This window comes from Dermacentor andersoni, chromosome 1 (genome assembly GCF_023375885.2).
Source record: "Dermacentor andersoni chromosome 1, qqDerAnde1_hic_scaffold, whole genome shotgun sequence".
Taxonomy (NCBI): Eukaryota; Metazoa; Arthropoda; class Arachnida; order Ixodida; family Ixodidae; genus Dermacentor; species Dermacentor andersoni.
The window spans coordinates 351040060-351112148 of record NC_092814.1 but is presented as its reverse complement, the minus strand read 5'-3'; the positions used below and the strand labels follow the sequence as shown (position 1 = coordinate 351112148).

The 72089-nt window shown below is 45.0% G+C and overlaps 1 long non-coding RNA gene across 1 annotated transcript; it reads left to right on the top strand.

Annotated features, from left to right (window-relative positions):
• The first annotated feature begins 35779 nt into the window (after window positions 1–35779).
• On the top strand, window positions 35780–46359 carry LOC129381266 (uncharacterized). The gene is made up of 2 exons (XR_008609475.1): window positions 35780–35839; window positions 43199–46359. It is a non-coding gene; the product is annotated as an uncharacterized lncRNA (long non-coding RNA).
• The last annotated feature ends 25730 nt before the right edge of the window (window positions 46360–72089 follow it).

Here is a 72089-nt window from a genome sequence, read left to right as displayed (position 1 = left end):
TATTTCATCCCTTTGAAATTATACCGTTACCCGTCTTTGCAGGATCGATGCAGTGACTTCGCCGCTATCCTTCGCCTCCTACCTTTCGACTCGGGACATACAGGACCGCCTGAGGCATGCAGAAGTGCGACAGGTCCGATAACGATATGTACGAGAAAGCGTTCTAGCTATTTTGTTACTGCAAATTCTTTTTTCTTCTTTTCTGCGCAACTGAAAATGTCCAACGCGGAATGGCTCAAAAATGCAAAATGTTCTTTCGCAATCCATTAGTCCTGTCCCCACGAGTAAGTTTTCTCTACCGATTGGAGCGGTACAGTATCAAAACACGCCATAAATTTCTCTTGGAAAACAATCTTCTATTGTTATTTTCTTGAATGGGTAATTTATAACGTGTCATAGCACTAGGCACTCAAACATCACTGTGCCTTTACCTCGATCGATCGGTTTCCTTCGCTATGATTTCTCAGTTTATTTTGTTTTAACGCGATAGCGTTAATAAGAGCCCAATGTCGCGGAAAATCCGGTGTCGGAATTGACGTCGGCGCCGGCGTCCGCTGCCAAGAAAATCATCCCGAACCACGCATATTCTATACGGCACTAAAGTTGTTCTTATATCACTAAAGCTGCTCATGCCTTGTCTTGCGCTCTTTACAAAGTTATTCCTCGGAATCTTGAAAATGGCAGCCCGCAAACAAATCGCACGTAACAAAGCACCGACGGCTCATGCCTTTTATGTTAAATCTTCTCAGACTGAAATATCAAAAATTGCGGAACAACAACAAAAAAAATTGGCCCACGCAAGAGGCCGCCTTTCTATCAGAAAGGTGCTTAGATATCGCCGCCAGCGTTTACCGGTAAACATTACGGTTACATAAGCGGTAGTTGCCGGAAGCGTGAGATGGAGTCAAGGGATCTTTAAATGCTACCGCGTTCCACTCTTAAAGGCGAAGCTTAAGCGGCCTCCAAATTTTTAATCTTCTGCTGCCTTGTGTTCGAAGCGGAGCTCCCCAGTGTCACTCACCCAGCGATAAGCACACTGATTTATTCACAAGCTTTAAACAGCGTTCCGAGTGTGGCCTGGTGACGCAACTAAATTCATTCGCAACCAGCGCATCCGCCCGCCAATTTAAAGGTGCAGTGTATATTTCTTCCCCGTGTCGAGGACAGTCACATTGGCCGCCAGAATATCGGTTCGCGTGGCCAAGTCGCTATACAGGAAATTTATCTATTTCGCGAATTACATAATCTGAGAAATTTTGCGATCGTCTGTGCACTTATGTTGCGTCATGTAGTGCATAACACGCACAAATGCAGTTCAGTACGTGTCCCGCATATGTTCAAGGGCATTCTTGCCCAAGGTCGGTCTGTGCGGCGACCAATTAGCGATGGCCAACAATTTTAGGGCGCCGGCTATTGCTGAACGCGTCTTACTTTTAAAATATAAGGGGCCTTTCTTGCTGTTATTTTTGTTCTTGTTTCTATTTTATATCGTACAGAATTTTAAAGATCACTTTGTGCAGACAGCATAGTTCTGGTCATAAAGCTGGATCATTCAAAGAGGCGGGCACTACTTTCGCGAGAAATTGAAATTCATAATCGAATAATAACCGAAAATTCACTGATTAACTTATTAGTGATTTACTTTGCATTATATATCGCAATTTACTATTTTTAGCCGGCGAGTTCGCAAGGCGTATGCACTCGGAACATGTTTTCAGGATGACACCTGTTTCGAGATATTAATTCCAGAAGACAGCGACAAGATACATTGACGTCCCAGTTAATTTCGTGCTTCAGTGCATAAAATGTTTTTTTTTTTTTAATGAAAAATGTCAGTGGAACAACAGTGCACTTTTACAGCAAGTTTACCTGCGCATATCTCGGAACCGGTGCCATCCTCAGAATTCGCTCCAAGTGATGGTATCCCTTGAAACTCACAGGCTACTACTCGTAAGTCGCAATATGTGCCGCAAAATAATTAACTAAACAGTTAATTAGCGATGTTCTTTCTTGTTACTTAGTTGATTATGTGCTTTGACTTCTCATACGAGTAATATCCGCTGCTTCGAGTAATCCAGCTCAAGGACTAATTACGCTCTCTGTCTCAGGTGATCTGTAAAAATTTCGTGTGGCCTAAAAAAAACGTATCTGCGAATGCCTGTTTGTCGCATGTCTTCTGCGCGAAATTGTGATGCTTGTTCTAAGTACGCAAAAATATGCTAGCATAATATTCAGCCAGGTCCGCTTTTCAAAAACAAGGTCCGCGATCTTCGCAGGAAAACTGCTGGCTATCCCGTAATCGAGAGTCGATGTAAGCATGAAATGGCAACCGGCAAAGCAGATTGGTTGGAGATGATACATGCCACAATCGTTAAAATGGGTGTAGCGTATGTTCGCAACGGTAAACCCCACCACACCGCACCGCATGGCACGTCTTTGCACCCAGACATGCTGGGCACTGGTCCATGTGGACACTGCCCAGCTAGGAGAAAAAAAACCGGCTGAAAGCCGCACCACAGGCAGCGAAAGACGCCAGGGAGGTAGAGCACAGTGCCCAGCTAGAAGAAGAATCAATTGATTTCTGAGGTTTTACGTGCCAAAACCACGATTTCACTATGAAGCACGCCGTAGTGGGGGACTCTGGAATAATTTTGACCACCAAGAGATCTTTAATTAAAATTAAGTAAATTATAGGGCTTTACGTGCCAAAACCACTTTGTGATTATCAGGCACGCAGTAGTAAAGGACTCCGGAAATTTCGACCACCTGGGGTGGTCGAAATTTTTTTTTTTTCACATTGTCAGGAAAAAAGCATTTCAACGTGTTAATCTCCATTATTATTTCCCTTAAGAATGGACTAATCACCTTTGCTTTCTGCGCATTGAGAACTAACGTATGAAAACGTGTGCGGAACGGAATACCTTGGTAAGGTCATATCACGGAGCCTTCGCACATTTCCGTCACTTCGTGGGTAAGAATATGTTTGCCATACTACGCTGCCAAAGTTCTTAAGAATGGTCGAGTAATGACAAAAGTGTACCACATTTCAATTCAATATATTTGGTGCGGAAGTCATGAACCCCTGGTTTTGATTTAGTTTATATGCATTTACGACGCTTATTACCTCGGCCGCGTATCCACGGATATATATGGAAGCACACAAACGTACAAATGCACTTTATGAATGCACACATGAGCACGCACACGCACACACTTACGCACACACTTACGCACACACTTACGCACACACTTACGCACACACTTACGCACACACGCTCACATTGAAGTGCATGCATGCTCAGGGAGACTTTCACTGCCGGTTTCTCTAATAAAGGAGTTAAGTTTGCAAGCAAAGTGCCGAAAGACTATTTATGTGACGACTAAGGACTTCAGAACTGATAAAGGACTTCAGATGCTGAAACGACAGGTAATGTTACGTGCTCATCAAGAACGCGCGCAACGTTCCACGTAAGTTTCAAAGTATAATGTTGCAGTGAAATACACCATAGTTCTGCCATCGCGTCATCTTGCACACGGCGAAAGACCAAGTACGTTGAACGCCTCGACGTCGATAACGTGCTAGTGTGAAGCACGCCTTAATACTTTAATCGCCATCGTTGAGTGGAAGCCTGAATTAGGGGGAATACAGTTGTACCGGGAAGTGATCAGTGTCATGTGCTCAGAATCGTTAAGACACTTTTCATACCCTGTACGGGGATCACACCTCAATGACAGACGTTGGCGCACATGAAGAACTATAATGAACCGAAAGTATGTTAAACGCGTTGTACTAAATTAACACAACTGACATGATATAATGCTGATAATCAAAACTACGGGAATTCGATGCTTATGCTGAATCTACTACGAAAGTTCGTCCGGCGGATGACATATGAGTAGCACGTGGAACCGCACCGAGGGTTTCGTGCACAATTATTATTATTTTGCTGTTGTTGTAGTTGCTGCATCCCGGGAGATGCAATCAGCGGTCCACGGCGATCGTTCAATGCGTTGTTTCCCAAGATGTAAACGCATTTTCAAACTGCTGGGATGCACGCATTGTTTAAGGCGGATGAGAAAAATTCACGCAGAACCTATCGGGATGAGCATCTGTGTTAATGCAGTAGCATTATAATGTGACCGCGCACGATGTGACGACGATGCTAAAACTTTAGGCATGCGATGGCAGGATGGTATACGTTTGCAAGCGTTTATTGCTGTGAACGCTGTTGTGATGCGATTTTGCAACGTCATGATGCGGAATTCTAGATGTTTCTTTGTTGCTCGGTGGATCTGTCAGTGCCCACGACGATGAATAGGGCACAGTGCATAAAGCACACTTATGTGCCCAATTTTAAACTTTCTTTACTCCTTTCACGAATATCTCACCTAATACAGCAGTGGTTCTTGTGTTTTTCGTAGGGGTGTGCGAATAGGGATTTTTGAAAGCGAATCGAATCGAATAATTTTCGAATGGATTACTAAGAGTGTATAAAAATAATAAACATCCATTCTCACAATTAATATAAAACAATGTTCACAACCCCGTATTCTTAATGTGAACAAGTTTCTGTGATTACATAGTACGTTATGAGGCGTTGATTATGAAAAGCACAAATGGAGCACTAGGATCAAACACGTAGTTTCTTCGCCCGCACAGGGCTTTCGAGAGAGAGAGAGAGAAAACATTTATTGTCAAGTTTTAGTGGAGCCTTCTTTCCCAGCGGTGTGGGCTAGCGTAGGGCGTTCGAGAGTGTGCCAATGATAGCTGTATATATAGCCTGTAGAGTACGGCTACGTAAGCGACCGTAGCCTGCTCCCCACTGCGAAAGTTCTCGTGTTTTATGTCTACACTATATGCGGGCAGGGGTTAAAAGTTTGCCGAATCAAATAGGCCACTATTGGATTCGTTATTCGAGAGTTTCGAATGTTCGCGTACCCCCAGTTTCTCGATTGACGAATCAGTGTCGTTGCTGTTCCCGCCGCTGCCGCAATCTGCGCGCTTGTTCTGCATCTGTTCGGGAAACGCCGGCGTTCTGCGACGGCACATCCTTGCTTTTGCTCTGCAATCTTTCCTGGCATCGGGGCCCACAAGTGCCTCTTCGGAGATGAAAATATAGCTCTCAAAGAGCAATTGAAGGCGTCCGCAACGTGGTTATAACATTGTCGACTGCAAGATGCACGTCTGCGTGGCGCCCTCGCTCGACGGCTGTCGCAACTTCAAGCGAGAGGCGATTACCATAGCAGGCGCCAGGTGCCACTGATTATAGATGCTTTTTAATCATTGAGGGACTTTAATGCTTTTGCGAGAGCCTTCTAGTGCACGATAATTTTGCACGAGCCTTGGCAGCCGCGAGCCTGCGACTTCTGAAAGTTCCCCTGTCCTATCGGGCTACCGTGCTCCAAAAAAAAAAAAAAAATGCGTGACGGTGACGTACGAGACGCCCTTTCCACGTTTTCAAATAAATAAATAAAATGGTATCATGCTTCGTGCGCAGACGCTTAATATTTTTTTCGAGCAATAACTTTGTAATATGTTGCCAGAGGAGGACTGCTCAAACTCTATGGCTTCCATTTTGCCGCGCTACATCGCTTCAAAATAGCGCTGTCTAAAAAAATCCTAAACTTAATTCCTGAGCACTGCTTCACTAACTTTTACCAAAAAATGATGCCATCTGTAATTTTGAAAGTGGTGCAGCTGTAAGCATATTATTAATTCGGGGAGGTGGTTCTCTAGCCTCATTCGTGTTGATAATGGTAGCAACGTTATGTGATAATACTAGTTGCAATTTCGTGTACCGCATACCTCTGTCATGTGACAGGTCCTACAAAGAGCAAGACGAGAACAGGGTGAAAGCCGGCACAGTGTAAATATACTGTATATAGGTACGGTTCTTCTAAAGGGAAGAGGAGGATAAGGCCGGTGGGCGAGGCAACGAACGAGAATATGTCAGCGGCGAGAGTGTAGCATTGAAAATAAAAGTGTGTTATTCAACGTCGGTGGAAGGATGTCAGGTAGCGTCGTGTGTCAAGCCGGTTGAAGTGTCACTGTTGGTTCCCTTTTTCGTTGAAGGAACCTGGACGACGAGAGGGGGGGGAGGGGGGAGGGATTATCTGCTCTGTTGGAGGGCAGTGAACTAGCGTCTCTCTGAAAGAGAGAATAAAAGCAGCGGCAGAAAATGGTGCTCGCGAAAAAAAAATTGAATATATAAATGAAAAAAATCACAGAAAGGAAGGTCCTACAAAGGCCAGAGAGGTCGCTGCCTCAGCACTGTGCTGCACGGGCACAGCAATAGTTTTAAGTCCTTTACCCGTTTTAATCTTGATTTGCATTGCAAAGAGTGATAGTGTCCCCGAAATTGCCAGAGACGTGAGTAATTTGGAGTAACCGTGAGCAAATAGCTGAAGTTTTCTATATCCAACAAAAATCTAATTTGAACGTCAGCCGTTCCTCCGTACCATCATATGATAGTAAACTCAAGCTGTTAGCTGAATAAAAATTGAACTGTTTTTTTTTTTTTCGTCTTACCTTATCTAACATGTAAGGTAGAGCGAGCGAAGAGAATATTCAAGTGGCGCGCATTGTGGCGCTTTTTGTGTAGTTCATGTAACTTCGGTGCTTCCAGTGAACACTCATTTGTACTCGGCGCATGTGTCATGTTCCCTTTTTCCTTGTCCCAAGTTTTGAGCGCCCAAAAGGTCAACTATTTCCTATCCATTAGCAGGCATTTTTTTTCTCCTCCCTCTTAATGTTGAGTCTTGTATTAATAAACCTTTTTGTTTTCCCTTTTTTCTAAGTGTTTCTATTTTAACAGGGTAAAAAAAACAGTTTATCGCATTTAAACTCCAAGTCCTGATGAGATAACCGCTAAAGGTGTTAAACGCTTTCTTATTCACACCACCCGCATATTTGCAAACACCATTTGCGATCCTTGCTCGATAACGTAAAACATGTACAGCTCCAAAAAGAAGAAAGAAGTTATCTTGGTCTCCACTTTATGGGAATATTGTATAGCAAAGTACGATTTAGACAAATTAGGCAGTGCCTGAAGCCCCTCCGTATGGTACAGAACTGTTAATCACCCTGTTTGCGCTTCATGTGTGCTGCTGGTGCCAATGCTATGTCTAAGCTCCACTCTTTTGAAACGTCGGCGATGCAGATTCGTGCGCCGAACCTGTGGTGAGGAGCACGAGTACAAAGGCATGCGATTTCCCAAGAGCACCATCATCTGCGTTGCTGTGCCCAAGATGCATCGTGACTCAGGGTTCTGGAAGGACCCACAGAAGTTCGACCCAGACAGGGATGTGTTTGTTGATAGAAACTGCTTACTCGCAGCTGGAGGGAGATTTATGCATCCACTGCATTGTAAACGCAATATAAACGGGGCCGAGAACCGTTGGACGGAGAGGGAGGCAGAACAACATGCCGGCGCGCACACATGCGCTACGATTACCACGCAAAACAAAGTTAGTTAGTTAGTTAGTTAGTTAGTTAGTTAGTTAGTTAGTTAGTTAGTTAGTTAGTTAGTTAGTTAGTTAGTTAGTTAGTTAGTTAGTTAGTTAGTTAGTTAGTTAGTTAGTTAGTTAGTTAGTTAGCTTTATTGGATATAGGACACTAGTTAGTAAGGAAGGTAGAAGAGGTAGAGAATAAGGGAAAGCAACGTAGCGAACGGGTGGATAAATTATACTCACCTGGCTAATATGACGTGCTGAAACTTTTTTGTTGCATGATAGTTGACTTCATTTTTGTTATTCTTTAGCACGGGACATCTTGTTGACAAGGGTACAAAAGTCACTCGTAACTTTAGGAAGCTTCTTGCCTTGACGGGACAAGTCGTAAGTATAGGTGTGGAAATATGCTTCTCCACCACTTACTTGTCCATACTCGTAACCGTGACAGCCATCGAAAGTCAATTGTGAAGCGCCATGCTTCGCTTGCATTCCGTATGGATTTCGGTGCCCCTGACATTTGTGGAGCTGCTAAATTTTCACCGCAGGTGCGCCGCCGTTTGGAGCAGGGCTTACTATAGGTGCTACATGCAGCTGTATTTGTTCGTGTTCCAACCACGCCGCAAATAAGTGAAATAGATATAAAAAAACAACGAGGTACTTGTAATCGCTGGCGCAATGTGTAAATTCTCATCGAATGACCTTCGTATATTTATTTAAGGCGATCAATACTTTATTTAAATGGGAGCAATAATTTGTCGCGCCTGTGTTTTCTTAATGCGTTGTTCATTTTCTCCTGCGTGCTCTTCTTTTGACTTCTCATTTCTCACACCGCGTGTGGACATATCGCTTTCTAAACGGGTTCAACAGTGAAACCAAGCACAAGATGTAGACAACGGAGTGCCTTCCCTTCGGTACCGGACCAAGGAGCTGCATCGCTTCGCGTTACGCTGAACTGTTCTTGCGAGTGTCCGTTGCCATGGCTGTCTCCAGGCACAAATTAATGCCGATTCGGTTAGTTACCATACAGATACTTCGTAACTTACTTGCTGTGTCTTTTTTATCATTTTATACATTCTATTGCTCAGCAGTGTGTCGATAAATTGTGGATTGATTATTCTACTTAGATCAGGAATCATTGGTCCGTATACTACTGCTACCTATTCCTAGCTACCAATCAGTGAACCAGGAAGAGGAAGAAGTAAACTTTGTTGGAGGCGTAAATTAGTAGTTGAGATACTGGCCGAGGATCGAGCTAGCGTGGAGGCAGGGAACAAATCATTCAACCCGCACAGTCAATTTATTTGTTCGTTGGTCAGCCAAGCAGTCAGTGCGCCACTTTGGAAGTCATTTTACGAATAACTCTCTCGATGCATCAAATAATCGCGCGTTGTAGACTTCAATTATATGCAGCAGCGTTTAATACATTCCGGGCGTGGCAAGAGTGCAATTATGTATATTAAAAATAAGTAAAGGACGGTTTGTGTTATTGAAATTATTCTGCAGTAATAATATTAACGGCGCAGATGCCCTTTCATGCGCACCCGTCCTCGTCGTTCTTCGTTGCACCCGCGTCAGCTACGCGTACAAATAAATGCACTTTCAGTCCAACATTTCCCTGTCCGTTCATCGCTTCGACCTCCGGTGAACCTTCGCCAGCCGGTGAAGTAGGCGATTAAAAAATGGAAAATGAGACATACACCCAAACGTAGCTAATTGCTACAAAGGAAACACAAAGGTTCCTCGAAAGGAAAGCTTCGCAGTTGAAGAAAAATTCGTCCTGGTCCGGGACTCGAACCCGGGACCACCGCCTTTCCGGGGCAGCCGCTCTACCATCTCAGCTAACCAGGCGGCTAGCATATGGGAGGCGAAGTCGAATTTATCAACAACTCAGCAGCATAGGCAAGAGTTTTACGTAATAGTTCTGCGGAATCCCGCAAGGTGGAGAGAAGTAATTAATAAAGGGAAAATGAGACATCAACCCAAACGAAGCTAGGTGCTACAAAGGACACCCATATGGGTTCCTCGAAAGAAAAGCTTCGGTGGTCCCGGGTTCGAGTCCTGGACCAGGACGAATTTTTCTTCAACTACGAAGCTTTTCTTTCGAGGAACCCGTATGGGTTTCCTTTGTAGCACTTAGCTAAGTCTGGGTGGAAGTCTCATTTTCCCTTTATTAATTATTTCTCTCCACCTTGCGGGATTCCGCAAAACTATTACGTCGAAGTAGATGATGTTCTCATGCCTGAACTTGCTCTCCCCAGAGTCGAATTTCATGCCTGCCTTCATGTCTCCTCCTGCCGCGCGCACAGTAGCCGGCTACAGAGCAATCAGACTGGCGCCGACTTCTCTACCTCCCCGTGCAAAGGAAAATTCTCCTTCTCCAACGTTCTCCAAAGGAAAGCCCTTATATCGAAGAGGTGGCGGGTGGAGGGTCACGTGGTTACACTATCTATTGCCTCCACGTGGTAACATAAAAGGGCAAGGGTAGAGCACTAGTGAAGTATATATGCGCGAACACACAATATATTTCGCACATAATGAAGTAACTTTGCTCAAACGAACATTCTTTTTGCAGACAACGAGCAGCTTCTGCGCAACTTTCATCGTTGTGGTTCCCAGCAAAGGAACTTGGATGCGAACGTAGAAGCTTCCATCGGCACGACACCGAACTTTCACTCTGCTCATTTTAAGTTTGTAGAAAGCCTCGTAACAGTTTACGGGCCGTCTAGCTTCTGTATGCCCTGCAGTGGTCTCTGGCGAGACTGCAGGAATTACGAGGCACTGCGGTTGACTGGTGTTCTGGCCGCGATGTTCTTACTGAGTGCGGAGAGCCCGTTTTGTATATACTTACCGAGAAGAATACCCTGTCTGGAAGTGTAAGGCCCATGATACGGCACGCGGAAGATACCCTTCGGCGGGACGAGATCGCGTGCTATACGAGGAATGGGCTTGACCGGTGGCCGAACTCGAGGACGGTCATTCGGGCTTCCTCTCTTGACTTTCGCTGGGGAGCAGGGGGCTAGTTACTGCCCCAATTGCAGATAGCATTCCCCGGAAGCACGCCTTCTACATGGCATGAACTTCCATCTCTTCCGAACAGCAGGCCAAAACGCCATACGTTTTGAATAAACGCTTCGTCATAATTAATATGTGGCGTATGGCTCCACATGATTTCCTATAAGGTACCTGTAGGAGTACGATGCTGCATTGATTTGTAGCCGCACTGCGGGATAAAGACAACTTTGTTACGTGCCGTGGAATGTGTATTTTAATAAATTACTCTTATAGCCGCACTGACTACTACACGCGGGTTCAGTGGGAAAAAAAACGTAGAAAGGCGAAAGCACCCGCAACCCTACTGCAAAACCTAGTATCTAGTGTCCAGTGCCACGCAGGATTATGGGCCCAGTGTCGCGCGCTAGATGCTGGGCCGCTGGGCAGGCGCGGCGTACTGGGAGGCGGTGGGTACTGGTGCAAAAAGGAGCTCTAGCGCGTAAAATACGCTGTTCCCGGGCACCGTATACATAGTTTTTTCATACAGAAAGCAACAGAGAGCGTTTAAGTGCAATAAAGAAATAAAAAGTAAACATAAATGTTTCCACCAGAATTCGATCGTATCATCTACAGATCCAACGCCCGGTACTTTACCGATTTCGATAGCCATTTCTTGTTCTTCGCGCAAGGGATATGCAGCGTTTCCGTAGTTCAATGATGCGTTTCAATCGACACGTCTAGTCGCACATCTTCGTCAGAGAAGCGTAGGCTATAGTGCTGGCACTCTTCGGCGAGAGCACATATGTCTGTTTATAACGCGTCACATCGGCGCTCATCGCTTGTTGTGCTGACACTGCTGACACAAAAAATGGTTCATTTAAGAATAGCGATGCGAAAGCTGAAATATAAAGTGATTTATCATTGTTAGATTTGTTGATTCCCGAGTCCAGACGGGCCGATAGCGTATGGACGGACTCGGCGGATACGCCAGCCCTAAGCTTCGGTGAAAGGGACCGATGTCGACGCGGGTACCTGGCGAATGCTAACATATGTGTATTTGAGGCTCAGAACCTTTTATCTATTATGTTTTAGTACACTAGGGAAAGTGGAAGCGCACGAATCGCCTCAGCTTTGTTATCGGTGCGATAATAGCAATCAGTGGTATACGCTTCGTACCAACGCGTTCCAACCACTTCCGGGTTTCGTGTTGACTTCACAACACTGCGACAACGGCGACAGCTCGTAGTCATCGGTTACGTGCAAACTACTAAAAAACGAGGCGTCTTCTCCGTTTGCGTAGTTTCGTTCAGGAATGTAGCTCTCCAACCAGTCAAAAGGGAAAATGCAAAAAACAAAAGTGATCTTCAGTGTCAATATGTGCATGCATAAACAGGGCAGTTCAGGCACCTTTATTCCAAGCTGCGACAAGAAAGAGACTTTTATGACCCCAAGATATAGCGTTATTTAGGACAAGAGACTAACATCAAGCGATGAAATTGCATAAAGCATTTAATATTCACCAGCGCCTATCCTCGTTGCGCACTGTAACCAGAGCGGCACAAACGCAACCAGCGCAGTTTCCAGTGCGAGCCAGCGAACTGCAGGGAGAACCAGCGCGTGAACAGCACAAACCAGTGCGCCCCAGCGTCATGGCAGTGAAACCAGCGTCTCCTTCAGTGTGAGCCAGCTCTTATCCAGCGTTCTCCCTGGTAACCCAGTGAATCCCAGCGAGCGCCAGCGTCCCCAGTGCGATACAGCGTCAAAAAAACGCGCTGGTTTCACACTAGAAGGCACTGGAAGACGCCAGTTTTTGCAATAGTAAAGCAACTCTACATGCGCCTTAAATTGCGTTATCCAAACAAGACAGAAGTTCCCAGGAAGATGGAGACTTGAAGTCGGTAACAGTAGTCGAACAAGGAATGTCACTGAGTCCACCGACATTACTTGTATGGTCACTGTTATGAACCACGTAAGGTGGCATGTTTACTTCTCCTTTATTGGATAAACAATCTTCAATGACAGCTCAACTTCTGATCGACTCTACACTGGTGTTTCATAAGTGACGGCAAAATTATACTAGCTGCAATGTATTAGGTAGGGTAATCTTTTTTTTTTTAAATTAGCTGTGATAAATAGCACGATTCTGCCTGTTCTTCTCGACGAAAGACTGTAAAGTTACTTGCAGGGCAAATCAAATATATAGCTGCCGAATGGAGAGTGGCTAATTATGGTTTAAAAAACGTTTTCCAGGCTCATCTTTTATTTATTTACTGTATTGAATCCTATTTAGGGTACGCTTATTCCGACTCCTGCGGCTACAGTTCCAGTTTAAAGATATACGATCCTAAACTGCGGTGTGAAGCTACGTTCGCGTTCCACTTAAACTTTGTCAAAACTATATCTCCCTCACGCACTGCGTTTAAAAATTCACTGGAACGCCATTGCGTTCTCGCCGCGTGGTGTGAGGAAGGGCATCTCACAAGGCTGCACTAGTCTTGCAAACTTGCAATCGGTGGCCGACGCGCTATGATATGCGTTCAAGTGGCATGATGTAAGATGGGACGTGATTCGGCAAGCTTTAAAGAAACCTTATGATAAACAGAGCGGGGCGTTGCGGCGACGAAAAGCGACAGTTGTCAAGTTGGATTCCGTTTTTAACCATGAAATGTTGATGTCACACGAATATGAAGAGTGTGTGAATCGAGTCGCATGACTGCGTACCGGTTTGAGTACATTGATGACATAGGTTTGGCGAGAGTATTACACAACACAGTGCATACGACTGCGCAAGAAGATATCTAGAAAAAGGCCAGACGAGCGAAATTCATCCATTGTTTTATTAGAAGTAGCATACATCATGCCTGACGTAGCTTGTGCCGAAATTTGAACATATGCCAGTGACACGTAACTGGGCAGAGCCAATGTAATGCTGTTTGCTGTCGCTTGGAGCAAGAAATTAATACTGTTTTTTTTTTATTTTGCTTAATTACACAGTTAGTTATTACTATTTGTTACCTTATAAGATATTGTAATCAGAGCAAATTGTCAATAAGCAAATGTAGGCCATCATGAAAAATTCTCGATCCCTCGTTCTGTTGCTTTATATGTGCACATAGTTTTTTCCAAGCCTGAATTGAGCAACAGAAAGACAGATCGGTAATCTTTCTTTTGTCGTACCAATTTTCTGAATGACACTTTCGCTCTGAATATAATATAGAATTAAGTTCATTAATTATATTAACTAATTATGTAATAGGCAAAATACAAAAAATAGTCTGGCTTTAATAATATTACCTTAGTTCTATCCCAGCTACGTGGTACTCGGATATTTCTTTTTAACTTTTGCGCAAGTTACATGAGACATCGTGCATATGTACAGTTGTGTCTTTCAAATAATGCGTGTTGGTAATATATGCTCGTGTTTGTCGGGTCCTGTACCTTTTTATCGTGCATTTTCTAAAAAGTAAAATAATATGTGCTTGACTGTACAAGCTCGGTTTAAACCCTCGTTTAAAGAAACGTTATAGCCTGCTTTGTTGCAACTTGAGCTCATCTCTAAAGCTGTGCAGTCCAACACAGTGTCTCTAGATGTTATTTGTTACGAGATAAGAACGGGAGAAACTGGCACACTTTTGATCTTAAGGCCGGGATACATGGAGCGTTTTTGTCGACGAATTTCGCACATAAGAAAACGCCGCGGCGGCGTGACGCCCAACTTCCGCTGGCATGGAGCGAAAAAGCGGCGGACGCCGCCTCAATGCGGCCAGACAAGGCAAAACTGCTTTAGTCAACATTAAATGCATAAATAAAGTTTATAGACCTTTGCTCTTTCTTTACAACAGCAAAATACAAAACAAAAACCCTAAAACATTGTCTAAAGCTCCTTCAGTTGCTTTTAATAATGTATCAGTATATTTTATGCCTGTTTAACGGAAAAATTGTGTTGGAAATAAGCGGTATATGGCCACGCTGTGTGTAATCGGACAATATTGACGTATGCCTCCGTCTTTATAATCTTTCTAATCGACCCTCACACTGTCCCACAATATGGGACGCTTCTGCACCGCGCAGATAAGTTTATCGTGGAATTCCACACGAGCTGCCTTTTGAAGTCATGGCCATGTCGCTAACTCAAAGTGCCCAGCCGGCGAACAGAGAAGCGCGCGCGCGCGAAATGCATGTGCTGGCGAGGAAGACGGAAGTGACGGAGGTGTCGGCCAGTGAGCCACGATTGGTTGCCCTTGCTGGCCGCTTCCGGCAGCGTCCGACGGCGCGCGTCAAATATCTGGCGGGTACTGATCGCCGGCGACGGGCGTGTTTCTCGACGCCGGGCGTTGAATGCAAGCCGCCGGGCGAAAATCGCAGGCTTGCCGCCGTAGAAACGCTCCGTGTGTGCCGGTCTTTATAGGCAACTTCGTGATATGCGACGTGAGACACGCGAAAGGCACGGCAATGATCGACTGTGGCGCGAGCGCTTCATTCCCACGTCTGTAACCCGATGAAAAGTGGTACGTGTGCATGGGCTCTCGCTCATGCTATGTGACGTGCTGCAACCGCCAGACGCCTGAAAGAGCTCGCTCGCCTTAATACAGGAGTAGTATGTGTGCGATCGTGGCATAACGGTTCGAGCATCGGGTCATAGAGAAAGAAATATAACAAGAGGGGACACTCGGGGAAAAGTGGAAACAGGAAATACGTCACGATCTAGTATTAACGCCCACCGTTTGCTGCCGCGAGCATCGAAAAAAGGAATGTGAAATGAGATTGACAGGAATTGCTTTATTTTTTGTTGTTATTCTTTCCCGACAAATGTGAAAATATCTGCGCGTAAATTAAATCAAACTTTGCGGCTTACTTTAGTTGCCTATCGGCGAATGACCAGCCATATGCATGCGTCATTCGTCAGACACACCGCCGAAGCGAGAAAGACCGGCCGCGCATCTCAGCGTTGGCCTGTTCGGTCACCCGTCTGCCTGTTTTTCTATTTTTGGATTTAGCCTGGTTTGGTGGGCTCCCGGAGAATTCTTGCGTTCCTTCTGAACTTCGACGTGGCACCACTGCCCTATTGGACTACGGCAAGGTGAGAAACCTTGTTCGACTGCCTGAAGCGACGCATTTCAAACACTTAGGCTTACGGCACGGCACCTATAGGCTAGACTTGTGATGAGGTTACCGGAAAACAGCGTGGCCGTCGTGGCGCGGTTAATTTGAAATAATGACTCATACTGGGAGATGTCTGCGACGCTTTCTATGAGCCCCAATATTATTTTAAGTTATTTCGGTAGTTTTTGGGCACGCTAGTCGCGCAGCTAGGTGCTGTGACGCAGTTTCGCGTGTACTGAATCTTAACTGCGACAAATTTTGGCGCTTTCGCTGACATTAGTGTGACTAATTTCGTTACTTTTTGGGTATTTTTCAAGCGCAGTGCGCGCCTGGCGCTGTGACGCGGTTAGCGAAGAACAGCTCGGTCGTGGTGCGCAGTTAAGACTCGCTCTTTAATGCAGCGACAAGTTTGTGGCGCTTTCTCTGACGCCCAACATGGTTCAAAATTACTTTCAGTACTTCTTTTTGTTACTTATGAGGCACGCTCGCCGCGCCTGTCGTGACGCAGCGAAAAGCAGCTCGGCCGTGGTGACAAAGTTAGTTTGGCGCGTACTGAATCTTACTGCGACAAGGTTTTGACAATTTTTATGGCCCCCAACAATTTAAGCCTTCTTTCAGTACTCACGCTTGTCGAAAACGCGACGAGCACTTGCCAAAAGTGATAACACGGGAGTGTGTTGCTTGCACCGGCAGAACGCGCAAGAGATAACGCCAAGGAGCTCAAACACCAGGAACTAGTAACTAGAAAATTCTGTCTTCTGAACGGCACTCACGCATTTGTCTTGAGTGCGAGTAGAAGGAATTCTGCGAGCGTCCAGCATGGTCTGGTTGGGAACCTGTATTGTGGCCACCTCTGTGTATTCGTAGCGTACTATCGCGTCGGTTGTAGCCAAGTTCTGGAAACGCGCAGTCGCACATGTATCCGTGCCATTAAAGTGCAGGAAATAATGCCCGGGAAGAGAGGAATGCTTGGAAATAGAATGTTTTCGTGGTATGTAGTGTGTTGCATGGGATGAGTCTGGTATTTTCTACGCCGTGTATGTAAAAGTGAACTGCTTTTATTTGTAATACCGGCCATTCATTCACCACTTTCGCACGCTTTGCCTCTACACGCATTCTTACATGTTAATACCAAAATGACTCTCGCTTGTATTTTTTTTTTCAGCTGACGTCATCTGGTGGAAACGGAAACTACGGAAACTACTGCTGCTTACCTGGTGCCACAACATTGGATGAGTGCACAAAAAGCCCGCAGCGAGTATTTAGAATAAAATATTTCCTCATTTCACAAGGCGTCTTGCGTCTTTATGAAATTACACGTGGCACATATTCGATGGAGGTTTGTGAAGATTGTTCGCAATCCATTTTACTTTAGAATAAACCGATTTCGTAGGAAGACCGCGCACGATTGAGTTGTAGAAGCAAAAGAAAAAAAAAAAGAAACGCGGCCGGCGTCACGCGTACGAGCTAGCGTTCAAAACGTGCGCCCCAAAAACCGAAACCGCAAGTGAGTTTCAGGTATTGACGCCAGCGGCTTGGTGCGCTGCAGTCAATTTGGCCGCTGGACTCTATCGGAGTGTCGGCTCTTGTTGTATTCTTTTCTCTATGATCGGGTTGTTGCGATTCGGCACCAAAGGTTGATCCCTGCATTGGACTAAAACTGTTTCGCGTTAAAAAAAACAAACACGAAAAACTAGAAAGTCGTCAAGGCAGCTATTTTGTGCCAGTAGGGTTATGTTTAGTGCAAAGCATTCTTTGACTCATTGTTAACACTTTGCGATAGGTAGGTTAAGTAAGTTAGGTAGGTAGGGTGGGAGTTACGTAGATTCCTTTCTCGCCTCCCTTTAATAAAACGAAAATAATGCGTGACTGATGCAGGAATCGAACCTCTGCCGTCTAACATAACAGCCCGGTGCTTTAGTCATTAGGACACGATCGCTTCCTAAACATTCTAAACTAATCCTAAACATTCTTGGAGGTTTTTAAAAGGATGCGGATCAGATATTGTAGGAATAAATGAACTTGCTTGTAATCAACAAATAATTACAGCCGATACTGAAAAGGCAACGTGTTTGAATACATTTTTTCAATCTGTCTTCCTACCTAAATGCAATCATAGCTCTACACCACATGCAAGCGCACTTCCTTTAATGGAACAAGTTGAATTAAGCGTTAGAGGCATCGAGGCACTCCTAAAGGTCATAGATGAAACCAAAGCAAACGGTCCGGATGGTATATCTCGACGTATACTCAAGCGGTGTGCTACACCTATCTCGATGCACCTTTATTTAATCTATGTGAAATCGCTATTCACAGGACTCTTACCTAATGATTGGAAAACCGCTCAAGTTGTGTCTATTCATAAAGGGGGTTCGAAAAGAGATGTCGCGAATTACAGACATATCTCACTAACATCCATCTCGTGCAAAATCATTGAGCATATTATATATACCGAGATAATGCGCCATATAACAAATAATAATATACTAATCAAAGAACAACACGGTTTTCGGAGAGGTATATCTTGCACAACACAAATAATTGAATTTTATCATGAATTGGCATTCGACGTCGACGAGGGAGGACGAACAGATTGTGTCTTTAATTTAGACTTTCGCAAGGCATTCGACACAGTGTCACATCCACTTCTTATTAAACTTAAAATGTTAAATATTCACTCAAGCGTACTCGCTTGGATTGAAAATTATCTGTCTCAGCGCCGACAATGTGTTGTTTTGAACGGCAAAAGCTCGGCATACGCTGATGTGACGTCAGGAGTCCCACAGGGCTCAGTCTTAGGGCCACTTTGTTTTTACTTTATATAAATGATATTTCTGTTGGTATTTCTTCATGTATACGGTTGTTTGCCGACGATTGTGTTGGTTATAGGAAAATTAAGAGTGAACAAGATGCTGCCATGTTACAATTTGACTTAGAATGTATTAATACTTGGTGTTCCACGTGGAAGATGAATTTGAATTTAAAAAAAGTGTGTTAATGTATGTTTTACAAGAAAGAAGAAACGGATTGTAACTCTTTACCAGATAAATAATACCCTGATAAAGAACGAACCCATATACAAGTATCTAGGTGTGGCGCTATCATCCGACTGCTCATGGTCTGCTCATGTGGATGACGTCATTGTAAAAGCTGGTAGGGCACTCAATTTTATTCAGACGAACTTGAAATGTTCACAGCCGAACCTAAAGAAAACTGCTTACTTAACATGTGTGATCCCAATTTTAGTATACGCCTGTGCCGTCTGGGACCTTGCGCAAAAAAACTTGATTGATAAACTGGAAAGAATTCAAAACCGAGCTGCTAGGTTCGTCCTGGGGCGGTATGGGCGGAGAGAAAGTTGTACTGAAATGAAATTCGAATTGAATTGGGAACTGCTTTCCTCTCGGCGGAAAAAGTTGAGACTGAAGTTTTTATACCTCATATTTAATAATAAGACTGGAATTAGCAGTAAAAGCTACTTGAAAGAACCACATTGTATTTCTAGGCGTAATGACCATTCACTTAAAATCCGCGAGTACCGTGCCAGGACGTACTTGTTTGCGGATTCCTTTTTTGTCAAAACTATTGTGTAGTGGAATCAGCTGTGTGAAGAGCAAGTGTGCTGTACGAATGAAGATTTGTTTTTTTCCCTCCTGTAACCCCCCTGCTATAACGCCTTCGGGCAATGCGGGGTAATTCTTGAATAAAGAATAAAGAATTATTTTTATTGCAGGTCAAAGCGAAATGCAACAAACTAGTACAACAAACTATCAAATAATTTTCCAGCTTGAAGCCTCAGTCAAGCTGGGCTGGCGTTGTTTAAAATTTCCTGAGCGTTTCAATGGGCACTACCCTCGACAGCTACTCAGGAACACGCTCTTGCAGTCTTTGGATTTCTACAAAAAGTGTCGTGTACTCGCGGGACAACAGCCGGGAGGCCGCCACGCCCGTATCACTGTGAGACCCCTGCATACGGGCGCGGCATTGACAGTGCAGGCCAGTCATCATAATCAAGTCGTACGGTACTCGGCCGTGGCAATGTTCAGAAATTTTATGCCATATTGATCTAGTGGAAAGTCCCTCTTTAGCGTTCGCTGAAGCACGTCCCGAGAATAGACCCCCTCCCCACAGTTAAAAAAAAAACAATATCAAAAGTCTCCGGTTTCTGACATATAAGACTGTGTGAGCCCCGCGACAGAAAAAAGAATCCGTTCTTCTAAAAATGTTCTTACTCACAATGTGTTAGTGTGTAGGCTACAGAAAAAAATTCACTCCCGTAGCAATTTGTCCTCTTTTCATTTGTTTTAAGAAATGTGTGCCTTTGCCAGCACTGCCAGTGACGCCGTACATAGGTATAAAGGAGAAGAAATGGGCTTAACTGAGGGGCCCGATTTTTATTAACCATATTATAAGACGCCAACAAACAATGACATCAAGGACAACATATACAGGGGAAACTGCCTGTACTTACTAAATGAATTAAATAAGTGACAAATTAATGGAGAATGGATGAAAAAAACAACTTGGGCCAAAGGTAGGGAACGATCCCACGTCTCCGCATTACGCATGCACTGCTCTACCAATTGAGCTACCGCGGCGCCGTTCTCCCATTCCCTTTCTTGGGTATTTATGTTTTTCTTTACTAGAACTAGCCTTGGGAGTGTTAGCCTGCGCCACCGCTCACAGACCTTGGCGGCGGATGTGTAACATCCTTTCTGCCGCAGGCATCACGAGTTCGTAATCTTTTGGGGTGAAGGCAACTGGTCAATAAGCCCACACGTGCTACAGGAAGGCATCGATATTGCCGCATTCGAGGCGCTTGTTATGTAATAAACGAGAAGAAATGGCATTAACCAAGGAGCCCGATTTTTATTAATCGTATCGTAAGACACCAACAAATAAAGACACCAAGGACAACATAGGGTAAATTACTTGTGCTTACGCGTACTAATTGAATTAAAGAAATGATAAATTAATGGTAATGAAAATGGATGAAAAAACAACTTGCCGCAGGTGGGGAACGATTCCACGTCTTCGAATTTCATCGTGCCACAGTTTCGCGAGTAATCGCATTTTTCCATATCCAAAAGTTGATGTAGTTTGTACGAAGAGATCACTTCAATTTCGCAATTACGAAGAGCGCTAAAACTAAATGTTTAAAAGTTATTCAATGGGTTTTTGTTAATTAGCAACTTATCACCACGTGTCATTCGTCACCCCGTGGTCGCTATCACTGACGGCATGTCTCTGAAGCAACCGTTCTTTTGTTTCAAAACAGCTATTAATACTACTTCAAGTCTTCGTAGAAACACCTGCACTGTAAACACAAATGAGCCCATATGGGCGTTTTAACAGTTGATATGCCATTTTTCCCCCCTAGCTTAAAATGAGTACGCCCACGAGAAGAAGTAAAATAAGCTAGAACCATTATTATACCCCCGACCCCATTTGAAGGGGCATTGCGGTTGTAAAATGGGGGTTTTCAAGGAATAACGGTGGCGTAGGGGAAATTGAGACGAGCCAAACAGAGAAAAGAATAACTCAGCCATGACCAACAAGGCAGTCAGCCGCAGCGACAATTTCAGTAGGATTATTTCTGCAGTCAGATTCGAAATATCCCGCGCAATGTGTGTCGGCGCTGTTTTTCTGTTCGGAGTAGCCGCGCCTTGGTGCTGCAGAGGACGCCGAAGTCGGAACTACGCGCGGAGGAACACCAGCCTTCGGAGCGCGCGCGCGCGCGTTGCAAGTACAGGCTCGTCCACTCTTATGCCCCAACCACTGGCACGCGCCGAAAGCTTCGGCGCGCGCTGGCAAGCGAATGCGTCGCTTCGCTTCGGCTGGAGGTAAAGGGCGCGCAACCACTGGAGAAAAGCTCCGACGCGCGCCGAAGCTCGCTCCTCGGCTGCGGCGCACTGTTGCTGGACTACTCCGTCTTCATCCGTCAAAGTCCGGCCTAAAACAGCTTGCTGTAAACTAAGCTCGAAACAATAAGTTATTGATCTGTATGTGCTTTTAGATATTAAAAACACGTTTGAATAATGAATATACACCTGCCGCAACAGTTTGTTTTTATTTTTGAAGCAACAATAGTGTATAAAATATCGACATCAGCGCTCGCGCGTCGTCTGTCTGCAAGATCGCTTTGCAAACACCTGCACGACGATGCCATATATCAAAAACTGTTGCACCATTTCATTTTTTGGTAGCTTATTGCACAGCCAACTATGTAAGAATTAGGCGTGCAATGTGTAACTGAAAAAAATCTGTGTTGGAAATATTGCCACGTAGTAGTGACGGTAAATGAATAGTGCCGGCTCAATCGCAACGATGGCGGCGAGCAATGTCGGCAATCGTAGAAAATCTCATCTGTGGGTCAAGCGCGTCGGTTTGCATACGGCAGTCGTCGAAAGTTACAGCCTATTCGCTGGTGTCCGCGTGCCTTCCAGAAACTACAACACAATTCGTGTCGCGTATGCAATCAGATTAGCAAGGTTCGTCGACAACAGACAGAACCATCGATAACATTCGCGAAACTTCCGATACGTTCAGGTGCATCCTGCACCGAGCGATAACGTTTAACATTTTTTAGCCGGTGAAATACGGTAACCGGATACAGATAAAGCATCCGTGTCAATATAATTATGCTTGTTGGTGCATGAGAGAAACGTGAACAAGTGGGTTCTGAGAAAATCAGCAAAACAGAATTGAAACCCCTGTAGCACTCAAAAAAAAAAAAAAAAAAAACTAGAATAGCTAAAATGTATGCAATTCGTATCTTGTCTCCCCCCAATTCTTGATTCTGCCAAATCTAGCCCATGGAGCACCTCTATTATTCTAGGTTGTTTTGACGCATCAACACCCCATCCGGAGGCCTTCACATTGAGTGTATTGCTACAAAACATTTTCACAGTGTAAGGGCCATGTTCTATTGTAACTGGTTTCCACATATCAAGTTTGCCTTTCTTTACATTAATCAAATGACATACCGTCAGATAATACAAGCTTGAGAATTAGAGGGTTTTAATAGGAGTCTTTCGTTGCCCTTTGCCAAGTCGTACTATTGAAGCACTTATTCGAATGTATGGGAGCAGCTCATTTGCATAACATTAGAAAATATAAACAGGTTATTTTCACAATTTATACACTTCGTCACCACAAAAAGAAAAATTGCAGTTTATTGTTTTCAGCCTGCTATATGTTTTGACTGAGAAAGATATATTCAATTTGTTCTGCGAGGCCCGCAATAATTGCTGTGGCATATTATTTTATTGCACAACACTGCATAGAGTAGCCAGCCATTATTAAAACCCAGAAGAAATGAATAGCACAATGCATATGATCAGGCACATAGCATATTATTGCACTTTCTTAATTCATGCCAGAACGACGACCACAGGCGTCCTTCTCCAACAAGGTCAGCATCCATCGTGCCTCCTTACCATCGGGCTTCACACCCTCAGCACGTTCAACCTCAGCTCTGTGGTGTTTAAAGCAACCTCAAGTGCGTCTTACGGTTCCAGGGATAAGAAAGAAGACCGTCCTGCCTACCTTGGCCTTGAAGCAAGCAGCTCTGGATTGTTTGCACACTTTCTACTTTGATCGAGTCCACATATATACGGATGGTTCTTTAACTCAGACCAGCTCCACCAGCGCAGTGGTTATACCATCACGATCACTAAGCATCCAATACAAGATTTCTCATTTGACAACATCGACCGGTTCGGAGCTTGTTGCCCTCCGAGGTGCCGTTGATTATATTAATAACCAACCGGCTAATCGGTGGGCAATATTCTGCGATTCAAAGGCGGCCTTATAATGTCTTCTGTCATCTCTCCGTCGCGGGTCATGTGAACAACTCATGTCGGAGATACGAGAAATGCACCATCACATGATCATGAAAGGACACGACGTCGTGTTTCAGTGGCTGCCTGGTCATTACGGTATCTCCGGCAACGACCTCGCTGACGAAGCTGCTACGAAAGCCCACGAAGGAGCAACCCTTATTTCTGTACCTTTATCGCAGACTGACACAGCCCAACACTTAGGCAAGCTAGCACACTCTTTTGACATTGGAAAAGTGGCACACACCTGGATTCACTCAACATCGATTGCATTCCCTCGATCCCTCTATGCAACTGCGGCTGTTATCAGGTCTTCTGCGAAATGAGGAAACAGTGCTGTGCCGCTTATGTTTGGGCGTTGCATTCACCAGTGCATATGCATTTTTGATTAGAATGGCTGATAGCGCCGAGTGCAATGCCTGCGGTGTCGAGGAAACCATAGAACACCTAATGTGCTACTGTCCATCTTTTGAAGATGAAAGGCAAGACCTCTGCAGAGCTCTCAATCAGCTAGATGGAAAGCCGTTCACCTTGAACAAGATCTTGGGACCATGGCCTCGCATATCGCAGCTACAAAAGGCCACAAAAGCGCTGCTGTGATATTTGAAAGATACCGGATTGAGTCAGCGTCTGTGATCCAGACTGAGTGACCGACTGATATCCCCAGTGGACTTTCTCTTCTTTTAATCTTTCCGTCTCCCTTTCCCTTTCCCCAGTGTAGGGTAGCCAACCGGGCTCAGTCCTGGTTAACCTCCCTACCTTTCATTTATCATTTTCTCTCTCTCTTCTTAATTCATGCCCTTTTTTTAATTGCACGAAAGCTACTGCACTAAAATAGTATACTAGTACATACTTAAAAAGCACAATTTTATACTACGATAATAGTCAATCATTCAAATTTTTATTGTAGTGCCCAGGAACAGCTAGAGAGCCTTTGTACTGGTGCACTTAACGAGCACTATGTGAAACAAAATGTAGAGAAAACATGAATGCAGTAGACAAAAAAATGGAAGATAGAGAAACAAATAGGGAAAAAAGGAAACGCGGAAAAGTAAAAGGGAGTTAATCCTACGCGATTATTTACAGATACACAAAACACAGGAAATGAACTCTGAAGTATGTTTTGGAGTCGAGTCTTATTAGCACAATCTTGTAACAAGCCCAGGCAACGAATGTGGAATGCTACCTGGTATACTGTTGCGGCACAAACAAATGCATATGATCAAGAAGCTTTAAGGAATGTATAATGTCATGGACCACCTTATACAGGAACAAAAGGTGCAGGAACAAAGGCTCAACTGTGGTCGCCAGAATGGCAAAAGTGGTGCTTGAAGATAGACATCAATTTATTCTGGATGCGTTCAATGAGGTCAGAATTAGATTTGCTCATTGCACCCCCCTCCTACAGAGGCATACTCTAGTAGTTGGAGGCACACAGCAGAATTTCAGAAACACAACAGGTGAGTGGAAATCATGCAATATACGGCATGCAATTCCAAGAGCGTGAAGGACATCTTGTGTAATTATCTATGTGAAGAGAAGCTTAGCATTTTGTCGAAGTACACACCAAGATCTTTCATTTCATCGACCCTAAGGAGTGGAGCATCACGTAGGGTGTATCAAAATTTCACATGGTGCGTTTTGTGCATATAACTTAATGCCATAGTGTTGGAAGCATTTAAGAGTACTTATTGTTTCTGCACCAGTTCGAGAGTGAAAAAATGTCTTTTTGGAAGTCGATGCAGTAGTGAACACTGTTGACAGTCTGAAATGTCGGCACACAAAGTCATGCTGTTCATTTATTAAAATGCTCTTAGCACTAACAGAAAGCGAGGAATCCCATATCGATTCAAACACCTGACGCACTGAAGAGGATAGATATAGGTCGGCAGTTAGTAACTGCACATCTAGCACCTGATTTGTGCATGGGCAATGTTCATGCTACCTTCCGAGTGCTAGAAAAGGTACTAGACTTTAGGGAACTATTGAAGATGCTTGTGAGAACGAGGAACAAGTATGCTTCCATACATCTTAACCCTTTCAGACACCACTTTATCCCGTTGATTGAAAAGTTGCTTTCACCACATCTCTTGCATCCTCAGAATTGTAGGAAGTGTACAGCCGCAGCAAATATTAAGAATTTTCAATAGTTTAGCGAGTTTTGTCAAGTTTACAAAATTTCGACTCCATGCGAAAACTCACTACAGGAACACAAAATATGAAAACATGTACTATTTCGTGTTTTGAAAAGCTTGAAAAGCACTTATCCAGCCACTTGACAATTATGCCTGGTGCACGACATTGTAAAAAACAATGAAAGAAGTGAACCAGCTACATACAACATACTGACACAGAGTAACAACACCCAGCCGTCCACCTTCTCACTCATTTTGTTAAAACATTCTGCACATTATTCAAAATTGCAGCACAGTTCCAATAATAAGTGTTTCAAGATGTATGAAACACATTTTAAATACCATTACTTTCATCAGTGCTTTTGCTATTGATGCACGCTCCTGCTGTGCCCAATTGTGTAGACAGCGTCTCAAAGGGTTAAGCTCTGTGGAGGAAATACCATCAACACCACAAGAAAGGGAAAGTTTAAGGCAAAGTTTAAGGCACTTCATATACTTGGAAACGAGGTTTTCATTGACTGTTAGCATACACTGCGCCAGACTGAGAAGGAAGGTTACTTGAAGCATATTTCACACCATATAGCAAACAGAAATGTTCTGCAAAGGCATCAGCAGTGTTCGAGACAACACCACTATTTTCATGAAGAAGACGTACATCTTTGGCACTCCTTTTAGAAGAGAGCCCACAAAGCTCCAGAAATATTTTGAATTATGTGTCACGCTGGCTTCAACACAATCAATGTGGTCAAAGTAATGATTCTAATAATAATAATAATAATAATAATAATAATAATAATAATAATAATAATAATAATAATAATAATAATCTTAGTGGTAACTTGGCACACTAGACTACAAAGAAGGCTGATGCCTGTATGTTAGAGAATCTGATAACAAGCCATCTAAAGCAGGAATTTGCAGGATGCAGAAGACACTTCCTTCCCCTCCACGTGCACACACACTTGCTCAATAACACAGCACAGCACACACGCACACACTCGACAGGTGCACAACACACAGGAGTGCCAATGAAGTCTGGTTCCTGGGAAGGAGAATCCAAATCGCCAGGGGGGTGGAGAGAAAGCTCTGCATGCCAGATATAATCATGGAGTTGTGGTGTCGGGCCATAGAGGCGTGATGAGGGCTCAGGCTGTGCTGACCACTTGTTCAGACGAACTGAAGAAAGATTAGTGCTGTCCAGAGAGACGACAAACACCCTGCAGTATAGACTAGTGCAATGTTGCGTTGGTATTGCAGGGTGTGCTACTTGAGGGGTTTGAGGCAATCCTCGAAGGCTGGCATGAGCTTGTGACAACCGAAAAGACGGGAGTAAAGGGTGCGTATTGTCCAGGCACAAAACAAGCTGAAGTTTTGTAGCCTCGCGAGTTTGGTACGGGAACTATACTGATGAGCAGTACTCAAGTCGTGACAGAATGATAGAAGTGTAGAGTGCTCGGAAAACCTTAGGTCATCAGGGAAGGGACACACGGGACACAAACCCAAGAAAGGGCCGGTGCTTACATACAGTGCTGGTGACATATGTGGAAAATTTGAGAGAACAGCTAAATGCTACACCCAGAATGAGAAGGGCCCGAACAGTCTTTATAGAAGTGCCTCCAAGGAAGAAGGTTGGACGTGCAGCAGTTTCGTTGTGGCTGATACGCATGGCAGCACTTTTTACGGTGCTACTACAAAGTTTGATATTGTAGGCCCAGTCGTTCACCTTTACGGAATGTATTTATTGTAAGCACATATGCTGTTCATCGGCATATTGTTGTTGTGGAAGCGTTAACTTGTTAATCAAACACATTCTGGGCAGATGCATTAGTAACTTGGTTTTGAGTACATCTTTGTCCTGACTACAATTTATAGTATCGCAGCAAGAAACATTTTAGTAGAGGCTGAAGGGATTCCAGCAGTTTAAGCATACTGACTGCACAAAACACTGATGACACCTTTTCACCTTCCCCACAATGCACTCACACCATCTACACTTTCCATAAGCAAAAAGTGAGATAAAAATTCAATTACAGTTTCATTGACTCAGTACTTGCTGCTTCTGAAGCGGGCATCGAAGCAATCGTGGTATACGCTGCTACATGCATAGGTCTTGCATGATGCAGGTGCTGCTATGCACTGCACACGCCCTAGGGCACACGTTGCAAACAGATAATTTCTTTTTGCAGTGCTCAACTATAACGACACACTGACTCAAATATGACTGCGTTGCCACGTATGCTTCAGTGCGTCAGTGTTCTTGATTGCTACACGAGCGATTTATCCCCAACTAGCCCAAAAGACGGTCGCACTTGAAAGAAGTGAGTGAATGAGTACAGTGAACTTGTACTGAACTGGATTCACATGCCGAATAAAAGAGCGCAATGTCATCTGAAACAGGCGGCACGGCTGATTATGTAAGTACTTCCAATAGTTCGGCTACTAGTGTAGTTCGCTTTCGGGAGTTATCTTTACCACTGGAAACAGCGCAGAGCTTGCCCGTTAAACTTGAGTCAACCGACACCACACGAAACACGCCGCGGTTGACCAACCCAACTTCCACACGGTTCATTCACCACATCACAGGTCACACGAAGTCAAGAGTGCCATATTTTAAATCACTGCAGCACCAAACGGACCTGAAAATTCATTTCCTTCGACAGAGTTTCTCAGGTGAGTTCGTTCACTCGCCAGTTACGAACTCGATGGACGCGCTAGGCCTACGCGTAACGTAAACAACATCGGCGATAGGCGAGTGTTGATTATCCAGACTTCGGAGCTCGTAAACGTGTTTCCATTCGTTTTGAGCACGACAATATGCACATACAACAAGCACAGACGTTGCGGCAATCGTGATTCGGTTGGCTGTTTTAGCAGACGATCGTACCGAGCCCGGCGGAACCCAGTGGGCAGGTTGGATTAGTCGGCGTCGTTCGAAGTCGCTTCGGATCCACGTCGCACTGCCACAACCCACGGTCGTCGGTCGGTTGATCGTGTCGTTGTCGGCCTACTATTACAACACTGTCTTTCAGGAACACTGTCGCGCGCGTCGTGCGTCCAAAACACTCGGACGATCGTTGGTGCCGGCGTCTCCGCACGGTCGGCCATTACAGGCCTAGCAGCCAGAGGCTCCGCAGCCTCCGATTGGTTGACGCCTGCGAGGCGTCGCAGCCTCCCATTGGTGCACGCCGGCGCAGCTTCGCCGCGCGCCGGCAAACTTCTAGCATCGGCATTAGGGTGAACACGGCTCACCGTGGCCGCGCTCCGCGGGGCGCCAGTGCGTCCGGCGCGGCGGCGCATGGAAGCGAAGCGGCGCAGGCGCACACGGACCTCGGGGAGGCGCTTCGCGTCGTCTGCTACAGGGCTGGAGCGCGCCGCTCTGGCTTTGCTGCAAAGTACACTTCGCTAGACCCAGGTGACTGAGCGACCGAGGCGGCGTTGCGGGAAGGCGCACTTCACTAACTAGAGCATTTTTCATCTGGTTCGGTCTACAGCTTGAGAACAGCCTGCTTAATCAATATATATAAACAGAAACAAGCTTCTGGCCACATAAATAACTTAGCATGTTTTTAATAAGTGATTAGGGTAAAAATACAGTCATTTTTTTCGCGCTATTTATTAGGGTGGGGCCATTTTATTTTACTCTCACAGCACTTGGTGTAGTGCATACCGAGAAACCTATTAGGCGCGCTCGTCTTCGTTGGAGTCATCATGTGATGAGCCCAGCGCGCCGTATCGCGCATGTCTTGATGCTAGAACGAATTTGCTTAATTGACCTAAGAAAGAGACCGAAACCCGCAATAAATTCCACAGAAAGTTATAGAGCGATTGTTCAATCATGCATCATCATGTTTGCCATCGATTTTACCATTAAGGAGGGCAATAATATTACTTCGACAGCAACGAAGAAGAGACATCCGCTACTTCGCGACTCTCTTATTGACGCGTTAAGATCTCTGGTAGGGGTGCATGAAGCGCTTACGCGATGTAGGAAAGCGCTCTCCCCGGCATAGCAACTAATTTGGCGGCAATTTTACTCCCCCTTTTCATCTTTCTACATCCTGTAAAAAAACTAAATTCATTTTTGTTGTCACAGTTTGGGTAAAATCACCGAAGCGGTGCCAGTCCTTTGACGGCTACCTGATGCGAGAAGTAACATTCTCATTTAGAGGAATCGTCGGTCGATTATTTGATTACGTTGATTAGGTGAAGTAAAGCATGTGGCGCCGTCGTATTTTTGGTTTTTTTTTCTCCTTGGAGTCAATGCACGCCGCATGCGAACGCTTTTTCTGTCCGTTGGGAATAGGTAATTGGAGTGGAAAATCTATAATCTACATGTCTGTTTTCTAGCTTAAATTACGTCTTGCCGGATAATTAGGTCGTAATTCGCTTCTATTTCATTTCAGTACTTCCTCGGAATAGGTCATATGCATACTAGCATATAATAATTTGTTAATTGTGCGGTATACGTCCCAAAGCGACACATGGCCTCTGCGTTGCTCAAATATAGGTGAGCATCGGATAAATTTGGAGAAAAGGAAGAATTGATTTCTCTCTTCTTTTTCTTTTTTTTAGAGGTTAGGGGTGGGGGCGAGGCTGAGTGGGTAAAACCCAAATATGAGTACGGCACAGGAACCCTTGCCGCGAATAAGCGATGTTGGACGAACGCGGCCACGGTAATTAAACCGGCGGTCATCAGGCCGGCCCGGTGTCGTCTGCGGACAGCAAGCCGGTGGTCGGCCAATGGGCTCGACATTTGTAGAAGCCAAGCCCGGCCCAAGCCAGATTGCTGTGGTCGGGCCAGTCTACTTTTTAACTGACCATGGGCGTTAGCCGGATCTACCGCCGAGCCCCCACCACTTTTTTTTGTTTGCTTAGGTCATGCTACCCCATCTTAGCTTAATATGGTGATGCGGTGCAGCCAACGGCTGCTCAAGTGAGTGACTGGCCGCTCATGAGTTAAACATTCTGGGATGACTCGTCAAATCGAAAGACACCAGAGGTGTTTCCATTAGACGCATTTCTGTCGACTTGCATGATGAATTGCATTTTGTTCGGTTGCTGGTTGCCATGGTACTTCGGCGATAAAAACGCTGTAACAGTGTAGGATAATTTTATTTCCTCGGTGCACTTTCGGAAACTAGCCATGTCGCGGGTACCGGAAAAAAAGAGACGACGCATCGTAGATCTGTGCCTACAAAACTATTCTCAACGCGTTCTATCGGAGATGACAAAAAGGCCACTGAAAACTGTGAAAAATGCTCCTCGTAAAGAGCGACCACTGAAGCTGAATACATGACCATTGTTGCGGCGGCTGCTGCAAGCCCGACCTCCTCCACCGTTCGGGAAATTAAGAACAGCCTCAGGCTGGGTGACGTCTCTGACACGACTATCAAGCGTCGCCTCTATGCCCCAGCCTAATAAAGAGCGCAAGAAAATGACCGTATTTTTACCCTCATCACTTATAAAAACATGCTAAGTGATTTATGTGGTGATAAGCTTGTTTCTGTTAATGTATATTGATTAAGCAGGCTGTTCACAAGCTGTAGACCGAACCAGCTGGAAAATGCTCAAGTTAGTGAAGGGCGCGTTCCCGCAACGCCGAATCGGTCGCTCAGTCCCCTGGGTCTAGCGAAGTGGACTTTACAGCAAAGCCAGAGCGGCGCGCTCCAGCGCTGTAGCAGACGACGCGAAGCGCCACCCCTGGGTCCGTGTGCGCCTGCGTCGCTTCGCTTCGATGCGCCGCCGCGCCGGACGCACTGGCGCCCCGCGGAGCGCGGCCACGGTGAGCCGTGTTCACCCTAAGAGTGGACGAGCCTGTACATCTACCTTGCGCGTTGAAGCAGCTTTCAGCGACGGCAATTCGACCAGCGACGGCACATTCTTCTACCGTGGTTGATGTTTCTCACTGCTTTGAACCCCCAAGACTCCACGGTAAGTGACTTTGAACGATTATTACATGTTCTATGAGTGTGCATGTGTTCTAAGTGAGGAGACGCGCTGATATGACTTGTTGAAGGTCTCGATACAACATGGCGCGACAGTTGACCGTCCAGAACCATTTTGCACGATCACTGTGTTTCTTCGAGCTTTGTCGTAATCGAGGCGACTTGAGTGCTCAGAGTCAAGCGAGTGTACTTAAAAATGAGGATTTTATATAATGAGGGACTTTGCCGCGTCTTTAATTGGGCGGATGTGAGCATTCGACATGATCCCCGAAGCGCAAGCCACTACCATAATAGTTACGTGCAGTGCGAGGTGAGCTAAGCTTCGCCGCCTAACCGCGGCCTGAAAATGTGGCGGCTCGTTAAGGGCTTACTGCGGTGCGCGTGTGTGAGTTTTGTACAGCGATCATTTGAGCGAGAACCGGCGGCGCTTCTTTGTGCGCGGTATCTGCCAGCTGGCGCGTACGTGGCGCCAATCCCCTAGCTCGTGCGATTGTGTGCAGTGTTGCCCATTTAGCGCGCATTGTGCAGATTTGCCAGTACGCTCCTTTCTATCGTCTGTGTCTCTTCGCGCCCACGTCGTTGATTGTGCAGACAGTGCGCGACTGCGGCACGTAGCATGTAGAGCCTGCGCCCGTCGACTTTGATCTACGGGCGTGAAATGTCGGCGGCGCGTTTGTGGTATTAAAAGCGTGTGGTGAGCTTCCAACGGCACTACGGGTCAACGCCGCATGAGCTGCCGGTCAGAGTATAAGAACCTCTTTATTGTTAGCGTACTGCTTGGCGGTAACATGTGTCCTGCTTGGGTTCAGATTACTGGATACGCCGTCACTTGAACCTCGGCGGCCGGAGCAGGTGAGTACCAGTGGCGCCGGCACCTCGGCCGGCAGAAAACGGTGCCCGTGCCGTGACGAGATATATCAATTTACGCGATAGCATTGCCGGTGATAGGTCATACAGGCACGTCGCTCCATGCCTGTGTTCTTTTCTGAGGCCGCCACTACGCCTGCGGTGCACTTACTACGTTATATCTATATAGTCGATGCTTGTGCAATGTTGTTATTCAACAGCTGGCGCTGTGCTCTGGATACCTGAACTTGTTTAATGTTTAATTACTTTGCTGCTGTGCCATTGCCTATTGGGTACAGATATTTAGTATTGAATTCTAGGTGCCAAATTAACACAAAGAAGTTGCGCTTTTCAACTCAGGATCATATCACACATCACAGCGTCATCCTATATTGCACGAGTATTAATAACAAAATTTCTGTTGCTGGTGAAAAAAAAAAAGGGCAGACCGATCAACCTGTAACCTGTATCTGTGAGAAAAATGTGCTTCAAGTCCGCGATTGTCTATAAAAAAAGGTACTACCTTGGTATTCAATGTCAGTAACACTCATAAGTTATGCATCCTTTTGTGTGAAATAATTTGTCTTAGAAGCCATTCATTGTAAGGGATCAGTAAACATCTCATAGCTTAAGTAGTGCATATGTGCATGAGTTGGGCAAAGGTATTGGTTTGTAAAGAGCAAAGCCATTAAGATATGAAATATTGGCAAGCTTAGTTTAACAATAAGCTGACGAATATACAAAACCTAATGTAGCAGCAGATGTTCTCCAAGATAAGCTTGTGACCAGCTTTTTTGTGTTCTGTGTGATCACTGTAGTGTCAAATTTTTCATTTTTATTTCAGGACTGCAGCTGCGGTCGTTTCATTGCCAACTGTGAGGATGAAGCAGCTTCATGGCCGGAGATCGGGCGCCTCCCATCAGTTTCCCTTTTCAGCAATAGAGGCCTTGGTATGCTCTTACCTAGAGTTTGCTTTTTTACCCTGTATGTTTTGAGCGCAATGGCTAGTTTAGCGGCATTACTTAGAGTGATTGGTGTGACACCTGTTCCATAGGAGGTATGCAGGTTATCCCACGTAACTCTAGCAAACTTTTAAAAATATGAATATGCCATCTAGCTGCACAGAACCTATGTAATGTTGTTTCCTGTCTCTTGGAAATACTTGGATTTGCTGCATTTTGCCTAATTACCTAATTAGTCTTAATCAATTAATCAACTTCTCAAATGTAATTAGATAAAAAGTCTCAATTATAAAATTGTAGAGCAACGTGAAAATTTTCCAGTACAGCTATCTGTGGCTCAATATGTGCTACATAATGTGTTTTTAGAGCATGAAAGAAGCCTGAGAATCTCGCAAAGTGCCTTGAGTATGTTTCTGTGTGACAGCGCCTGTGTTGTGTTCTTCCTTCAGTCCTCGTCTTTTGCGCTGTACTAACAGTCGACCTCGAGTGGCCATTCCCGTGGCAGTCTTGCATGTATTGAGTGCTTGCCCTGTATAGGCATGTGTGTTTCCAGTAAGCAAAAAATACTGAAGGAGCCCAACGTGATGTATTTCAGGACAAGTGTATGGTGTAAATTACTATGTGACAATAAAATAAACTGAAACAAGACTTCACAGTAGAAGTATGCAGGTGTGTGCATCAGCATAATGATGAAAACCTCATGCAAGTTTAGAAAAATATTCATTAAGTTAGTTTCTGTCATTCTTCTCTGTCACATTATTATTGCAAAAATGTGCTCTCTAGTATTGCACGATTAAAAACACAGTTCAAACACATCATTTGCTGGAACCTTGACATTCATAGCAACATAGAGAGGAATGGTTAAAAATTTGCTTTGCTTCTCTGACCTTCATTTTAGGTCTTTCTCATGTTTGCTAAGCTTCTTAAACTATCATAGACCCCTTCCAGGGTTTACAGGCAGCTTGAGCACATTGTGCCAGATTGTGGAGAAGCTGCAGAGGTCGCAGTGTGTATAATGGTGTGCGGTAAATGCAAGTTTATTGCAAGATGCATTATGCTCAGTACCAATTATATTAAGTTATAATTTTAGCAAAAATCTCTGTTTTCCAGATATATATCAATGTGTCTCCAAAGAACTGCACTTTTTAAAAGAGTTGCTCATTCTCTGTCTACTGTTCGGTGTTGTTAAATGCATGTATGTTGGACAGCATAGTGCTTGACCTTCAGCTGAAGGTAGTAGTGTAGGTAGTAGGTAGTAGTGTAGAAAGTGGTAGCAGTAGTAGCTTTATGCATGTGCATAAAGCTGCAGTAAGCCAAATGTGAAAATATAAGGGCTAATACGATACAGCCATGTAGCAAAATTTACACAAGCAAACTGTTTGATGCAATCCCTAGGAAACTAAGCAAAAATATAAGAATGTGCTTATATGATAAACAGTACCTATGTTTCAGGCGCATGGCCTTCTACCGCCATATTCCATAACAGTTCATTATTTAACACTTTAAAACTACTTGCCCTGTTTATGTCTAACTGCTCTAAATTCGAAAATTTTCATTGATTGCACTATGAAGGTTTTGGCCGTGGTTTAAGTTACTGCCAGAATTAAATTTATAGTTGTGGCCGTCCTATGTGTGATAACAAAAAGCCATTTTGGAACCAGGTGACTGTTATGCAGTATGCTGAGTGTGCGTATTAGAACAGCCACTTATATTTTCATTGTAACCATGTATAAAGTATGTATGTACACATCTCGAAGCCATAGACTGTGTACTGTTAATTGGAGGTGTTATTGTGTGGAGTAGGTTTTTTTGTAAGCATTGTCTAGAATTTGCACTACATTAAGGTGTAGTGAAGCCAAGCGAAAAATATTGACAAAATGGCTAAAGTACATTCTTAAGAGTATTAAGCGCACTTAGATGACTTTACAGCATGTAGTAAAACAAGAATGGGAACTGAAGTGCTTAATTTTTGTTCATTATTACCATATGGCACCAACATGCAATGAAGACAAAAGAGGAAGAGAAGTGAAGTGCACTAAAGGGCAACTCGCTCCTGATGGGAGCTGTATTCACATCTACATGATGCATGCAATCTTTGAGTTATAGCAGCAGCTAACCACCTGTTCACATTGTTGCACATTTGTATTGTTTATGTACTAAGTCTGGCCCTGGAAGTGTTAAGCAGTGCCACTTGTGGCATTGGTGCTGCATGCAAGACATCCTTCTAACCACAGGTGTTATGTATTATGTAAACCTAAGTTCTTTTAAATTCATGTAACCCACAAAAGTTCCATTTGAAAGGATGTGCCATATTTGCCACCATTGCCATGAGTAGCATTGGCTGACAGTCACAGGGCGAGACGTTAACCTTGCTCAGCTATTATGCAAAACTATTTTACATACAAATGTGGTAATTAGTATACATGCCGAAAGCCTCACAGAACAAAATTTTTTATTCGCATCTTACAACGATTGTTATTTTGCTTTAACTCAGGAGGCCTTTTTACCTGCGTTGCATCCTGTGGCTGGACCACTCCCACGATCTCGGCAGAATCGTTACACAGGTGTGTTCTTTTGTGATTCTCAGTACTGATATTTTCTAGTTTACGTTCAATGTAAATGCACAGATCAAATGAAAAACAGGTTAAAAGATGAGCTCACAGGCACTGTATCCAAATGTTTGTTAGGAAGGAAAATCTTTTTTACAAGTTGTCGTTATAGCAACACAAGAGAGTGTGCACATCACACCACCAGTACCTAGCAAGCAACAGCATTATACCGTAGAAGAAGCCAAAACATCAGGCGAAAACCTGTACTAAACTAGGGACTGTATTAAGACCTTTTCGAGGCTTAAACTATTTCTTGGGTTACTCTGTCTAATTGCTTGAACTGAACTGACGTGTCCTGCAAAACAATTTGCATTCGCATTTGATACAATCTGCAGCAAAATATGAACAAAGGGCTGCAATACTCTAAGGGCCTACTATTGAAGTTGCAATCAGTCTTCCCAGTGTACTGCAGCCTCAGGAACATGAAATGTGGTACACTGTACCACATGCACACACAACAAATTTTAATCCATGGGCATCTGTACACTGTGCTTGTGCAGGACTGTGCAACTGGCTGTTTATTCGTGACTGAAACAGCTACGTACATCAAGACTGTATTGGGAAGCCACCATCTTTTTCAGTCAGTGTAACAGTCCATAAACATATGGATTTCCATGAGCATTTTGTCTGCCACACTTTTCTTTGTCGTTTTTTTTGCACTCCAGCTTTGATGGCTGCAAGACACTTCAGGCTGGCTGAAGAGCCAGTGGTAGCCTAGTAGGTGGCCTCACAAAGTTATTTTGATTTTTAAGAGCCGACTTGCTTTGGACAATGCTGAATAACACATCAAAAGGCACGGGATTATTGACAAGGTTAGAATGACTTTGAAAGAAGTTTAAGGCTTCTTTTAAACTCTGATCTGTCTGCTGAGACTAAATCATGTCAGCTTTTAATGAAGCAATGTTCAGGTTAGAAAGCTGCAAGGCTGTGTGGGTACTCAAACACCATCATTGCTTCATATAGCTGAAGTTGCTGTGACATCAAGGCAGAAGGAAATGACATGGCAAAGGAAAGGCTGGTCGACAAAGGACTCATTGGCAATTATGTAGGTTCAAGGGCTATTGCACTGAGTAAGAAAATGTGTTCCTGATACAGCGTGAACAGTGTTAATGCTGAAGAACAAACTGGCACCATCTCCCCAGTCCTACACAAGCACGTGCATAGAAAGGGATGCCTGTTGGCCTTGAGGGCCACCACTGGAGGGATCACCTGCTATCGCTATGACATAGAATGTGACATCAGATGACTATAGTTCACACCTTTGCTGCAGCTCGCTGGCTGGGCAATTGAAGCCTTGATTGTAAGGATGAAAAGTTCCAATCACAAGGTGGCAATTTAGTTGCCAACTCTTACAGCATGGTTCACTACTCAGTGCTGCAGTGCTGGACGTATTTGACCAAGCCTGGTGCGAGTTCTCATGAGTACCCATGTTCAAGCTGCCGCTAGATACTTAGTTGATAAAGTCACTGAAAATGAAATTTGGTCATCGAAAGAGTCATGAAAACGATGCACACAAGGCTTGTAGCGTGCTTACTTGGTATGACCTCAGTCAAGACACCCTGTGTAGAGATGCTGGCAAAAGTGCAGCAGAAGTGTGGATCGAGGAGACAAAAATATAAGCTGTTCAAGTTCCACATATAACAAACGGATAATAAATCGTCGTTCAGCAAGAACTCCGGCAAAAGGGGCAAGCCGCACTCCCCACAACGAATGCTATAAAAACAGTACTGTTATTGCAGCAAAATTGCCTATAGCTCTTTTGATAGCTTGATAGCTGGTAGCTACTTCATGGTAGCACTTGATAGCTGGTATCACACAATGTTTTCTATGCCACGGAAATATTCCAGCACGTGGGGGCCACAATTCTCCTAGAGGCCAATACAGACACAGGTTGCCAGCAAGCATGGACTAAAGATTTTTCCGTTTGCATTGATGTAGTCTACCACATTTTGTTTTCTTGGGTGCACAGTCACACTGGGGTAACAATTTTCTGCCTGAATATTCATCGCAGGGAGCACTGCAGCCAGCTAAAGCGAGTTTTTTGTTCACACCTTGCCACAGATGCGGCAAGATGTAGACTTGACCCATTTTTCTAGGCACATTTGTTGGGTTCAAGAAAGAACACAGAGTAGCTTAAGAACTTTATTCCTTCTAGATTTAAGGCGTGGGGCCAGGTATTAACCATTGTTTTAAGAATTTTCCCAAACCGGGAAAGATTCTTTCTTGAAAGTCTTCTCATATCAGCTTGATACAGTCCCTGGCTTAGTATGGGTGCATGTGCTGTGGCTTTGTTTTAGTCTGTTTAAAAGGTCGTTTTCCTTTTGAGTGTTCCAGTCGCAAAGAAATCACAAATATATTTTGATTTCAGGAACCCTTGTGACATTACATAATTCCTTTACATGTTGCAACCAAGCTTATTTTTTAAACGCATGCCTTTCTTTCAGCATGAAAAAAACATCTTAGATGAAACAAGGCAAAAATGGCTGCTTATGCATTTGTACGATATTCCAACTGAGAGGGGTGAAAAGTAATAAAATGTTCTACTTTCATAATTTTTCTACCATGTGTACAACATTTCTTAATAGGCATGAAGCAAATTCACTTTTATCACTAGCCTATTACAGAAACAAAAAATGACAAACCGAGCTTTTAAGGGGGCCCTCAGAAGGGCCCAGTCCGTGCGTCTTCTTTTCTAGCGCCATGGCTGTGAGCGCAGCTGAGCACATCTGCAGCCTGCACACCCTGTTCTAGAGGTGATCTGCTGCGTGTGGAAAGACTAGACGTGCTGATATGGCGTGGTATTATGTGCACAGTCTTCCCCCGTGTTTAGTACACGGGGTTGCATAATCTGTAGTTTCAGAGATGCATTGAAGTTTGATACAGACAAAGCATTCACCTCCACTGCCAGCACTTTTCATGATGGTGTCGTTCCACTGTGTGTGGCAGTATCAAAGAGGACAGGGTGGATGCGAAAGCAAGGCTGGGTTTGCTTCATGCTACCTATGTGAAGGTATCGTTAACACACCGTGAAACCGTATCTTTGGTCGCTGACTCTCAAATTCAAAATTTTTTTCTCATTCAGATTTGTGTTTTCTGACTGCGGCCCTTTCCGTGGGAAAACAATCCATTTGCAAATGTACTTATTTGACTAAACGGTCGAATCTGAGTACAACAAACCAAATTGCTGATTTTAGTGCATTCGTTATGTTGGGGTTCCTTTGTATATGACTCCAGAAAAAGCCGACCATTGTCTGCTCACACTCTGCCGCGCCCACCCATGTAGGAATACACTTAATTTTGGTTGGCCACGATGCTTATCGGTGTAGTAGCTGTCGTGTGTCCACCCATACACATTTTGTTGGCTTCCCGAAAACCTCAAAGAACAGCGGTATTTTGCTTATGTGCATTCACTAATCAAATAAGTACATGTTTGCTAGAATCCCCATAATATTGAGTCAGCTGGTCTGCTTGAAAATGTTCAAAATATGGCAGTTAGATTTGTAATAGGAAGTCATACTAAAAGGCTTTGTATTACTGAGAGTAAGGGTAAGCTGCAATGGCAGGATTTAAAAGACTGGGAAATCTCTTCAGTTAAGATTATTTCAAGCATATACTGTTCCAAACATGTAGAGATAGAGAAATTCATATCAGGCTATCATCATACCTCACAAGAAAGAGATTACACTAAAAAGGTTTATTAATTTCCTTTACTTATAGGTGATGCCTCACATTGTTTTTTCCTTGGACCAAAGGGACTGCAAGGTTTTTCAGCCTGCAATTGTTTGCATAGTTTTCAAAGATAATTCCCTCCCTGCTTTGTGTGCGTGATTTGAATGTAAGTTACATTACACAGAATGTATACCCCCCCTGCAATGCCAGTACAGGCGAAGCAGGTACTAAATGAATAACCACGAAAGGATTTTGGAGCGAGCAAAAATGGCATGTGCAATAGATATGCGTAGATGTCCCGTTGGTGTTGCTGTCAAACAAGAAATTGGGATATCGAGGAACTGAGCAAAGTAACTACATGTGTGCTTGCCAAACTATAGCTGTCATTTACACCTTGATTGTGACTTAGCTACCAAAAGAAGTTTTTTTGTCTTGTTCTTTTTCTGTTAAAATGTACTTTTTTCTTTGTCTACTTTCGTTTGGGTTTTTGTAGCTATATCGTGCACATGTGACCAATAATGCCGTGTGGAAGTTAGTGGTTGTTGGTATTTCTCACTGCCTGTCGTTTGTTCAATGTGTGTACTAAAGTCAATAGAGCACCAACCAGTATAAACTAGTGTGTTGAATTTGTTTTCTTGTTTTAGTACAAATGATCTGACTGGTTATGTGCCCAAATAAACAATTAGATTATGAAAACAAAGTTCATCAGAACATGTCATGCATTTTACTTATAATTACCCTATTTCAACTGCAGAACCCACATATTAAGGCATGTAGATTTAAGTGGAACAAGTCTTTTTGCAATCCTTAGTTCTGAATAGGTGAGAGCAGTGCTAAGGGCACAAAGTGAGTCCACATAGATAAATGGCATGGTGCACTGTGCACTGACTAATAATTGATGTGTTTTTGCAACAGACAAGCAAATAAATATCCAGTAATGCCTTGTCAGAGGCACGAAAGCACATAAAGAGGCAGGGGGTGGTCAGATACAAATGTGCTGTGGTTTCAGGTTTGTTAACAAGCATACCACTTTTCTGTAACTTCAGAGAACAGGTGCTGCGCTGACACATTAATCTTTTTTTTTCTTGTTGTTATTTTGTGGGATTTGATTAGTTTCTGGGTTAATGGTTGCTGCTTTCGCTAACATGTTGCACTTATGAAATTTGGGCTGTCATCTGCACTGTTTACAGTGTATGTACTCTTATGGTCACATTATAGTGGTGCTTAATCGTGAAGGCTCTCATTCAAATATAAGCTTGTCTGGTCTACATATGCTTTCCTTCATGCCAAAGGAATAAGATATACTATGTTTATGTCAGAAGGAAAGAAATTGAGACTGGTGTCTATTATTGCACATAAATCTATGCTTAGTTGCGTTAACATTTTTGCATAATTTCAACAACTTATTTAGTGCATTTCTGTAACATTCACACTCTTTCTTATCCACTTAGGTGTAAGGAATAAAGGCAAAAGAGTAAAGCATTGCAGTGGATTTAACTTAATGCTCTTGATTCTTGTTACCTTCTTGATAGCTTTTCTATTTGGAAGAGCATATGTACAAAAGCATGTTTTGACCAAATAGGCTGCTGTTTGGGAGGCTTTGCAAGCACCACTATAACGTGACAAAAGCAGTGTGTGGCCATTTGGTTATATAAATTCTGGTGTAATGACACCACAAAAAGTAAACAAAGATATGTACGCACATGACACAAGCACCGGATCTCACTTCAAGCTTTAAAATAAGGAAACAGGCAATATTTAATAACAGGTGGAGACATGATGTGATGATATCTGTTAAAAGAAATTCTTTATGCAGTGCAACTAATGGATCACTGATACATTCGTCATACTTTTTAAATGTTGCAAGCCACAATTACCTTGCATGTTGTCAGGTCGTAATACCTGGCTACAACGCAAGTTTTGTGGAACACAGGACCGCAGTCACATTCTTTGCAGTATTTAACATTGTGTGATGGAGGATTGTTTCACACGGATGACTCATACTCCCTCAATTTCCCTGATTTCGCATTAATAGAGCATCCCATCTGTCCAATGTAGGCACGGCCTTATGATGGCAGCAGACTACACAACGCTTGCGGCCTAGCTCACTAGATGCATATTGTGCTTCAACCACAACCAACCTTTTCCTTTTTTTGGCTTCTGCCTTTTATTACAGCACAAAACTCTCCTAACAAGGGCCTGAGAAAACAATGATTTGCGCAACTAAATTAGGCATGAATATGGAATATAATGAATGAGATGAAGTAAAAAAGTGGTTGCAGTTGTTTCGTATGCATTTGTAATTTTCATGGGTAATTGTGTAGCTGGTCTCTACGGGCAAAAATTTTTTTTCTGTATGAAACATGTGATGAGAGATTTGCTCTGATGAGAAAAAAAGACAAGCCAGGAAAACAAATTAATTTGTTGCGTGCAGCACAATTTGCAGGCGGTGCACTGTGCAACGGAGGTTATGTACAGTCAGCCATTCCCATCCAGTCATGCTTGCATTGCATACACACATTGTATTAATTTGAGATTGCGGCTAATGAAGTTTGTGTGGAATAACTCTCATTCGCACATAGTGATGCACTGCAAAATAGATTGGTTCGTTCCTGTGTTCATCAAAACTTGTAGCCAAAAATTATGAGCAGATGTACATAAGATAATTAAGCTTTGGCAGATTAGCACGAAAAGGACAAATGCATCAGTCATTCTCAGCTACATTGCACAAAGAATTTGTTTTTGAATTAATGACATCACTTCCTGTCACTATGTGATGTATATGATGTCTGTTTTCTTATTAAAGCGAGAGTTGAGGTTAGGCACTTGTGTCCTGCATGTCTTTGTCTTCGTTTGCTTCTGTGGTGCCATTACACCAGAATAAGTCCATGACAGGAGCTGCCAGTCTATGCAGTTATACTACATTGGGCTCAGTACGCCTGGCGGCCTGAATGTGACGAGTGCGAAGTAGCAGTAAGAACTTCAGAAGGGTAGAATTTTGTGTCGGTGGTGCATATTACAGTATGGTGAAGCGCTATAGATGGAACAGTGTGAGGCGAGACAGATGGGAAAGTGCTACAGACAACTGTGAATGTTTACTGGAAAGTTTCGCTGCAGCGGGACAATGCATGCGTTATCCTGGTGCAGCAAAATTTGCCAATGTTCATAGTTGTCAGTAGTACTTGCCCATCTACATTACACTTCACCGTACACTAGTAGCAGTAACAACATAAACCAACTGACCCGAGCAATAATGAAAGCCCACAGAATTGCCAAATTGTAGGAGAAATGTTTCAGTGTAACACGTGTTTTGTTAACTGACAAGCAAATGGCATACATGTCTGCGAACCGATGATCAGATGCATTTTTCATGCACATACATTATTTTGTACAACTGCTTCCTGCTTTGGTTTTTTATGGCTTTTAGGAAGCATTCCAAAGTACTTAACTGTTTGTCTGTTCTAAAATTGAATCTGTTCTCAGCCAGCACTATGTGGCATTACTGCATAAGCCCTTACTTCGTCAGTGTCCTTCGCACTGTTCCCAACTAAATATGAATAACCAAATAACCATGTTTTTAAATTTTCAGATTATGAAGAAATACTCTTAATATGTATTTCATTAGAAAAATTTTCTCAATTTTAGGAAGAAGTCTGGCTGGCCCCAAGCCTGGTGCAAAATGAAGAAATGGCACTCCACATCAATTCATGTTTACTTGTCGTCATAACCAGTCTGTTAGCTTAATTTTTGGTTCTTCCTATTGAATTCTCAAGAAACGTACCAACTCTGTCATTCACTCTGCAAACAAATTTTTGCACTTGGGGATGCAGCCATGCACAAAGCCTTTGAGCTCATTAATATCTTTATTTTTTAAAGAAAGTGCAGCTGCTGCGTGGAGCAATAGGTTGAATAAGACAAGGGTAAATGAAAAGATGGCGAAATTAGTCATCAACAGTTGTCCAACAAAGGAAGTCTCAAGCTGGAGGCAACATCTTTGCAAGAGAACCAAATGGCTCCAGCCTGAGACATTCGTTGTTCAACCTGGCAAGTCTCCTTCTCTAAATATTTCCTCTAGCCTGAGACCTATATCTATTCCACCACCCTTGACCAACAATACACCTATACATTTGGCAACCCATGGAAAGGTAGCAAATTCACATTCAAGGAAAGGGAATGTAGTGTGCACCCTGGAAGGTAGCATGAACAGTATTTTATTTACTTAATGAAATGCAGATGTGCTATCCAATTACTTTATTTTGATCCCCGTTTTATAATTGGACAGCATGGTTCCTCAGAGAGAATAATAATTCGAAGCTCACACAATTTTGCTCCTTTATGTCCGTTAAATCTGTCCTGGTTGCTACACTATCAGCCCTGTCTGCAATTGCGTAGCAGTGTTTTGAGCATGCATCCAAATTCAAAAGAATAGTTAGGCTTCTACCTCAGAATGTTTGCTACTGTGTTGCAGCTCGAATTCTATGTCTAGGTGGTCACTGTGATGCCATGTGCTTTTTAAATAAGACCAATATGCTATTTGAAGGGCAATTAAATGCAATCTCAAATGACCTCAGCTCGGGGAATGACACAATTGGAGGTCAATGTGATAAGGAGGATTTGATTTCTGAAAACAAGGCACTTAAACGGGAGAAAGCATGACTAATTTCGTATAAAGATGCTGCTTTTGGATATGATCAGGGAAGGTACTTGTTCGTGACTGCATTTGCAACATGTTACATTGCTGGCTTTATATATTGCACTGGGTACAGTGAAATGTTGCTGCTTGCACAATATTCAACTAAACATGGTAGCCATGCTAATGTGTCCATGCAGAACACAACTCATCCACTATTATGGACTACAGTGGAATCTCAATAAACGAAAATCGCTTCGAAACTGCCGCTTAAATAGGACACTATCCTGATAATTGGTTGGCTCTCTGCAATGTCTCTCAGTAAATATAATGCCTGGTAAATGGAACCAATTTCCCTGGCACCTTGAGGCTCCATTTAAAGAGCACCCACTGTAAAAATATAGGGGGGATCGTGTTTGGAACTTTCGTAAATGTAGTCTTAAACAAAACCGCATTTCAGTGGGAGCGAAATGCAAAAGCACCTGTGTACTTAGACAGGTGCATGTTAAAGAACCCCAGGTTGTCCAAATTAATTCGGGTTACTCGCTATGGCATGTGTCATAATCAGAAGGTGGGTTCTGGTTCATAAAATACAATAATTTTTAATAGCTTGCTCAGAAATCCAGCACTAAATTATGTAGCTTGTTTGTGTGATGAGTCCCAATTTCTTAATTTAGTACTTTGACATTTATCATATTTGTGTGCTAGTCCATGCAAAATACCACTGATCGGCCTCATTATACCAGCCACTGTTAATTAGGAATGGCTTAGTCAAGCAACTTAAACTTACAGCACAAACACCTAAGACGAACCACAAAAGGAAGATACGACACACACTGGTGCTAACTTCTTTATTTCTTCGTCGTCGATGCAATATAAACCCTAGGCCACACTACCGCGCAGGCACTCAGATTACATTACAGAGATCTGCCAAATTATCACATACGCAAGCGTAGGAAGTCAAATTCAGATGGATGCAGGGACAAAGATATCTTACTAATGCAATTATCGCCCTGCCTTTCTTGTGGTAAGCCTCTAAGGCAAGCCGCACATGCTCATTCTTGCTTTTGCAAAGAATCGACGTCCCATCAAGTTGTGCCTCACAATTGTTGCAAGAGTTTATATGCGCACCAAGGTGCGCTCCTCTATCTACATTTTTGTTTACTTGTTGCGCATGTTCCCTGAGTCGCTCATTGATGCAATGCCCTATCTAGCCAAGCTATGTCTTAGCACATGAGAGTGAATTGTATAAACCACGCCGACCGCGCACAACACGTATGAAGCATCATGCCGAATTCGGCGTCCTCCTCTGCCCTCTCCGCAGGTGCGGGAGCATAGCTAGGAACACTATGCCTGCAAGCAATTTTCTTGAGTTGATAGATGACCTTATGTGTTTAAGGGACCGCGCAGGGAACATGCACAAAAAGTAAACAAAAATGTAGATAGAAGAGTGCACATTGTTGCGCATATAAACTCTTGCAAAAATTGTGAGGCATGACTTGATGGGACGTCGATTCTTGGCAAAAGCATGAATGAGCTTGCGCGGCTTGCCTTAGAGGCCTACGACATAAAAAGGCAAAATGATAATTGCATCAGTGACATAGCTTTGTCCCTGCACCCATCTGAATTTGAGTTCCTACGTTTGCATATGTGATAATTTGGGAGATCTCTGTAATGTAATGTGTGCGCCTGTGCAGTTGTGTGGCCTAGGGCATATATATGCATTGACGACGAAGAAATAAAGAAGTCAGTTAGTGCCAGCGTGTGTCGTATCTGCCTTTTGCGGTTCGTCTTAGGTGTTTGCGCTGTAAGTTTTAAGTTCAGAATTATGTGCCAACTAGGCCAAATGAAGTTTTACTCTTAGTCAAGCGAGCTCAATATACAGTCTGTGCAAAAGTGTGGAGCGTCAGTACAAAGTAACAGTTCAAACACATGGCTCTGTAGTTACAGTTCAGTATGAAACGAGATAAGATTTCTTAGCATTTCTTTCATTTACTAATTTCATTGTATTAGGACATGTAGAATACTAGCAACTGGCATGCTTACAATGTACAGTGCTCTTTTTTAAAATCCAGACAATTGTTTTACTGGGGCAGAAATGTGCTTTCTTTTGGGCCCGGAAGTGAACATATTATATTTCTTACATTTGGTGTAAAATAAATTTTCTTCACTGTCAGTGTGTGTCTCGTGCATTTTTCCTTTCAGCAAGTAGCAACTGCTCTCGAAGGCGTTTGCTGGCCTCGGAGGCACTGCCGATAAGCTAAGACGACTGTATAAAAGCTTTGCAAAGAGGGGCTCTGTGATCAGCGAAAGGGAAAAAAAATGAAGACGTGCGGTGACGGGTTCATTCGCCATTGGACCACGTGTGCGCGTGACTTGGTCGATTCAGCGGTGGCCCTGTGCCGTCGATTGGACCACGTGTGGCGAGCCCGCGGCGAAATGCTTCGTGGCGGTACGCCGCGCCTATGCAGCAGCAGACTGAACACCGCAGGCCAAGGTGTCGGACGCCGGCGTTCGCTCCGAGCAGGTGCGACGCCTGCTCGGGTGGCAGCTCACGGACGGCCGAGTTCCCTTGAGCCTTGATCGCCGGCGTTCGACATTTCGGCCTGCGGTGTTCCGTCTGGTACTGCGTAAGCGCGTGACCCGCGCCACCATGCATTTCGCTACGAGCTTGCCGCACCTAAACTAAAATGCCTTTAATTCCTTCACAATACTCCCATTGTACCTCCCAGTCAAATAGGGGGGGGGGGGGGTGAAGTGGGCGTATACGGTACCCCCGTTGTGTGCCCAATTAATGCCCACGTCAATGGGAGTTTTATCGTACGCCCTTTCAATGGGAGCAAAAAGATGTACAAAAGGGAATGCGCTAGAGGACAAGCAAAAAACGCCCATCTGGGTGTTTTTTTGTTTACAGTGTGGTATATGCAGCCGTGGCATCTGGGAATCAAACCCGTCACCTCACCAGTGGAATGCCATAGTCACTGATTCACAGTGGCAAGTCTGTACAGCCGTCAAAAATTATTTGCGCACTAATACATTGCTTTCCACTCCAACAGCTAAACAGTGACAAGTGGCCCAGTTGCACTTGTCTGCTTTATTGCCATATTTGCAGAGGGAACAGCTGGGCTTACGAACCTAGTCTCGGCAAGGGGCCGCTATGCGAGATCACTGTGTCAGCAGTCTGAGGCCAGTGTCTAGCGACGACAAACGACTTCCCAAGAGCCGGTAATGGCTGTAGTACGAATGCCCGTGTAAGTTCAGACCCATTTCGTCAGCACTTTTGGCCAAAAGAAGTACGGATATGAAACTTATTTCCACCGTGACTTGCTCTGCAATGTCAACAACCTAGAAGGAGTAGAGGGTAAGTGAGATGCACCACAATCCTATCTTATGTCCCTCTGCAGGTCAAAGGCCTCTACCAGCGACGTTCAATTACCCCTGCAATGCTGACCCTATCCTACGGCTGCAAACTTCCTTGTAGCATTAATGTGAAAGTTGGGCGAGTTGGTGATTAATCATCATACCATGTTGAAGCAGCGCATTGAGATGGAAAAATCGAAGACACACAAGAATACATGACACTCGCTGCTTTCAGAACAAACGCTTCATACCCACCGTGGTTGCTCAGTGGCTATGGTGTTGGGCTGCGGAGCACGAGATCGCGGGATCGAATCCCGGCCACGGCGGCCGCATTTCGATGGGGGCGAAATGCGAAAACACCCGTGCACTTAGATTTAGGTGCACGTTAAAGAGTCGCAGGTGGTCGAAATTTCCGGAGCCCTCCACTACGGCATGCCTCATAATCAGGAAGTGGTTTTGGCACGTAAAACCCCATAATTTGATTTTAAACACTTCATATTTATATACCTGCGCACCCTCAGACGTCAAAGATAATTGCAAGGCAAGATTAAAAGCATATTCAAATTCACTTCACTCTAAGAAAAGTTTACACCCTTTGGAGTGTATATTTGCCACACAACAATAATCGTCATTTGTCTTGCCCGCATTTCCTTTCTTGAAAACGCTGCGCTCGTTACTTTCCTGTCACGAATGCTATGTGATGCTGATAACGCGCACGCCGTTCGTTAGAGGAAAGTACCGGGCTCGCCGCGTTAAAAAAAGGAAATGCGGACAAGACAGGTGACAATTATTGTTGTGTGGGAAATATACACCCGAAAGGGTGCGACTGTTTTTAGTGCTGCCGCGCATACTCGGGCGTCAAAGGTAGGCAACCTATCTACCATGGTGTGCAATCCTTTCCTATTTGTTGCACCCCTAACAAAAATTTTTACGCATTTTTTTTTTCTTTTTTTTCCTAGTGTTCTTCCAAAAAGGCAACCTTACGATGGCTCAGAAGAACAGATGGTTGACAGATACAACCCTCTCCTCTCTTGTAAATGTGAAACGCTTGCGCTATTTCCCTGGTCAGCTCATCATCATCATCATCATCAGCCTGGTTATGCCCACTGCAGGGCAAATGCCTCTCCCATACTTCTCCAACTACCCCGGTTATGTACAAATTGTGGCCATGTCGTCCCTGCAAACTTCTTAATCTCATCCGCCCACCTAACTTTCTGCGCCCCCCCTCCTGCTACGCCTCCCTTCCCTTGGAATCCAGTCCGTAACCCTTAATGACCATCGGTTATTTTCCCTCCTCATTACATGTCCTGCCCATACCCATTTATTTTACTTGATTGCAACTAAGATGTCATTAACTCGCGTTTGTTCCATCACCCAATCTGCTCTTTTCTTATCCCTTAACGTTACACCCATCATCCTTCTTTCCATAGCTCGTTGCGTCGTCCTCAATTTAAGTAGAACCCTTTTCGTAAGCCTCCAGGTTTCTGCCCCGTAGGTGAGTACTGGTAAGACACAGCTGTTATACACTTTTCTCTTGAGGGATAATGGCAACCGGCTGTTCATGATCTTAGAATGCCTGCCAAACGCACCCCAGCCCATTCTTATTCTTCTGATTATTTCAGTCTTATGATCCGGATCCGCGGTCACTACCTGCCCTAAGTAGATGTATTCCCTTACCACTTCCAGTGCTTCGCTACCTATCGTAAACTGCTGTTCTCTTCTGAGACTGAAACATTACTTTAGTTTTCTGCAGATTACTTTTTAGATCCACCCTTCGGCTTTGCCTCTCCAGGTCAGTGAGCATGCATTGCAGTTGGTCCCCTGAGTTACTAAGCAAGGCCATATCATCAGCGAATCGCAAGTTACTAAGGTATTCTCCGTTAACTCTTATCCCCAATTCTTCCCAATCCAGGTCTCTGAATACCTCCTGTAAACACGCTGTGAATAGCATTGGAGAGATCGTATCTCCCTGCCTGACGCCTTTCTTTGGACACCTGGTGAGCTAATCCTTATGAAAAGCGACCAGCACCCACGCTCTGAGCAATGCCCTTTAATGTGGGAAGGAATGTTTCCCCGCAGTGACCGTTCATGCTCCAAAAGTTTACACACCGACCCGTTTGGCCGATGTATACGTTTCCACAAGGTATGGGCAAACAGTATACAACGGACGACCTGCACTAGACAAATTATTTGCTATGCTTGACCGTGCACCTATAACCATTTACTTTTATTTTTGTTGAAACTCTACGATCCAGTTCGGCACGTACTTTACCAAGTTTGTTAGGTGCTGAAAAAACCGCATCTGCTGCCTACGTTTTTTAGGTTATGTGCAATCAAAAAAACATAGAGGGAGCAGACAACACATAAGAAATGCAAGTAGACATCGCACGATGTTCGAGGAGCAAAGAACAGAGCTGATCATGCATACATGTTTTAATTTCACTATCCTCCTCTTTTTCATTTTGCTTTCGCGTGCTTCACCCAGTTTGGTTAAGGTACAAAAAACTATCAAATGAAATTTCATCTTCTGTCACATCCAGATGAGTAAGACTTGCGCGAGCATTATCCACACATTCTAGCATAGTTGTGTTCACCGAGGAATGGCAGTAGTTGAGCGCGTAATAAATACTAGGACAAAAAGGAGACAACGCGCCCGTGTGGCTCCTTTTTTTTTTTTTTTTGTCATCATCTTAACTAAGGGCTCAACTACTGCCATTCAACTACACTTCACAGAGGAGCTATTTCACAAGCTCAGCAAGGACCACTCCACACGGAGATAATGCAAAGATAGGGCAGCAGTTAAGTACTGCACCAAACTTTTTAACCTCAGTAAATTCACAACGGCCAGCTGTGGAAGGAACGCGATTGTGTTATTAGGGGGGAATTGCGGGTTCTTTTTTTTTTTTTTTTCGACAATGACTCGGAAAGCGACGAACGTGCGGTGGCCGTGTGCAGCCAACCGTAAAAGTTTTGCCAGCAAGAAATTTCATGATAAAGCTAAATTTTCTCGAAATTTCACCAGTCTGTCAGGAATTTAGCAAATTGAAATAGCGATCATACAGAAAAGCAAACACTGCACATTTCTATTTGACAAAGAATGCACTGGAAGCAATGAAATTACATTGCAGTTGTTAAAAGTTGGCTAGTTCAAAACTATTCCGTCGTTTTTAAAACTTTATTTGTCATTTCTCACTCTATTCGTGCTGTCATACTGCTTTTGTATTACATTTGTACTGTATTATTACCTTGCTTTACTGTATTATATTATTTGTGCTACTATTTTCTACTACTACACCAATACTACCTAGATGCTCTGTATTCACAAATTTTCCATTTTTCACGCTCTGTTTTAATGCTTATAACTACGTATTTTGACAATCGCTCAAGTAACATATAGATATCTCTTCCTGCCCTCCGTCCCTATCTATACAATGCTTAAGGCATGTACCCTTAGGTCCCATACCTTGCATTTTGGCTATCTCCAATAAAGGGCGTGAAAACAAAGAGAGCAGCCAAAGGAAAGAAGGTTGTCTCGCTGTTCAGGTTGGCTCGCATCACTGACATGGAGGTTAGAGACGTCAGCCCCTCTGTCTGAAGCCTGGATGCGATTTCATCATTCCCTGTTGCCGAGGGAGACGAATTGGGCGGTGCATCGCAAACCGATATTCCAGCTGCCCGCTCCTGAGCCCCACAGAGTTCGCGTACCTCGTCTTGCGTCACAACACTTGGGCATGTCCCCATCAACCACTCCAGCGGTAAGCGACCCACGTGAAACCATTTTGCCCTCGTCTGTCAGAGTGTCTTCTGGACATGGCGAAGTGCCAGGAGACTTCGTTTTGCTGCTGCTGAGCTGGTTGCAGACTTCGTTGACGAATGGCCAGGTTTCTAAACAGCCGATTGTGCAGATTTTGCCCAGTAGAGCCTTCGGTTATTTGCACAGTTTAAGCAACCGCAATAGTTCTCTTAAACATATTCACCGCCATTAGCAACAAACAATTTATCGAACATAGCACAAAGCCTTGCCAAGTTGTCGCTGGCAAGTCAATAATAAATATGGATTTCAGAACCACTTCTCAAGGGGGGATGTAGTCGAAGAATTTCTTTTTAAATATCTAACCTAGAGCAATGAATCTCCGGCTGCTCACATAATCTTTCTGTTCCGATTTCAAATATTTAATCATATTTTATAGTGAGCCCAATTGTTTTCTTTATGTATCATGAGAATATGTAAAATCTGCCTCTTTTGTCTTCCTTCCTGTACGCGTTGTATTTTTTGTTGCACTAATTTTCCTCATCAGAAATGGTGGCAGTGATCCGTATTCGGTTCCTGTCTCCACAAGGCCATCCAAAATAAGATCACCTTGCCGACCCACCCTTCTAAAGGCACGGCACCCAAGGCACCCAAAGAGCAAAATAATTTCAGTTGAAGAAGTAAATTACCCTTCTGAAGTAACAAAATGCCAATTTTACGGTGACGAGAGACTTCTTAAGATAGGAAAGACAAAAAAGAAAGACTGGTGGCGATGTCACGGATTTTGACGAAGTCTTTTCGGGCGTACGTAAGTTCTTATCTGTGAAGGAGGGTTACGTTATTCTAAAAGAGCCAGGGGCTGCACTTAGCAAGATTCTACAACTTGTAGTGGGCCACCAGTGGCGCGAATACGATATTGTAAATACTTGACGTCACATGGTCATAAAGCTGGCGATTCAGCCTGAAATTCGGAAAATGGAAAAGAGTACGCATTAGGGCTGGTTGGTTCATGATTACGAGCAGTATACAGCGCTAAACAGCAGGGCGAAGACAGACCACAGCGCTGACTAAAAACCAAGTGTCCTTATTCTTTAGGGAGTATAATACATACATATATATATATATATATATATATATATATATATATATATATATATAGTCATATCATAAGAAGCCAACAAACACTGACACCAAGGACAACATAGGGGAAATTACTTGTGCTTAATAAATAAAATAAAGAAACGATAAATTAATGGAAATGAAAGTGGATGAAGAAACAACTTGTCGCAGGTGGGGACCGACCCCACAACCTTCGCATTTCGCGTGCGATGTTCTACCAAGTGAGCTACCGCGGCTCCGTTTCCCCATCCACTTTCCTGGGTATTTATGTTTGCTAGTAGAACCCTGGGAGTGTTAGCCAGCGCCACCACTCACAGACCTTGGCGGCGGACGTGGAACGTCGTTTCTGCCGCAGGCGTCACGAGAACGTGATGTTTTTGGGTGAAGGCGACTGGTCAATAAACCCACACATGCTTCCTGAAGGCATCAATGTTGCCGGATTCGAGACCCTCGTTATGTAATAAACGGGAAGGAAGGGGTTTAACCGAGGGGCCCGCTTTTTTATTAGTAATATCATAAGAAGCCAACAAACACTGACACCAAGGACAACATAGGGGAAATTAGTTGTGCTTGATAAATGAAATAAAGAAACGATCAATAAATGGAAATGAAAGTGGATGAAGAAACAACTTGTCGCAGGTGGGGACCGAACCCACAACCTTCGCAACGCGACATGCGAAGGTTGTGAGTTCTGTCCCCACCTGCGACAAGTTGAGGTACTATATATATATACATATATATATATATATATATATATATATATATATATATATATATATATATATATATATATATTAGTTGGTTTCATTGCGCTGGTTTGATAATTAGAAGGGACAAGGAAGGTTGACATCCCATTTGTACAGCAGAAAACAGCGCCACAGGACGAAGTGAGGGACACAGACAACAGCGCCGAATAATATATATATATGTATATGTATATATATATATATATATGTGTGTGTGTGTGTGTGTGTGTGTGTGTGTGTGTATTTATTATTCAGCGCTGTGGTCCCTGTCCCTTTCTTCGTCCTGTTGTGTAGCCCTGTTTTCTGCTCGAAAAATGGGATTTAAACCTTCTTTGTCTCTTCTAATAATCAAACCATTGCAATGAAAACAACTAAAAGAAACAGTTTTGAAAGAATACTCTGTCAATCTAAACTGCCTCTCTGGTTAGTGTCCCTTTAATTTCCTTCCACAACAGCAACAAAGTGAGAGGTGTATGAGACTCACGAGCTGTTGGGCTTCTTGGGAGCTTTCTTTTCTCGAGAAAAACTTGCCGCAAGGCGTGCAGCTCGTCTCGAGCTCTGTGAAGGTGAAGTCTACCAGCGCGATCTGCAGTGTGTCGACCAGTGGTGTATAGTGGCCAGCTCCTCCACACACTGCATCATCCGCTGGGCCTCGCGCAGCAGCATGAAGCTGCTCATGGGCGGATACTCGGGCATGGCGAGCCAGGTGCCTCCCTGTAATGGAGATACCGGGTACTGCAAGCCAAACACACAATCCGCAAAACCTGTGCAAGAAACCCTCCCTGCAACGTCACTGCATGTGGGGCGCGACATTGGTAAATCGTCTAATGCAGAACGCACGAAACCGCCACTTGCATTTAGCAACAAAAGAAGAAAAATAATGATAAGAGGGAAACTAGTAACGAAAGCATGATGAACTCCTTCTGCTGTGGTGTGGGAAACGGGGAGGGAGTCTCTGTTAGCAGCGAAGCTCACCTACCGGTAGCATGGTGTCGCGGCATTTCAATTTCTTCCGTCTCTTTTAACAATGAAGCAGTTTCAAAAAAATGTTGCTGTAAGATGCGCTCTAAGAGGCGCCTTACAATTTCCAGTGGTTATTCAAGGTTTTCAACGTGATGGCCCCTTTGACGTCACAAAGCAACGCAGGCACTTTGACTGACACTGAAGTGAAAGGCGCTGCGTTACCCTCGACCACCTAGGTTCCTTTAACACGCACCAGAAACACGGTACACGAGTGTGTTTATTGCATTCCCTCTACATTGCAATACAGCTATCCCAGCTCAGTATCTAATTATTGACCTTGTGCTAGGCAGAATACTATAACCGCTGAGTCAAAGTACGGTTAAAAAATCGTTAATCCTTGTCTTTAAATCCCTAGCTCCATTGAAGTGTCAGTGGTGCTTGTTAATGCCCAAAAACTGAAACGTGCGATCTTGCTGCAGGATAAACGAAGGGGGAATAAAAGGCGGGGGGCAGGGATGTGAATGGCAGTGTAATTTATCTCTAGTCGGTGTGTGAAGATATGAAATTACAAATACTTACGGGTGAGTCATACCTGACAAGAACGTTGGCTGCAAGGAGAACAGGAACGACACTGCAATGATCGCCACACGCAAGAAAAAAAAATGCAGTGAGGCAGCCGCTAAGCAACAGCGCTAGGTTTTGACCCGGACTTCTAGGTCCACTGCGGCCTTACAACAGACGGGCGTACTTTCAGGCATGCGAGACACAAAGCGGAATAGCGACACCAAGGGAGTCCACAGTGCCGCACGGTAGCAATGGTGTTTCACCATTGGATCGTCGCCGTTGTGATACTCGACGTGTAATGACGATGTGATAGGCCTACGTGGCTTACCGTCGCTCAAGGGGAAGAAGCGTATAGCTCTGCAGAGAATGAGAGCGTGTGCGTCGATTATGGTGATGATTATGGAGCGCCTCTAAGACATGGAACTTCTTCGTCTCATTTCGTTTATTTTTGTCGTGTCTTGTCTTGTCTCCCAAACACTGGCGCATACCCACTATGGGGGATTGGCCAAGAAGCAGGCGGTTTCCCGTATGTTTACAATTAAATCAATACTAGATTTGAATAGTAGAGCGTGCGACTAAAGAAATTTAATTTAGAGGTTTAATTGAAATATTGTTAATAATTTCGATGAAATAAGTTAACATAAAGAAATTAAATAATAGAAATAACTGATAATTTTAGAAATTCAGCAAGGTGCGCTTTCTGTCTCTCTAATAAAGCTGTAAATTGCAATAAAAACGTTCCTGTGGCTTGATCCCAGTGAAGTCGCCCCAAAAGAAAGAGTGGTTGGCGAGGTTAGCGATAGCCCAAGTTTGCTTAATGATTTTTCTAAAAGCCTTCTTTGTCTCAAAAATAGGTGGCAAAAGAGAAAGAAATGATCGATAGATTCAGGAGCACTGCAAAAAGAACATAGAGAGGACATTGCGAGACCAGACCTGTGTAAGTAAAATTTAGAGGAGGTATACGACATCTCAATTTTGTAATGGAAACTTCCAATTGCCTTGAAGGACAACAATTATTATTCCGTAGGAAGCCAAGATGGTGGAATTCAGAAGACGGTTTTAGCATGGATATTGAAGAATTTTGAGATATAGAGAAATTTCTGTACCTAGCCGCGGTGACATAAGCTGATGTCGGCAAAACAGATATGATAGGGCCATTGAGGGATGCTCGTGCGAGTGAATAAGCCAGTTCGTTTAACTGAAACCCACGATGTCCCGGTACCCAAAGCAAAAATACTTTCCGTAAGTACGGAGGTACCATCGAACAAAATGTTCTTTGAATTCTTGAATTTGAAGATGCAGTAAGTGCTGTTCATACAGATAGCGAGTCGGTCACAATAACAGCTAATGGGTCGTTTTGGGGAGTTTTCGTAACGCTAATAAATCGCTAATAATTCTGCCTGAAATATAGGTGTGAAGTCGGGAAGGCGAAGGGAGTAAGACTCATCGTTTTGTGAGGACGACGTAAATGTGTTGTGGGCGAGGTTTAAATACCTCTGCGATTACTGCATACGAAACGTTGTACCGGAAAAAGTAAAGAAGCTAGGAAGAACAAACGCTTGGTTAACCCGAGAACTAATACAGTTAAAACGAAAAATCAAGCGCTGCAGGAAGAAAAAGAATAAAAAGGCGTCACTAATTACAGAATTAAGCGGCTCCCTCAAGCAAGGATTGCAAAAAGCAAGAGGCAGGTATTTTTCCGAGACACTTGGTCGTTTTGCAACAGAAGATCCTCAAAAATCCTGGCAGTACCTTTCGAATAAGGACAATAAAAAGTCAGACCAAGTAACGGTTCACGGGGAAGTTGTCACGGAGAAAAAGGAAATGGCAGACAGGTTCAACCTCCCTTTTCAAAGCGTATTTTCCAGACCTGATGCAAGGAATGATAACACGTCAGTTAGTGATGGCGCAAGCAACATTAACATCTCTTTGGAAGGTGTTACCGAACTTCTATTGCGATTGGATCAAAAAAAAAAAAAAAATCAGCCGGCCGTGATAATATTCCCGCAGCATTCTTAAAAAGCTATGCAGAAATTCTGGCCAGATTTCTCGTCGTAATCTTTCAAAAATCTGTAGAGTCAGGCGTCGCACCCCATGACTGGCGTGTTGCGCGTGTTGTACCCGTATTAAAGAAAGGAAATCCATCGGAAATCAATAATTACCGCCCTATATCTCTCACCTCTATTCCTTGCAAACTAATAGAGCATATTATACTCAAATACCTTAACAGCGTTTTAGACACGAATGAAATAATTAGCAACAGGCAACATGGCTTCCGGCAACGTTTTTCCACTACTACACAACTAATTGATATCGTACATAACCTAAAAAAAACTCTCGACAGTGGCGGTCGGCTAGATATAATTTTTATGGATTTCTCCAAGGCGTTTGGTAGGGTTCCTCACTCCTAATTAATAACCAAAATGAAAGAAATAGGTATCCCTTCCTGTATCATCGCTTGGGTTATGTCACATTTACAAAATAGAAAACAATATGTGAAAATTGATGGCAACTGCTCCCGCTTCTTAGATGTTCACTCAGGTGTTCCTCAGGGCTCTGTCTTGGGGCCTGTTTTATTTCATATGTATATTAACGACATGTTAGGTGTTCTGGAACTAAGCACGTCGGCCAGGTTATTCGCCGATGGCTACATTACCTTAAAAGCATTCATTTTGTATCCGATCAACTTGTCCTAAATTCGAACTTGCAGCTTCTTGCATACTGGTGTAACAAGTGGGATATGACAATTAATTATGACAAAGCCGTTTATTTATGCGCTACTAATAGGATCAACAAAATGAAATTTACGTATGGCATTGGGGACAACATAATTAGTCAAGTGGAAGAATACAGATACCTGGGCGTGACTTTAACATCTGATCTTAAATCATCGTGCCATATCTCCAACATCTGCTCCTCTGCACGGAATAAGCTAGGTTTCTTAAAACATAAATTAGGCAATTCTTCAAGCGTACTTAGACTTCAAGCGTAGAAATGATTTGTTAGACCTACTCTTGAATACGCCAGCATAGTATGTGACCCACACACCACAATCAACATAGATAAATTAGAAAAAAATCCAGAGATTAGCAGTAAGGTTCATATATAACCGGTATAAGCGAAAGGACTCTCCGTCCGCCTCGTTACATCAGGCAGCCCTTGAGCCATTTGCTGCAAGAAAGGCTGCCCGGCTAGGCTTTTTTCACTCCTTGTATTTTCAAAAACTAGGCATTCAGCCACAGGACTACTTCGAAAGGGACACAACCAGACCCTCACGACATAAACATAGTCATAGCATCAAGCCAATGTTTGCCCACACGAATTTCTTCAAATATTCATTTTTCCTGAAAACAATATCCGACTGGAATTCCCTGCCTCATGACTCACCTCTCTTTTCTTCAACTTTTTGAGAGCCTACATATCTGACTGCATGGTTAGAAATAATGATTACTTATTAACTGTGCATAGTGTGCTTCTTTGTCTATGTGCCTGTGTTTGGGGCGTGTACTCTCACAAAGTGTATTTGCTTTGTAACCTTGTTTAGTTTTGTTGTATTTTCTGGTTGTAAATTGTAACTTCACCATTGTTGCTGATCCTAAGGCATAGTGCTTACTAACAAATGTATGTACCCTCTCCTGCTTGGACCGATTCGGTCTGCAGTATTCTGTAAATAGAAGTAAATAAATAAAAATTGTTGAAATTCAGAGAAGATCCCCACTCCTGTCTTCTCATTGCACACAGAAGCGTCAGTAGCTATTACATTGTCAGTGGTTAGCTGGTGTAAGTGGCCGTGTGAGATAATTAAATCTTGCCTTGGTAATAGTTCACCATGATTTGGAGATATGTCCTCGAACTCAATTTTGAGGTCTGTTAAGGCATCATATGAATGGCAAACTTGGCGTATGGATACATCCAATTTTTGTAACTGTGCTTGCGCAAATAATATCTGAGTACTGTGGAATCTCTACCACAATACTTGAAAAAACTCACATGGTTCAGTGATAAATGCATATTGCGTAAGTCTTTTTAAAAGTCATAATTTTTTTTAAATGTCTGAATCTGTAATCTAGGGTGGGTATATGAGCTTCCTGATATAAAACAGCGTTGAAAACAAATTTAGGTAGCCCGAGGCATGTCCGTAGCTTCTCTTTCTAAAAGTATGAGAGGTTTAATTTTGTAGGCGGGGCCACCGGGAAATATTACGCAGCCGAATTCTAATATGGGCCGAACATAAATTTTATATATCATCAGTAAGGCATCCCTGCGTAGTCCAGAGCGACGGTGGCTGAGCCGGCGGAGCATAGATACGGCTCGCTCTGCCTTTGTTTTAATATGTTCCATGTGACTGCGCCAGTTGAGTTTGCCATCATAAATAACACCAAGGAACCTGACTTCGTCAACTTGAGAAATGATTTCCTGTCGGTATTGTGAAGATATATGCACCTGTGCAGTTAATGAGAACACTAATACCGCACTTTTGCTAATATTTAACGATGTCCATAACCCCTCTAGCCATGTCTCCAGCATTCCTAATTCTGCAATGACTGTTGTAGTGAATGTAAATCATTTGCGGATGTAAAAATGCGATATCGTCCGCATAAACATAAATATGTACTTCCGGAGACAAAGGAATTGTGTTTAGCAAAATGTTAAATAATATAGGGAAAAGAACGGAACCCTGCGGTACACCTCTTGTCTGCTTGTGTTTGGACGTCGAAATACCGTGTTGGTAACAATAAAACTATCTATCCCTTATAAATTCATAGACCCAAGCGGTTAGATATTTTGGGAAATTCGTAGACTGACGCTTATCTAATAAAATACAATGTTCTACAATGTCGTATGCTTTTGATACATCTAGTGTCACCAAAGCTCCGTACTCTCGTTTACGGCGAGCAAGTTTATTGCAGCTCTCTGAATCTACATGGGCGCACCATATGAAGCGGCCGGAACGAAATTCAATCTGACGAGGACTGAGAAGGGTATCATCCTGCATAAAATATGTTATTTGGCCGTGAACAACCCTTTCTATTAATTTGACCACATTGGAAGTAAGAGAAATTGGTCTTATGTTGTCTAAGTCAAGTCCAGCTGCTTTTTTCTTCAATAGTGGAATGATTTTAGCTACTCTCCACTCTCTTGGAACCGATGAATTTTTGAGAGAGGATAGGATAGGATAGGAATAAACTTTATTTGTCCCACGGTTATTGCTGTTGGTGCCCGGGGCTAGGCTGCCAGGGGTCCACCGCCCGAGGAAAATCTTCCGAGACCCTCGGCAACGGCCCTGGCCCGCTGGACCGCCCACTCCTGGCCTTCGGGTGCCTCGCTCAGGAAGGCGGCTTGCCATCTCTCAGCGAGGCGCCCCGCTTCAGAGGGTCCCGCTGTTGTCTTCCCCCTCCCTCTTTGTCCTTCTTCCTCATGGCGTTCGCATTCCCAAAGCGAATGGCTCAGGAGCCATATCGGCGGCGGGCCCGTCGGGGCGCGTCGGAAGCCGCTGGTTACGTTGGCTGCGCCGGCGGCGAGGAGTTACGGAGTCGCCATCTATCGGAAGCGACTCACTGGCGTAGTATGAGGGATCACGCGGCGCGCTCCTCGTAGGTTTTGCTGTCAACGCTCACTGAAAACACCACGTGCGAGCTCTCCCGGACATTTCTGTCAGTACTTTCGAAACGAGAGAAGTATTTTACTGTCTAAATAATAACATTGGGCAAACTGGAAGCACAGAATCGTTTACAGACGCTATCTCTTTACCGAATACGTACAGTGAACGCTACTGCGCGCGGTCGCCGCGATGGGGTCGCCCGAACCGGCTTCTTGCGTGAAAGGTAGGTAAACGCTGAGAGCAAACTATGTGAAATATGTTCTTATAGTGTTTGTATAACCAAATGGAGCGTAATAAAATGAAGTCTCAATGCAGCGTTCCCACGGATTCGCAGCGACCGACTGCTTGTCCGCGCACTGTTTCGCTTTCGCCGCGCGCGCGTTTTCGCACCGTGCCATCAGCTTTAGGCCGCAGAATATGAGCATTTGACAGTATACAAGCAACCATTGTTGCGTGGGCGCTAACAGAGCTGTTCAAAAATAATTTCATTGTAGAGACTTCGACGCCTACGGGGACTAGTTGTGATGTGCCGTCACGACGATTCAATCTTTTTTGTCTTCGAAATTCTTGAACGTTTCAATATTATTTCTCGAGTCGCGTCGCACTGTATGTTTATCGGTGTTGCCGATCAGTGTGCGATTTCCCGCTGCTTCTTTTTGTAATCCAGTGCATTAATTCATAACACAAACATGTTATGCCATGCTTTTTAAATGTGCTTCTACCGCTCCCTTTCCCCTTCAGTGAACTTGCCAGTATCTATAGCATCGACAAGTTCATAGACCAAACCGTCATGACATTAGTCGGGCAGCGGACTCGGGCGAGCGTCTCAGTGCGCGTTTTCCGAACATCGCAGACCCGGCTCCGTAGCAGAAATCTTCCTCGCGTCCGTGCTTGCTGCATACCCGAGTTGTAGCCTATGACTGTTTGCCGGTTTTATGTTTCGCGAGCCAAGATTCACGCAGCTTCTTGTCTTGCGGCTACGTGTGAATAAGGCTGACACCGGGCTCCGTTGCGTACGTCCGGCACTGCGGCACCGAGCAGTAGCGAGTTCCAGACAGTAGCGACTTCCAGACAGTAGCCTACCAAGTTGCGCGCCTTCAAAGGCAGCCACTACCTATTGTAGTGCTTTCAAGCCTTGTAAAGGAGACACTCGAAGCGGGAAAATCTCGCCACTGTACGTCGAGCAGCCATGGCCAGTGGAGTCCTGGAATGAGGACACCAACCACTCGACCTCAAGAGCAACCACCTCTATGGTCCGAATAAATGTTTTTTCTCTCTCTCTCCCTCGCCACTAAATGAGGACCGCAGCGTACGAGGGATCGAATTTAAACTCTCGTTTTCAGCTCGCTTCGGCGCTCCCACGGAGGAAGGAAAGCAGCCGACGCGGCCGCTATGTCCACGTGATCCCTAATAGCACGTCACGCCGACGGTGGCGCCAGCTTTTCCAGTGGTGGAGCTCGAGGCCAATAGAGGGGTCGTTTTCGCCGACGTGACGTAGCGTGCGCGCGCGCGGGCGTTACGTCGGACTATCGCAAGATAGTCTGGCGTAACGCGCGCGCGCGGCCACGCGCAGCGCGGTTAAGCGACGTCGGTGAAAAGCGTGCAGTCTACAGTCCGGCGTCATGGCGTAGCCGGCGTGCCCAGGCGCGCTTGGCGAGCAAAACGCCGCCGGCGCGGACATACAGCGTGTTCTATTTCACGCGGCTGCCGCTAGACCAGAATGCACTGCGCGCTGCAGCGGCAGCGAGCAGAAGGCAGAATGGCGGCCTGCGGTGCGCGTATTGACAGTGCGGCTGTGGTTTTTTCAACATCCGTGTGGGATGCCAGCGCGAGTTAAGACGCCTGCTTGAAGCGATTTGCAACCTTCCATGTGTATACGATGTGAAACGCATGGACTACCGCGACACAGAGCGGAGGAACAACGCGTGGGAAGCTATACGAAAGCAGTGTGGTCTCGCCACAGGTAAGCTGCATTTCGCAGCTCCTGTACTAGCTGGTGGTAGTCGCCGAGTTGAGGACGCTTGTCGAATAGCTTTCGCATGTACATACATGGTCCGCTTCCGTTTTTGACGTAGCCGAAGTACTAGCAATATGAGTGCGATGTTCTGGCTGTCAGGCACGGCGGCCGCATTTCGATGGGGGAGAAATGCGAAAAACACCCATGTGCTTAGATTTAGGTACACGTTAAAGAACCCGAGGTGGTCGAAATTTCCAGAGTCCTCCACTACGGTGTGCCTCATAATCATAAAGTGATTTTCGCACGTAAAACCCTATGTTTTCTTTTTCTGGCTGTCAGGACAAGTTAACGCCATCCCGCAAAAGTTTTCGTTTTAGGCGCACAAACAGCGCGCGGAACGAGAAGCGCGCGCGCTACCCGAACGGCGAGGGCATATGCAAGACGCGCATGCGCCATGTAAACAGCTGTTCGCCGCGGCGGTGAAGTTGCGCTCCCGGACGCACAGATGGCGCCAGCCTCGAGCTGCGCGCGCACGCCGAACTCTAGAGGAAGCAAATTTCTTGCACCCGTGGCGTCGCTAGCGCAGCGTATCCTACTTTGCCTGCCGCGGCCTGGCGCGCCGAGAACGCCGGATTAGCCTTGGACCCAACGCGGTGCGTGCCTCTACTGGCTTGACGATGATTGTACCAACGAATCTAGCCCAGGCTAGCTGGCACAGGGACTATGGTGATTGACAGTGCGGTTGAACCGTAAACGGTGTGTCGGCTAGTCCCACGAAATAAGTGCAAGCGTATACCGCAGAAACTTTACACTTCTCCGCAGAATTGCGCTGATGTGTACAAAACGAAAATCATGCAATTTAGCGAATCCTCTTTTGTTTAATTTCCCGACCAGTGTTATCCCAGAGCACCTACTACACATGAAGTGACATAAGCCACATGTTTCAGCCTTGTGTGACGAGAAGAACCCAGGCCAGCTCGCCCAGTTCAAATTTCGCGCGAAGCTGGGTGTGAAAACAGCATTGCATAGAGTGACCTCCCACCCTCTTATGTTTCCGGACGATGTTCATTGTGTGAAGCTCCACTGACCACGGCGACGTCTTTCCGAGGCAAATGCTTTTGCAATGGATGTCGCGAGTTTTAAATTCTCCAAAATACACGCGCTTTCATAGTCTTCTCGAGACACGATAGTTACTGATAATGATATATGGTGTTCACACCGCGCCCACAACCAGTGATGGCTCCCTCAAACAGAGACGTGCCAGTCGGCCCCAAAAGATTATGAACCGCGGAATCTGAAAGTAACTTTTAAGCAGGCTCAGAACGCAGCGTGGTATTGACATTTCCAGACTAGTAGTACATAGGAACATAGTGTTTCAAGGTTTTACTGGCTATGGTCGAAACCTGCTCTGAAAATTAACGTTTTCTCAGAATTTGCGGTCTGTAAACGTTTGTGGTGGACTGTACATGGTACATGTGATGTGATGTAATGCAGACTTGCCAATTTTAATAATTCAAAAGTACTTGAAGTAATGAGTTGAGATAAAATAAGTAGAAGCCAAAATGTTTTGATTAAATTGCAAATATTCTCTTTAAAAAAATCACCGCCCCTTCAAGTCCGTGAAGATGGTCGAACAGCGAAGCTGTGTTAGTTACACTGAGTGTTACGCCATGCAAGTCGAACTTCGCACGCAATCTATACCGTAGAACTTTGGTTTCACCATTCTTTCACCTCCCGGCGCTGCCGATGTGTTTCCGCGTCTCGGGTGCGCACTTCGGGATCGGCCTCCCGGCGCTGCCGTTTAAATTCGGCATCTCTGGCGCTCATCTCGGGGTCGGCCCTACGACAACGAGCCCGTTCACCAGCCAACTCTCGCTGACGCTCCCGGTAGGCAGCTTCTTCTTCAGGAGTACGCACTACGCGTGGTCTTCCCATAGTTTTGGCTGGGATGGAATGTGCGGAACCACTAATCGAAAGCTCCGTATATTGGGCGCAAGGCCCACACCACTGGAGATGCGGGCGCTGCAATCCTTTTGACGATTGACGTGGGTGCCGGCACTTCTTGCAGGTGCAAGAAGTGCGCAAGAAGAAGAAGCCACGCGCTCCTGGTATTGCGTTTCAATCGCTGGGCATTGTTCGTTGACCGCAAACCGCCAGCGTAACATTTGTTTCTTTCACGGCAGGGTGGAATCAATCGTCGACAAATTCGATGCCGGTCTGGCTCGATCGCCGAAAATGCACCATGTGACAACCGTATCAGATTCGCGTTTAAGATAGTATTCTCACAGGGGGAAAGGGGCCACTCCCACCACTTCCCCCTGTTGAGCTCTTCTTTTCCTCTCCCGCTAGGTCACGTGGCTTCTTTTTAGCGAAGTTCGACAACGACGGCACAGGGTCCGCATAAACAGCTTCGATGTAAAATTCCGTGGACACCTAAGCACTTCTTATGAGTTGTGAATGCGAAAGCATTAATGGTCTGACTTTGGGATGAGATAAACCTCCACCATTTTCCAGTCCTCGGGAAGACTTTCTTTCCTCCATACTTTGTTCACATGGGCGCTAAGCTCCAGTAGTGAGGGGTTGTCAAGATTGACAAGCGCTTTATTGGTGATTTGGTTCATTCCCGGGGCTTTATGACGTCTTAATCCTACTATTGCCGCTGCTCATGCAGCTGAATATCCTCATCTAGTAGCTCGTTTGGTCTGCCGGCCTTGGTTGGCAGAAGTTCCGATGGTTGTGTGGGAAAGTACCTCGGTCTGAGTGTCAAAAGGAGGTGCGCATCGCTTCCTGGCAAGCCACCAGCCAATAGAAACCGACAGCACATCTTCCTCACTTCGTGCACGGATAAGCTCCTAAAGCACATTATATCTAACGTATTTGATTGCGTTTATTTCTAAATTACCTCCCCCTTGCCCTCCCCCTTTCATTAAAGTTTATCACCACCACCACCACCTAAAGCACATCGTTCTCAACCGGCTACAACCATTCCTGGAGCACTCAGGGAAGTTTCCAACAACGGTGACAGGATTCCGTCTACACATCTAGACCTAGGCCATCCTACTTCAGCTGAAATAGGAGGTGACTGTACCAGCGACGCGCAACTCCCCCCCCCCCCCCCCCCCCCCTATCCTCACCTTGGATCTTAAAGGAGCCTCGTTCGATAACGTCAAGCATGCAGCAATCTTACAGATGCCAAGAACACGAGGATTTGACACCAGGACGTATTGCTACATCAGAGATTTCCTCTCAGATAGAAAAGTCATCCCAAAGGTCAGGCAGCTAAGCCACAAATCGCCTTCTACTGGGTGGCCGCGGTACACCTCAGGACGCAGTGTTATGTCCTCACGTGTTCAATATCGCCCTAATATGTCTTCCGCTGCTCCTCAATAACATCCAGGCGATCCGGCATGGCCTCTACGCCGACAAAACAATCCACAGGGGGGTACATTAGGGCAATAGAGAGCCGCGTGGAAGAAGGGACAGACGTGGTGAGCGACTACGCTAAGTCATGCAGCCTTAGCTGCCTCCCCCAAAAGTCGGAGCTACTCTTCGTCTCACCGCGAAAGAATCATGCACCCTACTCGCCCACTATCACCATCGTTCTGTCTTAGAGCGTGAGGATACTTGGAATGGATTTCTAGCCGGATCGCGCAAACGAGTATTATTCAACACGCTTAAGAATACAACAGCCCGAGGGACACACATGATCCGGCGAATAGGAACCGAGACAAGAGGCGTGAGGGAGGTGGACACGCTTCCGCATGTCTGAGCTTTTGTCGTGTCTCAAATAACGTGCGCTGTCTCATACGCACTACTCAACGTGGCGGAATTCAAGAAAATCGACACAATGATCAGAAAGGCATACAAGCAGGCGATGGGTCTCCTGATAAGTATGTCCACACAACGTCTACTCTGGAAAGGAGTGCAAAATAGGGGCGAGGAAGCTGATCGAGGCACATCTAAACGGAAACTGGGAGTTCCATCCTCTCACTCCTGGGGCTCTTTGCCCCCTCACCCACCCGCCGCCTCAGACTGTGAGCTTACCTCCTGCCATCCGGAGCAACATCATTGTACCTTTTCTACCTCGCAGCATGTACCCAGTGCACCACGCGCATCGAGAGAAGGCCCGGGCCGTAAAAGCAATACAGGAATCAACCCTCTGCAGGCTACATGGATGTGGCGTCTTACCCCGAACGAGCAGCCGCAACAGCCACCGTAATCGTGAAACAAAGAACGTCGGAGTAGCATTTCATTCCCTCGAAACAAATCCCTCCAAGCCGAGGGAACAGCCACAGCCCTCGCGCTCTCCCAAAGAGAGGTTGAAGTCATAGTAACCGACCCTCAACAGGCGTGTCGCAGCTTCGCTGGCGGCAGCATTCATTCGAACACACCCAGAATCATAAATAAAAATCCGCCAACGAGACGAGTCATGATCATATGGGCGTCAGCTCACCACGGCATTCCTGGCAACGAGATCGCCAATCTCGTGGCTCGAGATTTGACCCGCTGAGCCGACGCCGAGGAATCCGAATCCAAGCGCATGCACCTTCTAATCTCGTACCAAGACATCACACAACATTACAAGCTAAACCGCAGAACATACCCTCCCCTACACAAGTCACTACCTAGAGAGCAGGAAAGACTGCTCCGAGCTCTGCAAGTCAATGCGTTCCCCCACCCAACCACAAATCCCCTCATAGGCTTTCTGTACACAATTCTCTCCGCAATGCCGCTTCTGTGGAGAACCCGGGTCCCTTAAGCATATAGTAGGGGGTTGCAGACGGGCACCACTAAAAGCTCCAAACCGTTACCACACCAACGAGCTTTGGTGTAGCACGGCTGAATCTGCAGTCGTCACCAAGCAGCCATAATCACGTGATCTCTTACGCTACGTTGATTCCCTTTATATGTTACTTGCTCAACCGCAATGAAGTCCTCGTTCGCCCAACCGCTGCCCTGGCTACAGGGCGGCAGCGAAACCCAGCCGACGTGGCGCTGCTATCGCCCCTGAACCCCGTGGACGCATCGTGCGACCCTTGGATTGCGTGGAAAACTTGTAGAAGTGACTTTCTGCTGTTTTTCACTGCTACGCAATTGAACAAGCAGCCAGAAGACGTTCAGCCACGTTGCTTGTTACCATAGGCGAAGAGGTTTGGAAGTCGTACAGTAGCTTCAAGTTTGAGGAAGCGAAGGACAGAAATGATGACGAAGCTTTACAGTGAAGGAAGTTGTTGCCCGCTCTTTTCGCTGTCAAAATTCGCGGCCGGCTGTCCGGGAACTTCGTGTCCGAGTCCGCAAGCAAAAATATTGGCCAATCGCGGCGGCAGCGTAGGGCCAGGAGCAGTGGCTCGTACCCCCGCAAGACAGAGGCTTCAAGCTGTCAGTAAAGGGAACAGCGCATGCATTCTTTAGAATCACACATACAACATACAGAACTGCATACGTTTTAATAAAAAACAATCACAAAACAATAATCTGAGCCACATAATTGATGATAAGCCCTCCTGAAAACAATGCGAGGCACGTGGCGCTCCCCGCATTCGTTTCCCAGTAAAGATGACTGTTGAGCAAGCTGCCGCGCCGATGGCAGCTTGCGACGTGGGAAGTGGCGTCCCTGGCCTTTCGTATGTAAAGGAACCAGCCTAGCAAATGATTTCAATGTTGTTGCAGTACCGCTATTGGCGGCGGCGTGCTGTCAAAATTACCTTTACTACGATTACTCTAAAGCATTAACGCATTCCATATGTCACTCAGCAGTTGTAGTGGTGATTTTCAACACCTTCCCTGAACATCCGCTTTCGTAGGGCCGGGATGGCGAGCCAATCTTTTTACATCGGAGCTGTGGTGTTTCCAGCGTTTCGTGATGTACTTAGGCAAAAACTATGGCGGCATATATACAGCTAAAATAGCTTAATCATAAAGCAATGTGGTATCAGCGTATGTGTCCCGGCCAAGTTTGAAACCAAATGTGTCTAAACCGGCGATGGATGATGGGCGATGGTTTGCTGCATTGCGATCTCCGCAAACAACGACAGCGCGGCCGTTGCGCCCTATGCCTTACCGACTACGGGCGAGAGCCTTGCCGTGGAATGCGACGACGCGTGCGCCGTACAGAATGGGGACGGAATCGCTGTCGCCACCGTAAGCGTACATGCAGCAATGTCAAAGATGGACCTTGAAGAATTTATGATTGACAAATTTGGGTCGATCCTCCCGGTGAAGTCCAATCCCATCTTCATTGTGGGTTAATTTAATGTCGATGTGTCTCGTCCCGATGGAAAGTGGCTCTTGGCGTTTTTTCTTGGAAAGGTTCGACCTTCGATGTTACACCACGATGAATGCCTCCACGACGCGCCATCAGTCGTGCAGAGGCTTAACGTTCCCTAAGAACATCTCCAGTGTCGTCGCAGAGCCCATGGTCGTTTATTATAGCGACCCTAAAGCCATAATTACTGTGGTCACGAGGGGGACGTAAATACCAATAAAAATAACGTGCATATATGTATTATACTGTTTTGCAATTTTATTTTATTTATAGTTATATAAAGCTACGCTGGTCATCCACCTTTACCGAGTGGAATTGCTCTTTTTTATTAAGAAATTTAAGGAACATTACAAGCCCACCATGAACTTAACATTTTACCGAGGAACTGTGAATTTGGGGACTTTAAAGACCGCATGTTGCATATTCGAATCATTTTGGGAGCTCAGGGCAAGAGCCTGCAGCAAATACTGATCCAGTGGCGTTGCTCTTAGTAAAAGCGCGCTATGAAAGCATTTAGGAAAATGGTATTGCAAAAAAACTGATACCTTACTTTACTTACTCATGGTGATAATCACTTTCGAACACTTCGTTGAATAATATACATGACATTACGCTTGTGCCCATATATGAACTACAATTTTAATATCCATCTTAATGATAGCGAAGACATTAAGAGACGCGGTTAATTCCACAATTACAAAAGTTTCTCACACGCCCCATGATTATACTGAACGCAAACACCGTGACGACAGTTCTACGTTAAACAGTGACTTGTGTTCTTTGGCTCCAACTTCACCGTGTACCCAAGCGCGCCTCGCACGGTATCGACGTCGTCGGCTTCTTCGCTGTGCCGTCGCTGAACCCATCGTCTTTTCAAGGCTCGAGGGAGAGACTCTCGGGCATTGCACACTTGCTTGCTGCCGGGTGCTTCCATGGCCTGGCTTGCACAGCCGCCTCTCATCGTGCCTGACTCGATGGCGTCCGCAAATCGCCAAAACAACAGCTCCGGTGGGCGTGGCTGCTGGCTCGGCGAGAACGAAGCCACTGCCGATGGCGATGTGTGCAGCGACGGTGTACTTGGCTCAATGGACAGAGGCATGCCAGGCTCCGGAGAAACAGTTGCGCAAGCCGTTTTTTAAAGCGTTGCCCCGCAACAGTCGAGTTAGGCAGGCAGAAGCCAGAAGGAATATGTTGTTATATATTCCTTCAAGTTTACATGCCCGCGACACTTTCGACCTAGGTGTTCTGGTCGTGCTGCTCTCGTTCTTCCGCCTCGTGCTGCGCGAGAGCAGCAGCCCTCTAGGCGGAATGCCGAGCAAGCTGCTTCCCGACGACGGACACGAAGGTGGCCATCTCGCCACTGGTACCAGGCGGCCAGGGACTAGAGCTGCCGGCTGCGCCGCGAGTGGTGTTGCTTGGGGAGAGCGCCCACCGCGGTGGCGATTTGCCAACCACGGTCGTCTCGCGTTGGATGTTGACGTCTCGCGGGATAGCGCGCAAGCCGGCGCCTTCGTTTGCAGCACCAGGCGGCTTACCAGAAAGCAAAACCATCGCCACTCCCGCCGGTTGTCCCATAAGGGAGCCTCCTGCACCTGACTGCCAGAGACGGACACGATGGGCAGCGTGGCGGTTTCCAAAAGGGCGAAGCTGCAGCCGGCATCCGCAACGACCTCTCCCCCTTGAAACCACTTGCACGGCTGCGCGATGGGCCTCAGCAAGCCGACGAGAGCAAGGCTGAGCGTCTCGATTGATGTTCCCACCTGGACAAACCGAAAAGGAGCTGAGCGTGCTCCAGGGACCGGAACTGTCGATGTGTTCGTGAGGCGGAGGCCAGTCACTTTTTTTGGTAACCTGCGAGTTTTGTTGACCGGGACCCGGCACCAGGCGCCGAAATAAGCGCTTTGTTGCCGCGGTCGGGCCCATCTTCGGAGGCAGGTACCCCATAGCCGCAGGACTAGCGGCTACGCAGTGACAGCTGCGCTTCGACCTGGCCACGGCGTTTCCTGCAGAGGGTGGAGATGGAGCGTCGCATCCTCGATGCTCACAGGGAAGCCTGGGCAAAGCATGTCCCACTGAACCGTGGCTGTCGGCAAACGTACGTGGCTCGCGATGGCTTAGGGCGATGTCGCAGAGGCGGCCGTTAGCTGGAGCGAAGCCACCCCGCCGCCTGGAGCGAACTTGGCAGGCGTCTACGCGGACGGCACGTGGCAGCGAAATAACTTGCTTCGGCAGAGCTCCAGGCGACGCTGAAGGAGCTGTGAGGTTACCGGACACAGCCGGCCCAGGAAAACGTCGCCGTCCACGCGCCTGCATCCACTTACGTGGCATTGGTTGGAGTTCCTGGTGCGTTGCATTCGATGAACAGCCCAAAGAAGCGAGGGGGGATCCACGGATCTCGTTCACGGAAGAAGCGCCAAGGTGAAGAGCGCGCCGAGTCCGATGTGTTCTCGAGTGCGCGCTCGTTCCAGAGCTACGTGTCCTTCTGGCAGGTAGACTTCCAGCAGCTTCCGGCAGGTAGACTGATGACGCGGCGAATGGCTGTCGGCTGGCTTGCCTACCCCTTAAATGGGCATCGGATCACGAGGCACGCGGAAAAAACGTCATCGTCTCTCCTCGGGGCGACTGCCACGTCCATCTGCTGATGTGGATTTCTCTCATTTGGTCGTTGGAAGAAAGCGGATAGAAAATTGACGGGAAACTGGCATTTTCTTTCACATTTTGGTTGACGGAAGTGACAATTATTCACCTGTAAACAATACAAGGTACAGGATTTGGAGCGAATTAGATCATTTTTGCTAGTCAAAGTCGGAGGCACAAAGAGAAGAGCGACGAAGAAGAGCGACGAGGCTCCGCTGGAAACTGCTAAAATCTGCAAGATACATATTTAATTTCACCCTAATTTATCAAAAAAAAACTTGCCATCAGTTCCTTCACCGCCCGAATCATGGCCGATCCAACATAGTGGGTTGTGCCATTTCACTGGGGAACAAGAACAAGAACAAGAAACCGCCTTTTCTTCTTCTGAAGGTGGTGTGCTTTGTAGGTGTAGGGACATCAGAGTACATTCACTTATTCCAGTGTCCGTGTGGATTCACTGCTGACTATTTGAGGTCGTGTTTATTTTGTCTCTCCCGCTCCTCTTTAGGCAGAAAGTATGTGGCAAAAAATAAACCAAGAACAACAGAGAGCCTCACACGCCACTGACTCCATGTGGTAAATATACCTCGAGTATATGATAAATAAACAAGTTTATTCAGGAGAAAAAGTTTTTTTCAAAAACATTAGGTGTGTTTGCTTGCCTGATATTTTCTATATATTTCGGTTATAGTGGGAAATTCGTTCTGAGAAAACATTTCGCATAATGGATGTATTCGAGCTAAAATAATGCTACTGAGATATATATTCCCGTATATATTCGTGTATAAGGCTCCTCGTGTATAGCCCACACCCACAATTTCCGGACGCAACAATTTGAAGAAAAAAAAAACGCCAAAAATGTGCCTAGTCCCAGAAAACGCTACAAGATGGCACCAGTTAGTTTTTTTTTTACTCACCACATACCGTTATCATCATCGTTGC